Raw genomic sequence first — 55,943 nt, forward strand, 5'->3', positions numbered from 1 at the left:
AAAGTGTGATATGCATCTTTGGTAAATTGTTTAAAGTAAACCAAGTCCGCTCTTGTGGTGTATATATATTTAATTAATGAAGTCATTTCATTTATTATGACAATTTGAGGGAAACCTAACATTGTTATGATCAATAATGAACATGAAAGGGAAATTTTGCTATGGGTGTCACATGGAGGCGGGGCTGCGTGTTTACTTAATGAAATGACCGTGAAAGACAATTGTGGACGTTTTTTTTTCCATGTCGCAACTTAGGCTTTCACTAAATCACGAACTAAAGAACATAGATACGTTTTCAATCTTATTCAAATAGAGCTGTGTTGACAGCGTTACTTATTACCATGAACGACACTCGTCACGCTTAATAAGAGTTAGTCTCCTTAAAAAAAAGAAAGTCGCGCAGGCCCTTTAATCTGTGTCTTTGACGTCATTCAGCCCTCGAGCCGCGAGCGCTGATTGGCTGGAAATGACGTAAACCTCATATTTTCCTATTTTTTTCTTCCTCGCTACTAAACCATGACCTCATCGCGTTAGTTCACGAAAGTGCCAAAGTATACCTTTTGTAACCACCCCTACACCTCCGTTAACCAACACATATGCACGTTTTAGCTCGCTGCCTAGTTGTGAAGGTTTCTTAGTCGCTTGTTTTATTTGTCTTTTTGTTGTTTTGTTTTACAAAACGATTTCAACGTGTAGTCGAGCTTTCATATGCGTCTCGCTCCTGGCGCTGTCACCCCGTGTCAGCTGCGCTGTGCCCCGGGAAACCGGCGGCCACGAGCGGCCGCACTCATGACGACCCCGCCGCGTTCCCCCGTCGCACGGAGGCCATTCAACAACTGCAGGACACAGACAGGAGCCCGAGGTAAAGTGTGCTTGTGTGTTGTGTCGCACACCATCCTGCTAGCTCCAGCTAGCTGTCGTTAGCTGGGTGGTTTTTACACCCCCCTCCCATTCCCTCCTCCCTCCTCTCACATCCATTGCCAGTGCGCGCGTGCGTCTCCTTCGATGGGAATTAAACACGCTCAAAATGATCAACTCGTGTATTGTTGGACAGAAATTATTCGGTTAACAGCCGCCGGTGGCAAGGTAAGCGCACCATCATTCCTATTTTGGGGCACACTAATGCTTTTATCCAGAAGCAAGCAGTGAGATTAATGGCGTGTGTTATTTGTGCATACGGATAGAATCACAACAAACACAAGACAGGTTCCCTCGACTGTATATGAACCTTCAGCAAATCAGCTCATTGCGGTGAAATCATAGCAACTGCAAACGCCCTATGCTGAATTTTGTGAAGGTCGATTTATTACAATGGCCGCATATCCCCCATCTTTGACTATATTGTCTGTCAAGCAGGCCTCTTTATCCACTTTTTGTGTGTTTCCAAATGTTGCAGATATGGGGCGAGTGCACGCTTTGACGTTAGAATAGCGAACTTGATGGATTGTGAATCAGTATGCAATGTCACCATTAGCCTGATGCTGCGGAATCATAGCAGTGGTATCCCCGCATTCAAGAAATAGTATTTTTACGTTTTTAAATACACAAAAGCCAATCCAAATTCCATTACAAACACACTAATAATGCTATCATTCAACCCCATAATAATAATAATAATAATAATACAATTGAGTAACGCTATAATTCTATGGCGATGGCCACAGTGAACGGTGTGATACTAAATTTTATTATTAAAACCAACTTTGTAATTTAACGGACATTGTCAGTAGTCTGCCTTCCGAGTCTCTCCCCTGCACTCATCGCATTTATATACACATACGAAATGTATTGCATTAAATAAGAGCATTTCTCATATTGGAGGATAAATAACATTATTACAAAAATAAAAAATAAAAACACACAAACAGTTATCTTTCTCTTCCAATAGACAATACACTACAATACAGTAGTTTACAATCATTTTTCCTCAATAAAACGACTTAAAACAAATAAACCACATCACTGTCACAAGAGATGCTAGTACAGTGGCTCCTCCCTGTCTGTGTATGCTGTTCCACTCATTCATAACTACTCTAGGAAAAAAAACAAAAACAAAACAATGTCTGTATTGAAACGAACCACACAGCAATGCAGTGGTGGTTAATGCTGCCTCTTAAAGTCCATTTTTTTTTGAAAAGTGCACCTTGAAAGTGAATTTTTAATTATGGTGTGATATCATCCTCCATCGCACATCAAGCTTAGTGCACATTGAATTCTACCTGTCAGAAGTGATACGTAGCTGAACCAATGAAAGGATGGAGAAACTCATTTATCCCCAGGCAGGAGAGAAGGCGTTCAGGAAGTGAATCTAAAATCTGATTGGCGAAAAGAACAAGGGATTTTGTGCGTGTGTGTGTGTGTGTGTGCGTGCGTGTGTGTCTGTGTGTGTCTACGTGTATCCACTTTTCTTTGCATTGGCCTGATGCCTGCTACGATGGTATTTAGGTTTTACCAACCGTATTGATCAACTCCTACTAAAATTCACTTCCTAAAAACCAAACTTGTGTTATCTGATTCCCACTTGATGAGGTACATTTCTGATACATGACTTCGAAATCCTTTTGAGGTTGGAAACAAAATTAATCAACAAAATAGCTAAGCCCTAATTTTACTGTTTAGTGGAATACACTTTTACTCATTTATGTTGCTGCTGTGTTACAATTAGGTCCACAAGTATTTGGATGATGACCATGAGTTTTGCTTTCATCAACGTCATGTCATTGAATTGTAGACCTCCAGATTTAGTGTGGGATGTTTCACATAATTATGGCATTTCATGTGGGGATTCCAGCGACTTGATGTCCTGATGTTGAGATCTTCCAAATATTGGAATATTGGATATGGTGAAACTAGTGACATCACATCGCTGTGCTGATAAATGCCTTTCTCCAATGACTTTTCATGCCTGTCACTTTGCATCCTAAAAGAGGAATGCCATGTCTGGTTGGAGGTGTGTGTGTGTGTGGGGGGGGGGGGGGCGCTCTAATTTAGAACCGATGCAAGAACTGTCCAATCGAGCCTGTTTTCATGAACTGATGACATCTGCTCAGATGAGAGGGGAAACGTCTTCTAAGACAGCCGGAACAGAACAAAAGCATTCAATTCAGTACCCTGAGAACACATTGATATCAACGAATGAGGATATTAACTGCATCTTGATAGTTTCATTTTAATTCCATAGAATAGGTCTGTAAAGGCAAAACTATTAAAACACTCTTGGACTCACTTCTGTCGCGTATATGCTTGATCATTCTTTTTCTGAAGTAAATTTCCTGTTCCAGTTCTGTAGGGAAGTTCAGATATTTAAATTTGCCAACCAGGACTACCAGTAATTAAAGGAAGGATGAACCAGTTCTTCTAGTTCTTCTGCGTATTCTCAAGGTGTAACGAGAATGCCGATGTCGCAGCCCTGGAAAGATGTACGTAGCTACCCTGTAAACATCGTTCTAAGAGGAAAGGGGGGTTGAAGAACAAGAAATGACGGAACTTGCTTGATGATGTAACTGAACCCTCCTCACACAGCTGGAGAGTCAGTTATAGGCTGCATCTGCTCTTTATTCTCACTTAGCATGACTGGGGGTACCATTCCATCACCATCACCCTCCCCACACCCTTTCTTCACCCCAGCTGGACTGTCTCTATGGCAACAGCAGAATCTGCTGCGGGCCTTCAACTCTCATTCTGCTCCATCTTGCCTCGGCGTATTTTCGTCCGCTCCCGTTTCCCTGCTAGCCCCTAACCCCTGCCCTCCTTTAGCCTAATTGCTCCTTTGTTTTATTTGCATGTTCTTTATGATTGATTATGGAGAAAGACTAATGATTTGATGAGTTTGGGCTCTGTCATTGTCTGTCAGCTTTTTTTTTTTCTCGTTTCCTTTGCTTCTTCCTGTATCATTCCCTCTTTCGGCCAAACAAACGGGCTTTACTCATGCACACACAAGGCATTGAACGATGTGATGCACCACATACAAAGCTGCCCGCTCCTCCCATCCCTGATTTCTGCACAAACGCTAAGAAGGGAAGGATGGAGGAGGCTGGGAGAAAACCTGGTAATGGGAGGGTGTGGAGGAGCGGTTGCTCTTAGACTTAGGCTGCATCAGATGTTTTGCTCAGCATTAGGCAAACAGAAAAAAATGGAACTTTGGAAGCTGTGTTCTTAGCTGCTTGTCTGAGCTCTGCATCCTCATGTTAGGTCTGCACATGACAAGTGGCAGGGTGGTTGCAACGTACAGTAGCAAGGGGCTGCTTTCGAGGTGTAATTGCTTCTCCGCAAGGTATGCAGTAACCTCAACATACTCTACAAGATTATTTTAAATCATTGATTCAGTTTTCTGTGTTGCAGCAAAATATATATACCATGTTTACAATTTAGGATTCCATTTCTTGATCTATCAGGCAGTTGCCCAAGCAAGGCACTGTCAAAGGACTATTTTTTTCAGTTGAACGTACTTAAGTCAAGTCAAGTCAACTTTACTGTCAAATATGCTCCATGCGAAACATACAGCGCGGATGAAATTTCTTTCCGCTCAACCGCAGTGCAAACACAGGAGAGAGAGGAGCCGCTGCAGGTACCCGTGCTGCCATCAACCGAACACAACACATAAGACACAGACAGTCATGCATTATAAACCACTTTTTCTGCATCCACTTAATTTGATCATGTACTGTCCATTGGTTGCACATAATTAAAACGTGTTAAATGAACATGGATTAGTTTACCATATTTTGATGATGAAATGGGTACTTTTTGAAAAACTTTTTTTTAAATTTTATTTTTTTACAGGTTTTGCTCCAGCAATTTGCTCTGCAACACGTGTGCATGTTTTAATGACAGGCTGTAGCTATCATGTTTTTCTGTTGCCTCATAGTTCACCACTCCCTTACCTTAGATGGCTTAGTTGCTTTTGGCAGAGTGAAAATAATGAAGCCATGGCATTCACCAGCTCCCAGTTAGCCTCTTCAACTGTGGGATGTTCCAAACAGTTTGATGAGCATTCCTCAACATTCTCAGTCTCTTTTGTCACCTGTCCCAGCTTTTGGGGAATCAGCCATACAATTCAAAGTTAATAATTATTTGTGAAAAACTATAACATTTATCAGTTTAAAAATGAAATCTATTGTCTTTGGAGTGTATTCAACTAAATCTAGACATGATTTACAAATCAGCTTCTGTTAATCAGCGTTTTTTTATTAAAGAATTTTGAATGTGGAGTGGTTGGAATTTTCTTTTGCTCCCCAAGGGGCCACTATGGAGGCCTCAGTTGCCAATCCCTGTTTTTGGTTAACCTTCCATATTTATTTTGAACATTCATTTTAAAAGAATTGTCCAAAAAATAATAGAAATATGCTACACTTACAAAAGTACGTTAGTAAGCAATGATAATAAAAAAAAGCATACTTCTTTAAAAAAAGGAGTAGGAAAACGTATGGTTCATATCCCCTTATCACTACAGTATATCATTGTCAATATATGAAGAATATTTAATAGTAATACACTGCTCTCTCTTCATAAAACGAAATGCCATATGTACCATTCACCAATATGCAATACACATTCACAATGACGACATTCATGTACCTAAATATGGTTCTTTCCTCGACCCGTGACCTGTTAGTACAATACAGTTATCATTCATGACTGTCTATTTTGCATCATTGAAAACATAAAATACGGTAATACAAATTTTAATGCTCTCCGTTCGAATATCTTGTGACGCATGGTCACGTGTTGTGTGAATTGAATTTACAGGTTCCCCAGAATGCACAGTAGTGTTTTTGGCATTTTGTTTTTCCTTGACAAAATAAAAGAGCCAATGTATTTATTTCCCTTTGGCTTTGCTTTCATTTGCTAAATTGGACCTTCCAAAAAAAAACTCCTTACTGTCAAGCCATCTTTCCCTACGTCCCCGACCTGTTTGAACCCCTCGGCCTCACATTACTCTCCCTTTTCACCTGAGGTTTAAACTTCCATTTAGGCTTCAGGCCTAGATGAGGAGAGGCCTATCTATATTTCATGACACCCTGTGCCTGTGGATGAATAAAACAGCACTGCGTTCACACTGACCTTCTCGTTGTCGCCTGACATGTTGTCAGGGAAGTGACCGTGAACCTATCGAGTATTTTCTGTCAAACAAAACAGTACACAAGTTGTCTGATGGCCTCGCGTAGCTTTGCGCACATGCATGTTGCTCCCATAAACCGCACCATGATCCACAAATGCTGAGGTGAACAGCGACCAAGAGAAGCGATTCACGGTGCCAAAGCGCCAGTCCGTCAATTTTATAAACAGTTGAACACATACACCCACACATGCGCTCACGCACATTTACGCACACACACTCACACATATCTCACTGGCTATTCCTTCACGTCGAGACCTGTGCTCCAAATTCCCCGGGCTTAATTTATCCCACTCCCGGTCCCATCGTTTCCTGTTTCATGAGCTGCCGCACCAGAGTCCATCAACATCAGAGCAACCTTCACACACAAACGTGCATGCGCTTTTTATTTTTATTTTTTTTAATGTGCAGGTGGAACTTAAAACCTAAAATTGTGGCAACCTATTTGAAGCGTAGTATTGCTTTTAATTCCTGCTAGTTTTGTTGAGGTGGTCATGTGGGTCACATCTGATTGTCAGCCGTATCATGTTGACGAGCACCTTTAAAAAAACAATAATGACGTTCAAGTAGGTATTCACTTTAATGTCTTGTTATTCTCGCTTAAGTATTTTCCTTTCTTTCCTCAGGCTGCATGAATCTCTCAACACCTGCGTCAATGATCCCGTTTATCCTCTGACCCCGCCTTCTTTTGCCCGTCTCTTCCTCCTCTTGGACTGCTCCTCATCCACACCTTCATCTTTGGCCCAGAGGGACTACGGCACCCCTCCGACATCATGGCAGGGGAGAAAGGGCCTACGAAGCGAAGCACCATGGACATCAAGCGTCTGGCAAGCCTCATCCAGAGAGGAACCGGGCGCTTGCTGGTGATTGACAGCAGGACATTTTCTGAGTACAATGCATCACACGTGCAGGGAGCAGTCAACGTTTGCTGTTCCAAGCTTGTGAAGAGACGGCTGCAGCAGGATAAGGTGTCTGTCACAGAGCTACTGCAGCCCAATGGCAAAATAAAGGTGAGTTTGAAGATTTGCCAGCCTTACAGCTTTGTTCTGCTGAGATGTGACACAAAGGGGAAGAGATCAGAGTGTTGTTGGGTAACCATTTTCTATTACAGCAGCACACCTCTCTTTGTCTGATGCACGGCAAAGGATATCTTGAAGCTTGTAAGCTTGCATGCCTCTGGAATCAGGTAGTAAAATGTCATCTGAAATCTTAATAAGATATATGATTTAAATAGCCTTACAATTATACTGTATTAGGATCAGGATGAACCTGTTACCTCTCGGTATACACAATTCTAATAACACCTAAAATGAAAAAACATTTTAAAGCCTATCACCAAAGTCAATAAAGCTACTAACACGAATGGATGTGAATTTTTCATCCCCTTTGAGTCTGTCACACTTTCTAAGCCTTCTCCTGCACTCAAGGATTCTTCCAGGATCCTTTGCAGCTCCGTCGTCATGGCTTTCTTGATGTTGTCACCATCTTTAAAACAGCTCCCCGCTTGAGCTTAGAAGATAATTCTCAGCGAAGAACTGTCCAATGCTCAAGGCATTGCGAGCAGTTGCATCATCATGGTGAAGCAGCCGTGAGTCTTCCTGTTAAAATGGAACAAGGCAAATCGGAGCAGGACCTCTTTGTGGACCGACTTGTTGATCTTCTGGCCCAGTGGCAAGAGCCTGCGGTGGAAGATGCACGTCACATTAAAGAATGCCATCGGCATGACTTAAAATGTTTTGGACTTTGAGTATCTTGCTCTCTTAAACTTTGCTGGTGTCAAATTCTTAACACCGAATGCTCTGCCATTTTGTCTTGGTCTTACTTGTAGATCCATGACCCAAGCAAGTCTGGTTTCATTCGTGTCATTATTCGCTCTGATCACTGCTTGACACGATATGTCTGCGTTCAAAGTTTTGTGACACCTACCCCACAACCTTTCAGACAGGCATATTTGAGCAGTTGTCCAAGAGTCTGTACAACTACTTTGCCACACTTTACGCAAAGATAGATTGAAGAGGCAGATTGGTTTTTCTTGTTCCCTCTGTCAATACAGTATTTGACTACTTTTTGATCGAGAGGGAGCTCAACTCAGATGCCGTACTGCAAAGAACAATATTGTAAAATGTTTTCCTAATTTTAGCATCACACCACTCTGCTGTAAGTCAGCGGAGGACAGGTTTGTGATAATTTAGCACACTAATACCCCGTTCCCACTGCCGCAAAACCACGAGTAAACACGCATTTTTGGGCAGTGGGAAAGGCTCACTGGCCAGTGTCGATCCATGTCCACCAACACGCCATGGGAGGCGGGTTGTGATCACTTCCGCTCCGTTTCGCTTGCAGTTTGAAAGCCTGACACGGGAGCTGCCTGGTAATTACGTGATGATATATGATGATTTTATGATTTTATGTCCTGTTTTTATATAATATCTCGTTTACTAATTTTTACATTGTATTTTCTTATTGTCTGTACAGTGTCCTTGGGTGGCATGAAAGGCGCTTTTAAATAAAATGCATTATTATTATTATTATTATATAGGGCGGTACGGTAGCAAAGTGTTGATCCTTCGCTGCTTTTCGACCATTTTGAGGATGGTAAAATGCATGATAAAAGAAAGAACACTCGCTTCCATGTTGCTTTGTTTACCACCAAGAAATCTGTCGCACTATCATCTACGCAATCACAGCGTGGTGACGTAACCAGACGGAAAGTGGTGGAAGGATCGCCTTATGTTGATCAATAGGAAAGGGACAATATGCCAATTGGTTGCGTGTCCCCACGGATCACTGCTATCCACTCATTTCAGTGGGGTATAAAAGTCAGCATGCTCACTCACTGGATGCAGCTTATTAGTGTATTAAGGGCTTAACCCAAACTCATCCAAAGGCCCTCCTGTCAACAAATATTTACCCTGCTTAAAGTGCCCCCGGGCAAATCACTGACTCCATGACATTTCCACCACCACAGCATGATGATCCCTCTTCTGCAAAGAGAATCAACACTAGTCCGGTGCGATGTTAGTTAGACAGGCGCACATACTGTAGGTTTGTTGCTTTTCAGTGTCCCAGGAATTGGATCCTCTTGTTTTCCATGACTTCTAGTCTGAATATGACAGCCTTTTTTCCATGTCCTGTCCGGCCATGGCACGCTGACTCCTGTATTTTTAGTCACTGCGTGAAACTCAAGAAAGTCTGAGAGGGGAAACCTAAGCAGGGAGAGGGTGTTGTTGGTGTGTCTTGTGTTTGGGATGGTGACCGACAGTATTGCATGACGGGACAGCAACAAAGCTGGGGTTATGACACATGGAATTCTTCAAAGTTGCTTGTGGTGTTTCTCCAAAATCTATTTGTATTTGTTTATTCCATGTCATGCAATCAAATGCTGATGCACCAAGGTTCATAATACTGTACGGTCTTATATGGGGTCCATCTCTCCGTTGAGCCATGGATTCTTGGATTTTTGTAAGCCTTATAACATTTCTGACTGTCAACATCAGCCCAATAGGTGCCTCAAAGTTTCTTCATTTCCCTCTCTTCTTCCTCTTCCTATCCCTATCTGGTGTTGCCCCATTGCTGGTTTGTTATGATACCCCCCAACCCCTCCACTCGCCCAGTAAAGAGGATAAGGCTTGCGATTAATGCGAGGCTGGATAAAGCTGGAACCAGCCGGGTGAAAGAGGAGGGCCTGACAGACCAAGACTCTTTTGTTATTGGCTAAGCATGACATCATCCCTTTTGTGTGACCACTGGCAGACCTCGGGCTCGGCACGTGGAGACTGGCTGTGCGATGTTAATACTGGCTTCCAGCTCATCCCCAACACGAATACACATGCGCACCCTGCCCCCCCACCAGGCTCTGCGCAACGCCAAGGGCCGCGCGTCAACCAGCCAAAATGGCAAAGGACACCATTGTAGTTCTTTGTTAAGGAAGTGAATACAGGAAGCTCGGAAGCAGGAGAGCCCCACTGAGGGTTTTACTCATGGCCGAGCTGCAGCCTTCGCCACCTCCTTGACTGCTTCCTACTTCACATCACGTTGGGCTGTAATAGCTTGCACCCCCCAGGCTTAACCCCCCACTTAACCGCTTTCATAAAAGCTCCCAATGCTTCAGTTAACTGAGTTGATTGAACATCCATCCATTGGTACTCCAGCAAACTAAACCATGTCCTCTTCTCTCTTTACAAGCCCTCTTTATGGGTGCAAGCTGTCAATGTCGGTCAGAAAGACATTGATGCAGTGGGATAAATGGTGGCGGAATTTCAGTCTGTGGTGTGGCACAGGCTTCGGAATCGGTCTCCTCTTGCCCTTTCGGACACACAAGTTTATTCTCCGGAAGTGGCTAGTTTCTTGGCTGAAGTGCAGCTAATCCATTCTCCAGCCATTTTGCTCTCGCCCCACCACACAGTATGTTGTCATTTGCAAGATCTAAATATACAGGATTCTGTGGAGTAGTGTCGAAATATGGTCAGACAAACTGTGGGCATGGTAGCATTTAAGGCTGCAACGAAACATTATTTTAAGAATTATTCTCACGATTAATCAATGAATCAGATTTTAAAAATCATGAATTTCCATTCCTTTCTTCAAAAATTCAAGAACAGGACATCATTTCAAATTGACAGTGCACAAACAAAAACAAGATAGTTGGTAAAAATTGTGATCATTATTTGTCAAAATAAAAGCTGATGTTTCCACTCCACTTCACTGGAGGAAAATACAAATTGGAAAATGCTTCCTGAAACTCCAAGCAACTTTAAATTGAAAAAGAAATCTAAACGATGATCAAATAATTCTTGATTAATTTGATGATTGATTACTTGTCATATACCATTGCACTTCTCGTGTTGTGTGTATTTTAAATACATTGGGATGTTCATTTTACAGACTTATTTACTTTAATAGATACTCACCTTTTGCAAATACCTGATTATTGTCCAAAAGACAGGGAATTAAGGAAAATTTTAAGGAAAAAAAAACACACTTGGTGCTGAGACCACAAAGGTTCACTGAAATTGTTTTAGTGTGGCAGCACGGTGGGAACAGTTAGCACATCTCTCTGTCCGCCTGGGTTTGAATCTCAGCTCTGAGTCTCCTGAATAGAGTGTGCATATTGTCCACGTGCTTCCTCCTACATTCCCGAACCAAGCCTTTTGGGTTAATTTGGCGAGTTATATTTTTATCTGCAAACGTGCTGTTATGTTACAGTTCTGGATGCCAGAGATTTACCGGTGGCAGTAAGATAAAGTATTTCAAAATCAACGAATATGAAATGAGAGTTCTTTTTGTCCTACAGTCTTCCTAGTCTCAGAGGAGCGTAGTTGATGATTCCCTGTGTTGATTCTTTCCTACATGCAACAGTGTGGCAATCCTGGAATTTTCACTCACGTTTATTTAACGCCCTGTTGAAAGGATGACGTGTTACTTTCATGAGGTCATAACTGCCATTGTTTAAAGAGGTCTCTGTTTGAGATATATGTTCACCACCAAAAAAAATAAAAATAAAAATGAAAGCACAAAAAGGAGTGATTGTGTTTTAAGGGAAGGAAACATGGCTTGACGTAAGACTGAGGTAATGGTTTAACCGGATCTGCAGCATGCGTGTTTGTGTGGCGTGTGTAAGTGTCGGATTGAGGTGCAGAAAACTGTCGTCATTAGTTTTTGAAAAAGTACAATTATAACACTTTTGGTTGTCACACAAGTATGAAGATGAGTTAATTACTCTTAATAGCAAATCAGAAAAACAAAAAATATAACAATACAGCCTGACGTCATAAACACATCACACAAGCTTCAAGTGAACAATTGTTCAATTTTAAGCACGCTCCCATTTGTAAATGATAGTAAATATGGGCTGAAGTCTTCCTATTTTTGCTATTTTCTTGGGTGGTGGGGGGTTAGAGGTGCATTCAACCTTAAAAAGAAAAAGAAATGTCAATTACACTCCACAGATTCGAGACACAGAAAAAAATGCATATTGTTTTTATAACCCACTTGTGTAGCTGTGAGCAATTGGCCTACTACAAGGTAAGTTAATTATTTTGACCCAGCAAATTGATCTGAAGATTGGATTTGGGTGGGTTTAAAAGCTGAAGCTGAGGTGGCCATTTTTGTGTGTACTAAAGCTGATGCATATGTAATGTCTTGTGGGCTCAGTGGTAACACTGCTGACTATGGAAACTGGGATCGGGGTTAAAATTTAAAATCCCTGTCAGGGCAGATGACTCAATGCATGAAAATGGGTGGCTAGTGTAAAAATGGAGCAAAACATATCATGCGAGTGACTTGCTGGTAGCCAGTTTCTTGGTAGCTTTAACTCATCAGTGTGCTTTGTGTTAATTAACTCTTGTTGGCTCAAAATCTGAACATAACATGCTGGGTTGAATTCTCAACCCAAGCATTGGCCCGGTCCCTTTGAAACCCAGCGCTGTGTTCGCCATTTCACCCCATTTGGGCCACTTTTGACGGGGCAGTTTTTCGTGTGTGATGTGGACTAGCATGGGGTCTAACATCGTGCAGGCAGCAACCAAGAAGAGATGTGCGCCATGTTTTCTTGTCAGTTAAACCTTCATGAATTTTAAAGAACTACCTCTTGCAGGTCTCAATAAAACAAACCAATTAGTAGTTGCTCCATGCAGTTGGCATCTACCACAAATACGCACAGACTCCCTGATTTTGAAGGGGAGCATTGGGACGTAATGCAAGGCACACACGATCGGCCACTGGCTATCACAACTCCATAGGAATTAAAAGAAGTACAAAAGCTCTGAGACACATCCATCATTGCAGTTGTGGCAGCTGTCGGTGCCAGTCAATGACATCATCAGGTCCCAGGGTCATTCCAGCGGTGAGAGAAATGTGTCACACCCTGTGTGTTAGAGTCTTCAAATGACTGATCAACTGCCAGAAGAGGCGGCTTTGTGTTAGCATGCAATGTGCTTTAGATAATGTTAGCTGCCTGCATGGTTGGTGTTTTGGGATTGCACAAAAGTGAAGCTATCAAGTTGCAAGACACAAACTTATGTGCATATCTCTGGTCAGTAGCCTTGCTGAGGGTCAAGATGTTTCGCGTTCTTGCACCGGCACCGCAGTATCCCACAGTTCACGGCTACGAATCCTGTATGCAGCCAAGCTACATTACAATGCCTGCATAACATAGACGTCAGAACCAGAATAGCTTATACAGTACAATACTTTATACATTCTACAATGAAGTCTTATTTCAAAGGAATATGTGACACACTCAACCCTAGCCTGTTGCATTTCGGTACTGCACAAATGCTATCGTCTGCATATCCTTCAAAGAAAGCATGTATATCTATCTATACCTCATTTTCATTCAGTCTCCCCTTGCTTCAATATCTCCCCTCATGCTTTAATACTGTCTTGGCTTTAATACCCTCCCCCCACCCCCCTCCTTTTGTTTTATTTTTTTGTTCTTTGAACCACCCTCTCTCTACATCGCTGTCTCCATGGCCCCTCCTAGATTCTCCCTAACAAGCATTGCTTGTTTACCTGCAGTGTTCATGCGTCACAACGCCGGGCCAGCACTGCAGAGGGATGGAGACAGTTCTCATGCTGCAGTCTTACAGCTTGCAGCTCTAAACTGCTAGATCATTGACCTTTGCTCCACTGAAGTCATGCATATAGCTCACGTGACTTTATCTTTTAAGTTTGAAAGAGTGTCAGAAATTCACGTAAGATGAGCCTATTGGTTAAGAAAGTTTCCTGAACAGTCACATTAGTCAGCATGTCACTTGTATGCATATGCTGTCATTGGGCAAGTTGATTACTGCTCTATGTATAAGCTAATGAATGCAAAACAAGGTATCTTTTCATCAGTATGATGGTGCAAGTGCATATCGAGGTAACTTAATGCAAATACACCCTCCAGTATATATTCATGAACAAAAATAACACACAAAAAAAATCATTTTTTTATTTTATTTTATTTTTTTGCATAAATGCCAAATAGTTGACTCCCTGTCTGGCTTATAGAGACCTGATCTATTTTTACCACACTGCTTAGCGGTTTTATCCCCTCAAAATAAACTTTATCCATTCATTGCACTCTGCTGTTTATGTGTGTTTGCTGTAAACTTATTCACTGTAATCCTCAGGCATTGAGATGAAGGTCATAAATGAACAGTAAAATAAGAAACTTTGGACAATTTGGACTTTGTAAAAGAATGTCATGTGCTTTTTGGGAATACTGCCTGTCTCACATGCAGTATTTTGATTACAGTTACATTCCGAGTACAGTGGTGTGTACTTTGTCATCCACCCCTCTGCTCGACAATGCCATAAACCATGTGCAAGGTGGGAGTTATTTATTCAAAACAGACTCTCTGCTTTTGTCTTTTCCTATTCAAACAAATTACAGGAATGCTGCCGCGTTTGTGCTTTGCTTGATTTGAATCGACCAGACGGGAGTAGCCTTTACGCGACCGCGTGCTGACCTTGTCCAGTCCAAATCACCTGCATGGCTGTCTGCCAAAGCACTCTGCTACAGCTGCTATGTTAGCAGAAACATAATCAGCTCCCCCCTCCCTCCACGTCTGACACTTCGACACATGCACACTTGCAATGAATGGCGCAATACAGCTGTGCACGCCATGGGGCCATCATCATCAGTATGCCTTTTGAATGAACTGAGTGAATGAGGCGTGTAGGAAAGTGCACTTTTGCCTGGAAGCTATTTTAGATGAGGACGATGTTGTGCTAAACAAAGACACCATATTCCTCTCTTGCCTGGCTTTTTGTCCTTTTTTTCACAGGATTTTTTTCTCCATATCATCCCTCTCTCTTTTTCCTCACTCTCCCTCTCTCCTTCCCGTCCAGTGGTGGTTCAGTGATGCAGCGATTCAGACCTGCAGTAGGTGCTGCCTCTTGGTCATGTGACCAAAGCCTGCCTGACAACATGGGGAAGAACAACCCAATGGGCACAGATGCGCATGCTCACTTTCACATTGCAGCGCGCGCGCATGCACACACACACACACACACACACTCACACACACACACACACACACACACACACACACTTAAACCCATGCCGCCTTTAAGCCGACATCAACCGCACCACAATGATAAATGCTGCACTGTGTTGTCGGAGCATTACTGGCTTTTCAAATTTTACTGTCACAAGTTCCCTTTTTTACCAAGCACAGGATTATCTGCAACGTAAATATTCTAGTCGTAGATGCAGCCCTTATGTATGATTCATACCATTATGCGATAGATTTATAATTTACAACAGAATCTCTGTTTACTGTTGCAGACATTGTAATCACTGGAGCTGGTATTGACCGTAACTGTCAGGAGTATGTTTATTGGTTATTTATCGTTCCTTTCCTGCCACATACCAGAGCCAGGGTGATTCGAATCAGATTTTATGCTTTGTGGTCAATCCCCATTGTTTCATTTTTCTTTCACTTAAGAATCACAGTGTGCATCTGACTTGTTTTCTGTGCAGGTGGAACTGGGCCGAAAGCAGGAAGTGGTGGTTTATGACCAGAGTTCCAAAGAAGCAGCTCATCTGTCCAAAGACGGCTTTGTGCACATTCTCTTGGGGAAGTTGGAGGGCACCTTCCACAAAGTCTCCCTGCTTACTGGTACGGATCAAAGTTGGACTGGTAGTAGGTGTCGTTGTCTGGTTTGTGTAATTATTATTATTTTTTAAAACATAATCAGCTTTCACTCTATACCCTTCTGGTCTTCTCATGGGCTCACCACCCATGGGAGGGGCCAAAGGGGTCGAGTACAGTGTGAGCTGGGTGGCAGCCAAAGCCGGGGACCCTGGCGGTCCGATCCTCGGCTACAGAAGCTAGCTCTAGGTACGTGGAATGTCACCTCTCTTGCAGGGAAGGAGCCCGAGCTGGTGTGCGAGGTAGAGAAGTTCCGACTGGATATAGTCGGACTTGCCTCCACACACAGCCTGGGTTCTGGTACCAGTTCTCTCGAGAGGGGTTGGACTCTCTTCCACTCTGGAGTTGCCCATGGTGAGAGGCGCAGAGCAGGTGTGGGCATACTCATTGCCCCTCGGCTCAGTGCCTGTACATTCGGGTTCACACCGGTAGACGAGGGGGTTGTCTCCCTCCGCCTTCGGGTGGGGGGCCGGGTCCTGACTGTTGTTTGTGCGTATGCACCCAACGGCAGCTCAGCATACCCACCCTAATTGGATCCCTTGGAGGGTATGCTGGAGAGTACTCCTGCTGGGGACTCCCTTGTTCTGCTGGAGGACTTCAATGCTCACGTGGGCAATGACAGTGAGACCTGGAAGGGTGTGATTGGGAGGAACGACCCCCCCCCCCCCCCCCCGATCATGATCGAGTGGTGTTTTGTTATTGGACTTCTGTGCTCATCACGGATTGTCCATAACGAACACCTTGTTCAAACATAAGGGCGTCCATATGTGCACTTGGCACCAGGACACCTTAGGCCACAGTTCGATGATTGACTTTGTGGTTGTATCATCGGATTTGCGGCCGCATGTTTTGGACACTCTGGTGAAGAGAGGGGCGGAGGTGTCAACTGATCACCACGTGGTGGTGAGTAGGCTCCGATGGTGGGGGAAAATGCCGGTCTTATCGAATTGTGAGGGTTTGTTGGGAGCATCTGGCGGAATCCCCTGTCAGAAGGAGTTTCAACTCCCACCTCCGGCAGAGCTTTTCACATGTCCCAGGGGAGGAAGGAGACATTGAGTTCGAGTGGACCATGTTCCGTGCCTCTATTGTTGAAGCGGCCAATCTGAGTTGTGGCCGTAAGGTGGTTAGTGCCTGTCGTGGTGGCAACCCCCATACTCGCTGGTGGACACCAGCAGTAAGGGATGCCATCAAGCTTAAAAAGGAGTCCTATCGGGCCTTTATGGCCTGTGGGACCCCAAAGGCAGCTGATGGGCATCGACTGGCTAAGCGGAGCGCAGCCTCGGTGGTCGCCGAGGCAAAAACTCGGGCATGGGAAGAGTTTGGTGAGTCCATGGAAGCCGACTTCCGGACAGCTTCGAGGAAATTCTGGTCCACCATATGACGTCTCAGGAGGGGGAAGCAGTGCACCACTAACACTGTGTACAGTGGGGATGGGGCACTGCTGATCTCGACTCGAGACGTAAGTCGGTGGGCAGAGTACGAAGACCTCCTCAACTCCACCAACACGCCTTCCTTGGAGGAAGCACAGTCTGGGGACTCTGAGGTGGGCTCTCCTATTTCTGTGGTTGAAGTCACCGATGTGGTTAAAAAGCTCCTCGGTGGCAGGGCCCCAGGGGTGGATGAGATTTGCCCGGAGTTCCTCAAGGCTCTGGATGTTGTGGGGCTGTCCTTGTTGACACGCCTCTGCAACATCGCATGGTCATCGGGGAGAGTGCCTCTGAATTGGTAGACCGGCGTGGTGGTCCCTCTGTTTAAAAAAGGGGACCGGAGGGTGTGTTCCAACTACAGAGGCATCACACTCCTCAGCCTCCCTTGTAAGGTCTATTCAGGGGTGCTGGAGAGGAGGGTCCGTCGGGAAGTCGAGCCTCAGATTGAGGAGGAGCAATGTGGTTTTCATCCCGGCCGTCGAACAGTGGACCAGCTCTACACCCTCAGCAGGGTCTTCGAGGGTATGTGGGAACTCGCCTAACCAGTCTACATGTGCTTTGTGGACTTGGAGAAGGCGTTTGACCGTGTCCTTCGTGGAGTTCTGTGGGGGGTGCTTTGTGGGTATGGGGTACAGAACCCCCTGACACGGGCTGCTCGGTCCCTATACCGCCGATGTCAGAGTTTGGTTCGCATTGCCGGCAGTAAGTCGGGATCGTTTCCAGTGAGGGTAGGACTCCGCCAAGGCTGCCCTTTGTCGCCGATTCTGTTCATAACCTTTATGGACAGAATTTCTAGGCGCAGCCGAAACGTTGAGGGGGTCCGTTTTGGGGGCCTCAGTATTGCATCCCTGCTTTTTGCAGATGATGTGGTGCTGTTGGCTCCTTCAAACAGGGCTCTCCAACTCTCACTGGAGCGTTTCGCAGCCGAGTGTGAAGCGGTTAGGATGAAGATCAGCACCTCCAAATCTGAAACCATGGTTCTCAGTCGGAAAAGGGTGGAGTGCCACCTCCGTGTCGGGGAGGAGATCTTGCTCCAAGTGGAGGAGTTTAAGTATCTTGGGGTCTTGTTCACGAGTGAGGGCAGGAGGGAGCGAGAGATCGAAAGGCGGATCGGTGCAGCGTCTGCTGTGATGTGGACTTTGTATCGGTCTGTCGTGGTCAAGAAGGAGCTGAGCCAAAGGGCGAAGCTCTCAATTTACCGGTCGATTTACGTTCCAACCCTCATCTATGGTCACGAGCTATGGGTCGTGACCGAAAGAACGAGATCCCGTATACAAGCGGCCAAAATGAGTTTTCTCCGCAGGGTGTCCGGGTTCTCCCTAAGAGAGAGGGTGCGAAGCTCGGTCATCCGGGAGGGGCTCAGAGTCGAGCCGCTTCTCTTTCACATCGAAAGGAGCCAGATGAGGTGGCTCGGGCATCTGATTAGGATGCCTCCTGGATGCCTCCCTGGCGAGGTGTTTCGGGCATGTCCCACCAGCAGGAGACCCCGGGGATGGCGCAGGACACACTGGAGAGACTATGTCACCCAGCTGGCCTGGGAACGCCTCGGGATTCCCCGGGAAGAGCTGAAAGAAGTGGCTGTGGAGAGGGAAGTCTAGACTTCCCTGCTCTGCTGCCCCCACGACCCGACCCCGGATAAGCGGTAGAAGATGGATGGATGGATGGATGGATGGACCCTACTGGTCCAATACAACTTTTCATATTTCACATCGGGTGGCCCGGTGGTCCAGTGGTTAGCGCGTCGACCTCACAGTGCAGTTCAATTCCATCTCCGGCCTCCCTGTGTGGAGTTTGCATTTTCTCCCCGGGCCTGCGTGGGTTTTCTCCGGGTACTCCGGTTTCCTCCCACATTCCAAAAACATGCATGGCAGGCTGATTGAACACTCTAAATTGTCCCTAGGTCTGAGTGTGAGCGCGGATGGTTGTTCGTCTCTGCGTGTCCTGCGATTGGCTGTCAACCGATTCAGGGTGTCCCCCGCCTACTGCCCGAAGACAGCTGGAATAGGCTCCAGCGGATCGGAAAATAAATGAATAAATAATATTTCACATATTTTGCAGTGAACTGAAGCGTTATGACACGATTTGTCCAGAAGATGTCACTGTTTTGCAATACATATCACAGCGCCTATATGGAGTTTTGATGAGCTTTAATATAATTATACTTAATGTATGCTCACACATTTGTAGAATTGGAAAACTGAAAACTGAAAATGCCCATGCTCGTTGCTTAGCCATGACTGCTCTCTAATCACTCTTTGAAGTTTTATCCTCTCAAGAGTCCCTGCTTTATTAAACATTATTTGGAACAATGCTGAAGTTTAACTTGTGCGGTTAAGTATCACAGTTATTCTGTCATAGTGCCCACTAAGCACACTAAGGCTTAATTTAGCAGCAGTGAGACTCTTAATAGTCTCATTGAGTTAATAACACCTTATTTGAAGTGTATGCAAGGATGCTACCTCGCGCTCATGCAGCAGCAGAGGCTTATGAGTCCATCCGCAAATGTGTCAGCACAGAAAAGAAAACGTAATCTGCCTCAGTCAGGAATGCAAATGAGACAGCAGAGGCATGTCGCTCGGGGTGAAGCTTTCCTCTCTTTGCATTCATTTGGCACTTCTCTGTTCTTTCCCTCAGCTGAAAGATCAGCACTTTTACACAAGTCATTCATAGATGCCACACATTGTCTCCATGCACCGGAGCGCCTTAATTCGTCCAAGATATGTAATGAGGTAGATTTGGCACAGCCGAGCATTAAATTACATGCAAGAAATTGTGATTCCCCCACCCATCTTTATGAAATTCAATGCTCTTGTAATTATAAAAGGAAAAGACCTTGTCGGCGATTGCCCTATTGTGTAAGTCTGCTCAGCACGTCGTTCATTCCACTCGCTTATTTTCTGCTGTTTCCACGTCGACAGTGGCAGAGAATATTCCGCAGGAGGACCCAGCCAATGGAAATGTCAGTTGTTTGTGTGTTAGTACGACTGGAGTCACTGGTGCTGACAGCCAGTGACTGCGCATAGCTGATGCGCTGTGTGCGTGCTCTGTGGCTGCATGGGCAGAGGAGCGGGTGATGTGTGGACACGTCTGAATTCTAGCATGCATGAATTTGTGCATGGTAGCATGTGAACCGCTGTAGGATGTGCTTATGTGTGGCTTTTCCATGAAAGATAAGGTGACAGATGAGTGGAAACGGATGCTGGAATTTTTTTTTTAATTTTTAATTCATGTGCTTCTTTGTACTCCCCAAAATAGCTTCACTTATGACACATGAAAAAATAAATCTGTCTTACTGTTCAAATGCTTCCGTGCATGAATGTGTGTGTAGGACCCTCATTCTCATACCGGACACATTAAAAGAATATTGTGTGTGTGCGTGTGTGTGTGTGAAACAAAAAAAGGATGACATTGTGATGTCTTTTATTTTTTTTTAACTGTTAAACTGGAGTCCTAATGCAGAAGCAGTCATTTTTACAGAATTTTTGTACAATGCAATAGTATTTGAACACTGACATTTTAGTTTTTCTGACCTCTGTAAAAGCAGCCATTTCATTACCTCTGCGTCCCGCGTCCTAGACGCATAATTTTCCCGCGGGACGCACAGTTCCAAATATTGTGCGTTTTTGGGATGCAAGAAAATTTAGCAGTCAAAACAAAACAAAAAAAAAAAAACTACGGCAGGCCTGAGGATTTCACGGTAACAATAGTTACCGGTAGCGTGTCGTTTCTGTGGCGTCATTTTGACGGTACCGAAAAATCGTTTAACCATAAAAGTCACCGCACACGAGTTGACTGTATGCGATCAAATCTCTCCTGTGTGATCAATGTGATTTCACTGTGCCTGTATGTGTGTTTGTGGTGTTGTGTGTGAGTGTGTTTCTTCTAATTTGCTTTCGTTTTGTTTTCAGTGTTGCGGGGAGATAACGTTATGTGCGCATGCGGGTTGCTATTTTAGTCCGCAAACTGAGGAATCAACACACAAAGGTCTACTAATTACGCCATTTAAGAAATGGGAATGCCAGTCTGATTTTTCGTATGAATCATCCAAAGGGCGTATCACGAATCTCACCTGTGATGTATGCACAGACCACGAGAGCGAGATACGACGTGAGGCACGATTACGAGGCAAGTTGATCATTAGGTCTATAGGCTAATCGCTATTAAAAATCTGATAAACAGTATTGGTTATTCTATAATTTACTGGTTGGAGCATGGTAACTTTATGAATAAAACATTCGTCACAAGGTGTAGTAATGCTAATGTTAACTGTTGGTAGAACTAATGAGGACGTGTGTCAGATTCTTTCGTCAAATTGATTGATTACACATGCATCGACTTGGGAAGAGGATGTCAAGCCACGTCAATACTTACCTGTATTAATGATTACCAGTAAATTAATGTTTGCAGTGTGAGACTGGAAAAACTACTCAGATTTTGTGGTATTCATGATGCCATATGAGAACACTATATTTTCATCCATTTATTTTTTTGAATAAACCTGGAGTACACAGCTGCTGATGTAATGTTCATTATTAATGCATAGTTCTCAAACATTTACCCTTGAAACGTTATACTTTTGAGTTTCAGAATTCTTGATTATGAATATCAGTCAAAATAGAAAAATGGGTTGAACGAACCCAAAATTAGTTACCGTGGTTTCCCATTGGGTAATCCGACGGAACCGAAAAACGGTTACCGTGAATTTCCGAAATCCTCAGGCCTGCTACTGAATTATTTACATTTTTGCAGCATTTGGTTATAATTGTATGTACATGTTGTTGTTTGTGTTATTATCATATGCAATTGGATAAGAATTCAAAATTTGGGACTCTCAAAATGCATAATGGACTAATACTTTTCTGATCAGCGAGTCCCTGGGACTTGCTGGGGGTAAACTGTAAAATTATCTCTGTAAAAGCTATAAATGAATCAATGGGCGTATTATTTCCCTAAAAAATTCCAATGGAACATAGTCTTTCAACATAAATAAAAACAGAATACAGTGATTTGCAAATACAAAGACATGTTGATTCGTTGTTTTTTGCAAGTAATCGTTAACATCAAATTTTATGGCTGCAACATGTTCCAAAAGAAGCTGGGACAGGGTCATGCTGACCACCGTGCCTCATCGCCTTTACTTTTAACAACATTCAATCAACATTTGGTAACTGAGGACACTAGTTGTCGAAACCTTCTTGGTGAAATTTGTGTTGTAGCCATAAAATTAGTCGTTCATGATTATTTGCCCAATTCAAAAAGTTTATCAGTTTGAACATTCAATATCTTGTCTTTGTAGTGTATTCAGAGGTTGACCATGATTTGCAAATCATTGCATTCTGTTTTTATTTATGTTTAACACAACATCCTAACTTTATTGGAATTGGGTTTTGTATATGCCGACATCATCTTTCTTGGAATTATTTGGCTTTAATGCCTTCTTTCTCATATTTCATGGAAGCTTAAAATAAAAAGTACCGGTAATCATTTTTTTCTGTCACTACCACCCTCTATCCTTTTTTTTTCCTCCAAGATTTCAACTGCTACTAATTCTTTCAATGACTGTTTATCTCTTATCTTTACTGACCTATTCAGGGCCCACACATATGCAAGTCACTCTCCACACAAAGTACATAACGTAACATTCCTTCAAATCAAGCCAGGAGTGGTGAAAATGGGAGCGGAATGGAGAGAAGGTAGATAAAAACAAAACCTTCTTGCACGGATGACCACAATGGGAAATTAAATGATGAGGCTCACTCAATATAAGGAATTTTGACTTTTGAGGTTCTGTTATGAAATAAGGGAGTTAGATCAGTCAGTCAGTCAGTCACCCCTCTTGAGTTTCCTTCAGTAACCAATTGATCGATCAATATGCAGAGCCACTTCTGACACGTGCCTGATGTCATCAAGCAAGCAGTGTCCCAAATAGAGCCATTGTTTGTCTCTGGCTTGCCATTGACTCCCCCATCGAGAGTTTGTCGCTTGGAATATACAGTACTGTACATTTTCATAACATTTGGCGTCAGAAAATGTTCCCGTGCATGTGCGGATGTCTGCTTTACTTAATGCTTGTATACATCTGTGTGTTGTCGTTGTTACTTCGCCGACTGTGAGAAAGTGTTTGTGAGAAAAATATTTTTACCACAAGTGATCTCACTCAGTGGGAGCTCAGGCTGATGTCTTGCCTTTTAGAGACTTGTGACTGTGTGTGTGCGTGTGTGTGTGTGTGCGTGTGTGTGTGTGTTGATGAAGAGAACATGACTTGTTTGGAGCCAATTGCCTCCCTTGTGGGTCTAAAGTTTGCGGGTTTCCCACCAACCTTATATCACAGCCCAGCCAAAGGCAGCGCTTCTCCTGCCAGTGTGCGGCGAGGTGGTATGTCAGCCGATGCCATCTGGGTCGTCATGTCACGTCACATCAGTCCCAATTTCGGCCTGCAAGCTCCAAACTTGCTGATGCAAGATGGACTTGATTTAGCGGAAAACTTTGAAGTCACAACATGGTCGTTTCTGAGACAGAAAGATCCCGAATTTATTTGGCTGTGCCTTTTTATAGAGCGAGGTGGAATTTTTCTGCAACCTGATGCGTTTTGCACTCAGAATATTAGATGTGTGATGACATCAGCCCAGTTTGACATTTTTTCATGCCATGTGCAGCAAAGATTACTTTCAGCATAGAAGAATGGGAGCATTGAATATCAGGTATTGAAGATCAAGGGAGTCCTGTTGAAAAATGACAAATATTTTTTGGTGAACTCCAGGTTTCTCCCTGTGCTTGTGTGGGTTTTCTCCGGCTTAGTCCCACATTCCAAAAAATTGCAAGTTAGGTTTAATAATGACCTTAAATTGTTGATAATTGTGAATATGAATTATTGAATTATATGAATTATTCCGAGTTAGACTGCAACTCACAGTAGACAAGCGTTATCGAAAATGGGTGGATGGAAACAATTGATTTAAAATGTATGAAATTGTTGGCTTCAAGTCTGAAAGTGTGGATAAGAAAAAAATAACGTAGCAGATTTTAAATTCATACATCATAAATAGTTTGAGGGTTTTGGAGTATAGGTTATGAAAATAAAGGTGGTGAGAGCCGAGACTGTGTGTTGTTAGGAGATGTCACATCTGCCCTTCATCTTTTCGGTGTGTTGTTTTCGCAGGAATACTTAAGCTGACACCACTAGCTCAAAAGAGAGAATAAAAGGATAGGACAAGAAAGATTTCACGTGCCAGTTTGAGTATGGATTCCTGCCACTAGACTAAGGTGACTTTATTTGACAGAAAAGTCGCCAATAGCAACAGTGATGATTCATTGTTTGTGGTTCATGTTGATGGACAGCGTTGACCCAGATGCTCACAGCTGGAAAAACTTACAGCATTGTGGACACGAAACAAATACTAAAATAGTTTGCTTTGCATCGGGCTACTATTTTAAAAGTTTTTCTTTGATTTTTCAACCAACCCTATTAACTGGAGAGTATGTCAAGACAGTTGAGCGACGTTGCGGGTGAGAATGTTGGTTCCCACGCTGTCACCTGAACAAGGGAAAAGAGCAAACAAGCAAAAACAAACGGTAGGAGACCTTGTGATGACATACTGATGAGGGGTATTAGCAGATGAAAGGTGCCTCTTTCTCGCTCTCTCTCCCTCCTTTTGCTTGCACTTGCGTCGTCCTCCTTTTTTTCCCCGCTCACACAGGAGCTGCTGTCTAGCCCAGAGCAAGCATGATGACATCAGGTTTGGGTGTGACAGCAAAGGTACAAAGGTCAATTCGGTTATGTGTCATTCTTCAGGGCGGTTATACAATGGGGCGGTGCCCCCCACCCCATCCACCCGCCCCATGTGTTTGTGTGTGTGCGTGTTTGTGTGCGTGCACGCGCATGCATGCGCACATACATGAGAGCATCAGAGAAAAGTAGAAGAGGTGAGGTAATGGTGGAAGGCTGAATCTCTCAATGCGGCCCTTCACAGAGACATTACAATGAGCTACACAAGGAGCTCTGCTTGTGTCACTGTGTGTTTTTGTGTGTCTGTGTGCACGTTGCATTGAATATGTGCATATGAAGTCGTGTGTGCATGTGAGTGAGGCAATGTTTGAGAAAGCATGCGCGATGGCAGACTGAACAAAGAGTGAGCTATTTAAGAGATGAGGTAATAGTCCTCATTTTATCCAGAATGTGTTTGTGTTCAGTCAGCCTCATCCACGTCGGGAGAGTGTGTGGCCTTTGAGGCTGTAAAGTGGAACAGACCCTCATGCCGTCCTTGAAAGCATCCTCAGTGCTCAGTCGTCATGACTTTGTCTCCACTGGAGCAGCACACCATATAAAAATGTTTCACTTCTCGTACTGTTTTAAATGAAGCTCTCGGTTAGCTTGGACAAGTATCAGATTTTCCAGATGTACGGGGCACATGGTTGCTTGGTACAGACACTGGCAAACATCACATTATCATTTTGTACATTTTCAGAGAAGCAAAAATCGCCACGACCGCTGAAGTCATATTGCGGTATCTGTCGAAATAATCACAGTGTTGCTTTTGATTTATGGACAACAACAATATGCGCAGCAAACCTGCAAAGGGCATCATGTGTGAATGCTGGGAATTAGACACTTAAACAGCAAAGTTTTGTTAGAGATGGCGCCATGTATTGACGATACTTCACTTTGGTACATTTTTGTTGCTAGCACTTCAGCTTGATGGCGATGTCTTTGCACTGACAATGAATTTGTGAAGGTCCTCCAATTTCTGGTTTCATTGAGGACACATTTGGTTTCATGAAAGAACGATGGTTGGGCAACAGTTATGACAACATTAATAATAATAATAAATGCTCTTGCGATTCGGAGGCCCAGTCTCATTCGGCTGGGTCGTCACAGTGCGTAGAGCCGATCAGCTTCACCAGGGCCCGCCAATGACCACGGTCATGAGCCAGGTCCACTGCATCCTCCAGGGTAATAATAATAATAATAATAATACATTTTATTTATAAGCGCCTTTCAAGACACCCAAGGACACTTTACAATAACAAAAAACACAAAACAATACAATACGGTAAGGCCAATGACAACATTGCCGCGGTTAAAATCTTTTCACATCATCCTTTTTTTTGATGTGAGACCACCTGCATTTAGTCCCAAGTGTGACCCTTTAGGTCCAATCGTCAACATGAATTAAGGTTACTTTATCAGCTAAGGATTGAAAGCATGGGTTGAGTGATAATTGCAATTGACCCGATCATGTAGTAATCTTGAGGCCTACCTGTCATGGTTCCTCCCATTTTGTTTTGACAACTCCATCTTAACCTCCTAACCTACCCTTTCTGCACCTCCTTGCCCCCAAACCCCCATTTTGGCACACTCTCATCTGACCTCGCTCCATTACGCCACGTGGGACTGCTGCATATCAATGATTTCATTGAGAAGGAGCCAGTAGGGCCATTAAGAGGTGAGCTCACCTTCCCCAGAGATATTTGACCTTATTCTCCATGACCCGGGCTTCCTCCTTGTCCCTGCCTCCATTACTCTTTCAGCCCCTTTACCCGACCCCCCCCCACCCCCCCATTTGTCCCCTCCTCCACCTCGCGTTCCTCCTCGCTTCTGTTTCACGGTGCTGAGAACAGAGCTCTATTTTTAGGCCCAGACTCCTGCGGTCGTCACATCTGGCGCCAGTGGCCTCGATGCTCTCGCCCTGGCCTGTAGATACACAAACACACATTCACCCCACCCCAGTCAGCAGGAGGAGAGCGCAAAGGTCAAAGTAAATGGCCCACGGAAATATCGATGACATCACCTTCCCCATCTGAAAATGTTTCAGACGCTAAGAAGCCTCAGAGCTGCACATTTACATCACGTTCTGCTCTGCATGTATGTCTTGAGCTCCTTCTTAAGGAAGGCTAATGAGGCATTGTGCAGATGCATACCGTACACACAAAGTAGCTCTAGAAGCGGGTACATCCATGCACGTATGGGCACACGTACATTATGGTAACAGACCTCAGAAGGTGGCCTTTGCAGAGTTTGGTTTATGTAACCATGTTGCTCTGCCAGAGCTCTCACCCCCCCCCCCCCTCCTTGTCTGTCTCATTGGCCTCACATGATGTGCTTGATGTCATTTTCCCTTCTTTGCCTTGAAAAAAGGGAAGACGAAAACAGGCCAGTGTGTGTGTGTGTCTGGCCTGTTGAGCCGGCAAGGGACTTGTAAGTGATGAAGAAGAGGAGCGGGATCACGTCATGCTGGAAACATTTGGCAGAGGCTCACATTAAAACACATACAGATGAATAAAGACACACGCGCCTAGCCAACCACACACACAAGAAGTGAATGAGCTTTTCCGTCTTTTAATAATGTGTACGCTGTGCATACATTGCAAGGCGGATAAAGATTAGAACCGATGACAATTAAGACACAAACTTGTGAGATGAGCTTTGAGGCATTCTAGAGAGGATGAAGTCATTGACACACCATCATCAAGTAATGTTGCAATGTGAACATTGATTTTTTTTTTTTTTTTTTTTTGAAAAGGTCCATTCAGCTTCTGAATGGAGGAATTCCCAATGGAGGAATGTTTTTTGCAAAACCCTCTTGAAAATGTTGCATGCCACTCGGTAGAGCGCAGACCTTGACCTCCTGCATATGTCTCAAATGTGTTTCAGGCCCAATGATTTCTTTCTTACATTAACTAAAGGCCAACGAAAGGCCAAATGTTGGAATGTCCAGTGGTGGGATAAAGATCGGGATCCTTTATTGCTACCAAATGATTCATGAGCTCATTCCTCCTTTTTACACAAAAATAGTAATTTCTTAGTAGCAAACCACAGCAGTCAAAGTTGAATCATAATTAAAAGAAGCCTAGCTTTTGCTGTTTGTTTGTTTGTTTGTTTGTTTTTTTAACTACGAGAAAAAAAAAAGCTTGTGTGGAAGTCCTGACGCTGGATATTTGTACCACCGTGCCCTAAATATTTCAACCATTGCTGCTTTGTGTATACAATTCATTCATAGCGCATGCCTTGTGGCTTGGCTGCATTTGAAATGTATCTGAATGCCCTTTAAGCATCCCAACCCACCCGTGTAATGCATTCATGTCGCGCCAAATAAAAATAGTTTGTTTAAACGGTTACCTAGGCAGTTTCAACACATCAGGTCAACAGAAGCAAAAGTAGAGCAGCATGATAACCTTAGATCACCGTCTCCACGTTTTGCCCCCCCATCAGCGCCTTTAAACTTAAGCCTCCCAGTGAATGCGGGCCAATTGCTTGGGAGCTCAGTCGCACCATTAGTTTAATCAATGTCAGCTTGAAGACTCTGGCGCACTCATGGTAATTTTTACCAGAAGCGCCATCAAGGAAAAGAGTCACTCTCAATTAGGCTAGCAAGCTTCTACCCAGTACTTGGGTGCATCCACCACATTCCACTCATGCTCGGACTGCCCACTACTGTTCCTGCTATGGCGTCACTCCGCTAAACAATGGTAGATTCCTGTTTATCACTGGGCTGTCTTTGATGCACTATCTCAAGAATTCCACAGCACCGCTTCGTTGCTTACCTTTTTGGTCATTTTTTTTAAAGCAGATTTTGTCAGGCATGTTTATGTTGGGGACATTGGTTTAAAATCTGATGTGTTTTCTGGTGCAAAGACTTGTAAGGCAGCTCTAATGTGTTATCTAATAACCCATGACCACACATTTTTAGACGGAACCTCCGGAGCCACTGCTTCCTGATAGAAATGGGAATTTTTTTTTCCATCACTATGACAACAAGCTAATTTTGGAGTTACGAGCAAGCCCAAGGCCCCGTATCAGTAATGTGGTAGTTAGTGATGGTTCATTTTCCTCACGATGGTTCTTTGTCCTCACATGCATTAATAGTCGGAGGAATGCGTAACACAAACAGCAACACACATCTACAAATAAACAAAACCCCCAAACAGCCACTTCCTCTTGTTGTGCAACCGTTTACTGATAAACCAAAGTCAGTCCATCTTGGGGTGACAAGCAATCAGGAACTCGGCATGTGTACTGAAATATATGCTTGAGTTCTTGTCTACCAGATTTGTTTTTACTTTACAAATGCTCGACTTGTCTAAGTTTGCACCATCTGCATGCTGTAGCATCATGAGGGCGTTGGCTTTGCTCTAATGGAGACAGCTTGTCCAGTTCCTCTTACTGCATGGCGTCATACTTCCTCTATTGTTCTTTTGTCGCTGGCAGAGTGATGTCACTACTGGGCTCTGGATCTGACACACGCACTTGCACACACACGCACACATCTCTGGGGCCTGTTGGAGCAGGAAAGCCAACCCTCGCTGTGGGCGTTGTGATCGCCGCTGTCATCATGCACTGATAAGTCTCCAAGGTGCAGCGCCTCATTTCTTCAGCTTGACTCTCTGTATGAGAGGAAAGTGCTCAATGATTAGAGGTTGAGTAATGCTTTCAGTGGCTGGTGCTATGGAGCATTTTATCAAGTGAATATGACCATTGACCATTTGTTTTGTTATCTCGAACAAGCGTGAAAATCTAAAGGTTAAGTTTTCTTTGCTTTTAGTCAGTAAGAATACATAAACATTACATCAACGATTCAGCATGATTTCCCTCCCGAGCTTGCGTAGGTTTTCTGCTGTGAGTGTAAATGTGTGTGTGTTTTGTTTGTCTGTGTGCGCATTGCCTTGACCGCCCTGGACTGTTTGCCAGCTCAATTGGTGCCCAAAGCTAGCTGGGATTGGCTCCTCTTTAGCCCTAAAGAAGACAAGTGCATTCCGAAAATGGATGGGTCAGAGTAAGCGCTCCAGAGCCAGCAAATGGAACTTGCTACTCTGACGTAGTAGTTGGCTCTCTCTCTTTAAATGCACAGTACCACCACCAACAGGACCAGAGTGGAACAGCTCTACTCGGTGCATCGTTGTATTTTAAGCAACCCATTCAATTGTGCATGTTGCATATTGTTTAGGGGTTTTTTTTCTTAGAAATGGTACTTTTTGTTGTTTTCAACAAGTAAGGTACACTGAAAACAATGGGGTGCTGATACTCCGTTTTAGTTTGTCAAATGGCTGCACACAATTGAATCATTTGGATTTCGATGCATTTTTTAAGCAGAGTTGTAGGGTACTTAAAAATAGATATGCATGGATCCACATTATTTTATTTCATGCAACCACAAAATGAAATTGAGTGCATTCAACACACCATTTTTTCAGTGTGATGTGATATTTCCCTGGTACATTCAGAACAAATATTGTTTGACATACACCATAATTTTGACTGATTTGTGACTAATGATGCGTAACGATATAAACAGACTTGACCCACGGCATTGTTGCTTTGTAAAATTATCGAACCGCACCCTTGCTTTGCCACATGCTAGCCGACTGTGCTGCGGGGTAGCTAATTAACATGAAACTGATCTGGAACCTGCCAGTCAGGCTTTGTTGCAGAAGTTTAAGAAGCTGTCAGCTCTCTTGTATGCAGAATTAAGCTGCTAGCATGTGTGCATTTGATGTAAATATGGCACAGACTGATAGAGAGAGAGTGAGAGAGAGAGAGAGAGAGATCAAATGTTTCCCAGCTCATCTTATGGGGAAAAAGGGAACCAAAAATGTGTTATCTGATTTATGCTCTGTGTAGATGTTTACCCTGTAACGTTAAAGTGTACAAGGAAGTACAATGAAATGGGAACTTGTTTTATGTTTCCCTTGCACGCAGCTAAAATACAACTTCAAGAGAACAGCTATGATGACGCTCACTTCACAACATAAATGGTAATGTTCAAGGTTCACTTCACTAAATGCTAGCACACCACCACGTTGTCGCCACCTTGCTCATACTGTGGTGACCAGTATTGAGTCTAATACTTCTGTCTATTCTGACACACACACACACACACACACACACACACACACACACGCACGTGCACACACTGCTTAATGGCTCCAACTGGGATTTTAAATGATGTACAATTTATGGTTTATGAGGCCCATCTGGTCCTGAAAACCCCGCCTGCAGGCTTTGATAGCTTACCCTTCCTCTTCACGTTGCGTGTGTGTACGTGTATGTGTGCATGTGTATGTGGACGCAGGACTGAACAGATTGACTGAAGTGATTTCTTAGTAGTGAAGCGGCACCAGTAACTGGATGCTGAGCTACCCCGGGGGCTTAATGAGCTTGGAACACGGGGTCTCCGCTGCAATACCGACTGCACTATCTCATGCATGGACATGCAGATGGGTCAACCCTGTCATTCATCTGCATCTCTTCTTGTAATCTCATCCAACAGAGATCCGCCTGCCTCCTTTTCGTTACATCCACATCCTTTTCAAGATTTCTGTTTGCTTTGTGGGGCGGCCCGGTAGTCTAGTGGTTAGCACGTCGGCTTCACAGTGCAGAGGTACCGGGTTCGATTCCAGCTCCGGCCTCCCTGTGTGGAGTTTGCATGTTCTCCCCGGGCCTGCGTGGGTTTTCTCCGGGTGCTCCGGTTTCCTCCCACATTCCAAAAACATGCATGGCAGGCTGATTGGATGCGCTAAATTGTCCCTAGTGTGGGCATGGATGGTTGTTCGTCTCTGTGTGCCCTGCGATTGGCTGGCAACTGATTCAGGGTGTCCCCCGCCTACTGCCCGGAGACGGCTGGGATAGGCTCCAGCACCCCCCGCGACCCTAGTGAGGATCAAGCGGTTTGGAAAATGGATGGATGGATGTTTGCTTTGTGTGCACTTTGCATGTTGGCCCTTGTTAAATGACTCCATATCTAAAAATATGTTCCCAACTGACGATACCTTCTGTTGCTTTATTCCAAGCCACTGCATTTCGAGCAAGGTTTTAGAAGCGTCCATCTGAATGAAACATGAAGCCAGTCAAACTACAGGGAAGAACCTTAATCAATACTTGAGAGATGAGAAAGGACACATGCTTGTTGCACTTGGTCACCCTCACTCACACATACAGGACACAATTACGTACTGCACTACCAATGTCCCCTGTAGGATAACCAGATCAGCTGTCATCCCACTCACCCAGTTGCTAATCTGCCCATCCAAAACCTCCGACGCCTCCCCCTCATTCAATTTCTCCATCTCTCCCCCAGCAACTACCTCAGCCCCTTGGCATGGCAGCTGTGTCGTCCTGTAAGCATTACATCACCGTAAGAGCAGTCTTGTCACCGATCCCCTGACAACCAGCACCGTCAACATACACTCACACAAACACACTTGCACACGTAAATTGCATGCACGTACTGTACACACTCACTGATGCGTGTTTGCCGGGCAAAGTGTTGTATACTTCAGCCTGAACCCACACACCTCTCCTTTTGTCCTTCACACAAACACATTTATATATGCACACATAGCAAACCCAATTAACTCACAGTCCTCATCACCCTAATCTCCCCTATCTGGAAAATGACATCGTCCCTTCCTATGCAATCCTGACAGATGATCTATGGTGTTGGATTACACTCCTGTCACTGCCTGTTTTAGCAAAAGAGGGGAGAGCGCACATGGACAAATAAATATTGAAGTATTAGTCTGCTAAGCCATGGTTATTTCACCCCCGAAAAACTTATTTATCCGCAGTGCTGTCAGTCTCCCAAGTCAAAATGCTCTAAAGACCAGGGGACACTGAAACAGTCTCTTTGGGGAAATAGTCATCACATTTTAAATAAAGTAAATGCAAAGAGACAACTGCCATTCAATTTGGATCTGTCCCTTTTTATGACTGGTATATCAAATTAGTCCGTATTGTTTTTCATTCAAGTACGGTCATCATGACCGTACTTGAATCACAAATCTTATACATTGTATTTGCAATCACAATACCTGTACAACAAATTGGAAAAGATTTAACTAAATATTCTCAATGGGTTGGTATCACTCTGTTTATGTGTTGTGCTCCTAGGACCACCTATTTCTGTCGCCGCAGAGAGCTCACGTTCGCTCAATAGAACACCATGGCTGCCGCTTGCTATACTATATATCCCACGGTAATCCTCCAATTAGCACAACTACTATTCTCAGCCAGTTACTCGGGAGGGTGGCAGAAGAGAGTGGGAGGAAGCAACACACTCATGTCATTTTAGGAAATCTAGGCTACTTTTATTGTTGTGGTCCAACCAGGCACATGCAAATGATATCCTTGTTAATGCACTCTCGAGTCATTATTTTTCTTTGTTCTTGTTTTTTTCCCCAGTCAGCATGAATGTAAATTTCATTGTATGTGTGTGTATACTGTGTGTGTGTATGTGTGTGTGTGTGTATATAGGTACCTGGCTTTGCCAAGCAACCGTGAAAGAAATGACTTTCAGGGACTATTGGTGACAGTGGGGCTCACTCTTTCTATTTGTCTATTTGTTTGTTTATTTATTTAGACCAGTTTGGACCTGCCCTAAGTAGCAAGCTGCCTATTGGCGAGCGCGGTGGACAAGAGCCCTTAAAAGGAAAAAAAACAAAACACACATCTTTGACAATCTCAAAATCGCATTGTCTGAGATCTCAATTTCGGTCTCAAAATGATAAATCATTCGGCCTTTGCGCAAAAGTAACGCTTCACACCACCCTGAAAACGCCACCTCCACTGTCAAACATATTGGCGGCAGCATCATGGTCTATGGCTGCTTTTCTTTCGCAGTTACTGGGAAGATAGAGTTGATGAGAAGCTGGGGAGCCAACTACAGGGCCATTTTGGAAGACAGTTTTTTTTAACTGTAATCACAGCAAAAGGTGTTTCTACAAAGTATTAAGTCGGGGGAGCCAAATAATATTACACACCCCAATTTTCATTTTTTTCTGTCTTAAAAAAAAAAAAAAAAAGGATAAAATATCCCATGAACTTCATTCGGCTGAAATGAGTTTCCTCCCAAGGTGTCCGGGCTCTTCCCTGTCAGTCTAGTCTAGCTGATTCTCCTCCACATCGAGAGGGGCCGGATGAGGTGGCTCAGGCATCTTATTAGGATGCCTCCTGGACACCTCCCTGGTGAGATGTTCCGGGCATTTCCAACTGGCAGGATGCCCCAGGGACAACCCAGGACATGCTGGCGAGACTATGTCTCCGGGCTGGTTTGGGAATGCCTTGGGATCCCCCTGGAAGAGCTAAAAGAAGTGGCTGGGGAGAGAGATGTCTCGGCTTCCCTGCTCAGGCTGTTGCCCCATGACCCGACCCCAAATAAGTGGTAGAGAGTGGATGGATGGATGGATGTTTGGGGCATGATATGTGGCAAGAGGTGAAAAGGTTCTAGGGGGCCGAATACTTTTGGAAGCCACTGTAACAATTGGTTTCCATTCAGTCTCCCCAAGCAGTCATGTAATGTCATTTGCTGCCCCGCCAATAGCTGAACCTGTGGGCTGCATATTTTTCATTCCATAGTAAAGTGGTGGGTGGACAGGCACATGGAGAATGTTTGCACACCACAAGCTTGTTGAGTTTTCACCTCTAGGGTTTCTCTCTTTTGTCCGCTTTGGTTCTTTTTCCATGCTCTCCCCTAACTTAACATTTTCCTTCTCCAATTTCATCCTCAAAGACAAAACCACATGGGACAGAACTGTGGACTATGGCCCGGCAGGACAGTGAGGTCACGCACATTCTCCCATTGCAACACTAGATATTCCTGTCTTTGAAAGCTATCGAGTCATCTTAAATCTTGTTGTAGTTGCGCAGTTTGGTTCCACTGGTTGTTAAAACTATTCTCACTGTAACTAGTCAAACATAAAGCTGTGCATTCCCATCACTTAACTAGTAAAGTCAGGTAGTCACGCTTAGCTGCTGAAGTACCTGTTGGCCTTTAACTGTCTCCATTAGAGGCCAGCTCTGCAGCTCGGTCCCTGAGGTGGCCGCATATTTGTTGACTGACTAAGGAATGTGGTTACGTGCCTTGGACATTAGCTATGACGGAGCTCTGGCTCCATAGGAGAGGGAGGGTGCAAAGAAGAGGGGCAGGCTCCAGCCTTACGGCAAGTGAGCTCATTCACCCTCCAAGCTCGAGGAGAGCGAGTGGCGGCGTCATCCTCCGTTGCAGAGAGTGCGATCAGAAAGAGGAGGGAGGCAGAGGGAGGAGTTTTCGCGAGTGAGTGAGCGAATGGGAGACGTGGAGAGCGGAGCCGCACAACAATAGTCCGCTGCTCTTCTTGCTGTGGACTCGCTGAGAAAGAGAGAGCCCTCACTAAGACACACAGAAGCTCTCAGACCAGCTGCAGGCGGAATACAGCTGGCACATTTGTGCTGGAAAAGGCACCCGTTTTGCTCTTGCGCTCTCAGTGGCCGACATTCTGAACAAAACCATAGAGTTACTAACTATTTACCCCAGAGCATTTCCGGGATTTTTGCATTCACATAGGATTCTGGCCACATGTGGACTTGTTTTGGGGCAATTTGGGGTGCAGCAACAGAGATACTCGGTTTTTCATTTTTCCTGCGCATGGTCCATGACTGAGGGTCATTCCCAAGACTCCCGAACAGTTTACACAGCTAGTGTGTACTCTGACATCAAATTCAGATTGGGCAATCTTGGAATTTCCACCTCCATCAGCTTTGTAAGGAGGACATTTTCGCTCGAGACTCTTGCAAGGGGTGGCTCCATCCCTGAAGAAGTCGGATTGTGTTCTTGGGGATGCCACTTGATGTGGTGATATCCCCTGCAGAGGATCGTTTTTGGCCGGACCTGCACGACACTGATATGAGGCTGAAGATCAGGGTCCGCAGGATGAAGGAGGGCAGGGAGCTACGAGGTGTGTACCCACCTGGACACTCAACGACAATTTGTGTGTGTGGGCGTGTGCATGTATGTGTGTGTGTTCGATTTGGGGGATATGGAGAAGGGCCCGCTTGCTATGAAACAGGAGTATGTGTGCCCTTCAACAATATGCAAAAGGAATATGTTGTATTGATGGTGCCAGTTTAGCTCCTGATAGCATTTTACAGTAGAGACTATAAAGTCAGATGAGGTATTCCAGTGCTAGCGTGGACTAAAAGTGGACATGAATGAAAGGTAGTGATTGTACAATATTTAGAATCCACTGCTAACAGACAGATGGGGCTCTTTGAGCAGATCCTGCTCAACCTGACATTAGTTCCCCTCAGCTTTTGTCTTCACCTTTACGCCGGTTAGAGACTTAATAGGAAGAAGGATTAGGAGGATGACATGAAGATAAAATCCAATGAAAAGTAAGAGAAAGGGGATTCGGGCAAGAGAATGAGAGCTGTGACCCACGGTATGACATAGTGCTCATGCTCTCACAGCCTGTGGTCATTGAGATGTAAAACTGCCACAAAGGCGTCATTCTTTTTCTTCTTGGCTTTTCTTACTCTCTTACTGAGGACTCACACTCTCTCTTTTCAGAATGTATGTGGAGATTATGTTATCATTGTGTGTGGTGTGCACTGCAGGTGGCAAAGACAACACTTTTTCACACAGGCATGAGGCAATACTTTCATAGTGAACAAAGTACACGCAGCCAATCATTCCTTCACCCCACGCTGGATGTGCATGGCACATGTATACATTTAGTGGGAGTGATTCTGTTCAAAGCAAACCACATTTTGCGCTTGCCTGTGTGTTTGCACAGCAGCATGTACAGTTCATTTTGCAATCAGACTTTGTTGCTGGAGGTGACAAGCTTGATTTTTTTTTCTCAAAGTAATAAATTAGGAGTTGATTTTAGAACATTAAACTCATCCTTCTCCAATAACTAATGATTTTCTGAATAATCAATTAGGTTGTTGATTATTATGTCAATGAAACATTTTTTTAAATTCATGAATTCCTTTATTCAGATAGAGGATGTTATATCAAATGGACAGTGTTGAAAGCAAATTATTCATGATTCAGTTAATCGTTGGCTCCCTGAGCTTTCAAAAAAAAATAGGCAAAAATGTTCTTTTCCAAAGGAAAACAAATGTTTTATTTTGATTCAACACAAAGATGATGGATGAGTTTACTTCCATGGAATGGGGCAATATTTAGTGTTGTGACAGTGAAATTTCAAGCATTTAGACAGTTTAAAAAAAGGATCAAAACGATTCATCGGTGATCAAAAATAATGATCAATTTGATAACCGATTAATATTTTGCACAGCATGTTACCAACATTGCCTCACACGGTATAATGTAAATTAAATAGCAATTCAAACAAAGTGACATATAGTGGCTGTCTGTGCACTAAGATAGAGGAACAATGACAGTTTAACCATTAGACAGGATGCCATGCTAATCACACAGTCTATCAATCCTCAACATGACGCCTGCTTGAAAAGATGACATCACCCTCTTGTCTCATCTGTGCATTGTCAATCTTTTCTGTTTTGACACAATTGGTCATCAGCCCCCCCCCCCCGAAACACACACACACGCACACACTCTCTCAGCCTTTCTTTTCTCCAGGCTGCAATTCAGCTTTTGTGGTGCTGAGTGGGACATGTGTGCAATGATGTCATGTTTGGTGGAGGGGGGTGGGGTCACATTGAAATGCTAATGTACCCTCATGGGTTGAAGGGACAGCTGGAGGTGCACACTGGATGGCGTCATGTCTCCCCTGATATGAACCGAAGAGGGGAGTGGTGGAGGGGTGCGGGGTGGCCATTCATGCAGACCAATGCCCGCAGGTTGTGGAGGTTTGTGTGTGCGGGGGGAAATCACCTCACCATTAACTGTCAACTGAAAGCTACACACTTTACAGGAGCTTGAACACAGAGGGGGGATTGAGTTGGTTTGTATTGATACAGCAGTCAATTGTACCACTAGGAGTGATGATGTAACAGCGGAGCTCCCATTAACCAAAATAGCCACATGGTGTGTATCTCTGTCCAAAATGGTCCGTGGGTTCCACTCGAGCTTTCATCATCCTACTCTCCCTGCATCGATTCACAAAAGGGCACAAAAAAAGTGGGATCTGATCTGCTACTGATCCCTGATAGTAAAGATTGGAAATTTTGATTTGGATTCAGTTTGTTGTAAGAAATAAGGAATGAATAAAAGCAGCCAGGAGGCCCGAGTCCTACACTCTGACATAGAGGGTTGGAAGTTGTGGGGGGGCGGGTTAGTAAGCAGTTGCATAAGTGATGAATTGGGCAGAGGGAAACGGAAAAAGGAAGTCACCACTGGCGAGCGCTGCCGATGGCGACACAGTGCCCTCTTTCCCGGATCTGTACTTGCCTTTTTTTAGGCTGGTGTGATCACGGATCGGTTTGCCACATCCTGTTTATTTTCCATATACAAACTACTACCTTCAAATGTCCAAAAAGAAAGGCCGTATCTCCGTTGTTCCCCTCGCCAAAGCCCAAATTGCTCCAACGCCGAAATGATAGCTCGCAATTTGTTGGAAAGGTGACAACAATTCTCGACACCGGCTTACACAAATATGTGCAGCCATTTGTGTTCATGTGTAAAGTATCAGCATGTCACGCTCGACTGATTATCACGCCGCACTGAAGATGAACTCATCCTTCCCAGTTGACCTTCTGATGTCATGTTTGGAGACAGCTGGCTCGCTGTGTGTCACAGGGTATTTTTCAATGACTTCATTGTGGGTCCTCACTGGTGTGTTTGCGTTATGTTCGGAGATTGGAATGGCTCGTCGTTTTCTTTTCTGGAGAATGTGAGGTCATGTCTCTCTATTCATGTGTATACGTCCTTGAGCTCTTTTGACACTGCGCAGTGTGTCCTATAACTTCCTGAGAACACACAAGGGGAACACCATGAGCTAACCGTCAACACTGTCCTTCCTTGTTGTCCCTGACAACTTAAAGGCAGGGGAGGTCAGGTGACAGAATGACAATAACGTACTATCTCCTGGCTGTGTGTGTAAGGCCAGCGCTGCCTGCAAGGGAGGTGTCAGTAATTGTATTGACGTCATGTAACTACCCTTTAAAACAACACTTGACACAGGCCGCTTATCTCTGACTTGATCCGCTTCATTCCGCTTCAACTGTCACCATTACCTGAGTCACACACTGGCCCGACATGTTTCCTGCGTTTTCATACTTTGACTGCAATCACTATATTATTCCAGACACATATTTAATTGTAAAAGCAAGTCTATTGATCGGAGAGTTTGTCCACTCATGCCGTCACTTCCCCTCACATACACTTTCTCCCCACGCATGCCGTTGAGCAAACATACTGTGTCCACAGTGTCGTGTCCTGTCTTGTGTACTTCTAACAAACTCTCAAACAATGTTCTCACGTAGAAAGGGAAATGGTTGTCGTGTGACATGAGCCTTTTCCTGTTGTTTCTGCTGTCTCCAAGAACATTGCGCTTCCTCGTTACAATACACTCAAGACCCGTCCGTATATGTAGCCGAGGTCCAGGAAGAGACCCTTTCGAAGAACTGCCCCCGCCCCCATCTGGGTTCTTAAGTTCAAATGAACAAGATAGCATAGAGGCCAAATAGAGAATGTATGTCGTCATATTTATTTGGACAGCAGTTGGCATGAAAGCCTCCGCTCCTCGTTCTTGGGCGCTATCTTCCGCGTCATACATGGTGTAGCACTGATGTCATCACTCCGTCAGTTGCCACTAATAGCAGGAGACCGACAGGGACACACAACGCTGCCCCTGTGGCACTTCAGATCGTTGCCTTCTTCAGACGCTGTGGTTTTGTTTCTCCAAGCCGTGTCCTTCTTGACACGTTAGGATTCGTTCTGCTGAGGTGTATGTTTTCCAAGTTCACAATGAGTGTTGCTGACACTGTGCTTAAAATGTGGGCAGCTGGGTGTGCTTTTCAACCAGCGGCCTGCGCTGAGTTCTGTGCCCTGCAATTTTTTTTTCTTACAGTGATGTCATGTCTCACTCACTCTCACTCAGTGTGTGTGTGTGTGTGTGTGTGTGTGTGTGTGTGTGTGTGTGTGTGTGTGTGTGTGTGTGTTAGATTGGATCAGGCCGGACTGAACCTAGATTAGGTTCTAATCTCCACTCTGAGTCTTGAGAGTTCCTTAGCAGCATTCCCTTCTTTTCTCTCAAGTCGTCTGAGAGGTCATCACCCGCATGATACACAACACACACTTCAAACCCACCTCCTCCCCTTGACCCCCACCCTGTAGTTATACAACCACAATGCTGCAGAGTAATGATGAGTGTGTGTTGGAAAGGGATGGTGTCTTGCACAAAGCCTTGTGAGTCATTGTGAGTGAAGAGTGAGTGTGGCGCTAAAGATTATGCGATCATGTTTTCAGATAATCTTTTTACGCTGCAACCACTTGTTAAAATGTGTGTGTGTGTGTTTGTTTTGTACAAGTGTCATGCTGTGCGCTTGTCAGGGAGATGTTACTGGGCCTCTGTCCTGGCCGTGCACCTGTGGCCTCTCTCATTCCCCCAGCCTGACGCAATGCACTTCTACAGGACATGAGCTCATGCAGGAAACAGACACACACACACACATATATATGCCAAAAGTGGAACCGCCTGCCTCTTAAAGAGCCAGACACGCACATTCCTGGCCACCCTGCAGTTAACCTCACACAGAAGAACAAGAGAGTCTCTTCTATGCTTCTGTTGCACTAGGCAGGACCCAGACATTGTAGCCCAGGGTTTACACTGCTAATGGTGCAAGATTTTTATTTATTTTTTTGGACTCATGAGACCTTACATAAATCCTCTTGTGTTGAATGACTTCAGTGCTGAAAACAATTACAGTAATGGAGCTCTTCTGGTTGTATCCGTCCAGGAGGCTTTGCTGCTTTCTCCTCCTGCTTCCCCGGCCTGTGCGAAGGCAAGCCGGCCACTGCTCTTCCGATGAGCTTGTCCCAGCCCTGCTTGCCAGTGGCAAATGTCGGGCCCACTCGCATCCTGCCACACCTTTACCTGGGCTCCCAGAAAGATGTTCTCAACAAGGTTTGTAATACACTGCAACTTGTAAGGCATACACCTTACCCTGGCTGAAGAAAACTTAGAAGGGATTTTTACTTATCACTGTAGGCAAAGTGCTAGCTCATGTGGGGATACCTGTCTGTCTTTAAGGAGTGGAGTCTTAACATATTTCATCACAAAATTGCCATGAGAACTCAACTAACTGTATCTAAATAAAACTCAACGAATTTCAACAAGGCGGCCTGGTGGTCGGTGGTTAGCGCGTCGACCTCACAGTGCAGAGGTACCGGGTTCAATTCCGGCCTCCCTGTGTGGAGTTTGCATGTTCTCCCCAGGCCTGCATGGGTTTGCTCCGGGTACTCCGGTTTCCTCCCACATTCCAAAGACATGCATAGCAGGCTGATTGAACACTCTAAATTGTCCCGAGGTGTGAGTGTGAGAGTGGATGGTTGTTCATCTATGTGTGCCCTCCGATTGGCTGGCAACCGGTTCAGGGTGTCCCCTGCCCACTGCCCAAAGACGGTTGGGATAGGCTTGAGCACCCCCCGCGACCCTTGTGAGGATAAGCGGATTGGAAAATGGATGGATGGATGGAATTTCAAGAATCATCGCATTGCTTTTTTTCATGACCTTGGACTAATGTTTTCTTTATATCTCTGCAGGATCTGATGGCTCAGAATGGTATAACGTACGTACTAAATGCCAGCAACACCTGCCCCAAGCCAGACTTCATCAGCGAGAGCCACTTCATGCGCATCCCTGTCAATGACAACTACTGTGAGAAATTGCTTCCTTGGCTGGACAAAACAAATGAATTCATCGGTAAGCGGGAACAAGATGCACCTGTTAGATTAGTAACACATGAGATCATTTGTCCCGTTAGTTGTAACTAAAGACTGCCAAAATATCTAATACAATACATACGATTGTCACAGCTAATAAAGTTTCAAGTGTCGTGGAGCAAATAATAGCGTCAGGTACAAAACTTCCGTTCAGGAGACCTTCTGTCGTCTTCCAGGAAATGTCAAGTTTCTTTCTAGAGGCTGATTGTCACCAGACTTTGTGCTGCTGCTATTGTGTGTATTTGTGTGGCCTGAGCCCTATAACCGTCATTTCCTCCAACAGACAAAGCCAAGGTGTCAAACTGCAGAGTCATTGTGCATTGCCTGGCTGGAATCTCGCGTTCAGCGACCATTGCCATCGCGTACATCATGAAGACAATGGGCCTGTCATCAGACGATGCCTACAGGTACTTACTCCTCCCACCCAGCCGAGCTAAGGTGACAGTCACATTAAAAGGCAACTGCCTTTTGTAGGAAATGTGCCGACTGTCATATGTGAGGCCGCTCGCTGCCTGGGGGTTATGTACAAAAGGCAGTACGTACGTTTTCTTTTTATGTCAGGCAAAGTGCACTGAAATTGTTAGTTGTTATGAGGTCAAAGGTTAAAACTTCTGAAAAATAGTTACACTGCGACACTATTCGCTTGTTTTTTCAATGCAGTCAACCTTTTTTTGTATCCGACAGGTTTGTAAAGGACCGAAGACCATCCATATCCCCCAACTTTAACTTCCTGGGCCAGCTGCTGGAGTTTGAGAAAGGCTTACGACTGCTCCAAGCGTTAACTTCAAGCTCTGATGACAAGATCCTTGACGACCACTCAAAGCAGAATTCTGAGCTTAACGGTGTCAACGCGTGTTTCGAGATGAACGGTCACCATAGTAACTATAACTCTTCTGTGGTAGAGCCACAAACCCCACCCGAGCCCAAGGCACCGTCACCCGCATCCCTCCAGCAAGGCTTCAACGGCTTGCACCTCTCTGCGGAGAGGATCATGGACACCAATCGTCTGAAACGCTCCTTCTCCTTGGACATTAAATCCGTGTACTCCCCAAACAGTCCACACTCTGCTGCCATGGCACCAACACACTCTGAAGACGTCCCCAAGCTGTGCAAACTGGACAGCCCTGAAACAAGCACTTCCAATGGCATCTGCTCTCACTCTCCCATCCTGAACAGTCCCTGCTCTTCTGACTCCCCTTTCCCCTCACCAGGCAGCATGGGAAGCATTGGAGGTTTGGGGCACGGAGCAGTTGATGGGGTCCATCGGCCTGCTTCTTCGGCATCCAGACCCAGAAGGAAAGCCAAGCATAGCTCTGGCAGTTCGCCGATCCATTTCCAGCAACTCCCGCCACAGTCCCTCAGCCTGTCTCTTGACCATAAGGACGAGAACTTAAAAGGTTCCCTGCTTCTGGCGCTGCCCTCTGTGCCCTCCGTGGGTTCTGGGGCCATGTGGACCAAACACAGAGACACTGTCCAGGCCACCACCCCCGTGACTCCCACCACCGACGCCCCCTGGCCCTTCGGGGCTGAGGAGGGGGGTGAGATGGAGCTCGGCGGTGGAGGTGACTGCGAGGGAACCGAGTCGTCCGTGAGGTTCGGGAGCAGTTCAGCCTACGTGGCGTTTGGTTGCAGCGAAAGTGTGCGGTTACGCGACAAACCTCAGAAGGAGAAGCCTCCGATGCTGCAGCGAGAAAAGCGGGAAGAGCGGGCAAGCAACAGCAGCTCGGCCACGGAGAAGCAGTTTAAGCGTCGCAGCTGTCAGATGGAATTCGAGGACAGCATCTCGGAAACGCGTTCCCGGGAAGAACTGGGGAAGATTGGGAAACAGTCGAGTTTCTCCGGGAGCCTTGAGATCATTGAAGTGTCCTGACAGATAATAGACATTCACATCACTGGCGGCAGAAAGAGACCTCTTTAGAAGGACTGTGTCTATATCACAGACAGTGTTCAAGACTCCGAACTGAGAGATGGACAGGGACATTGTGCTGCTTACCTGACCACTACCTTCTGAACTCTCTCGAGGCAGTGACTGGCGGACTGAAGGTACTGACCTTCTACGGTCAAAGGGCCCAGTGCCTGCGTTATGTTGCATCCTTCTCATGTAGAATAACTTTGTTTTGACATGGAGCGTGGACTCCAACCACCTGCCTGTGGTCAAGCGTAGAGTAGTTCCGATGATTATAGAAGTGGTGATCTGAACCAAGTGCCCCGTGTTACCCCAAAGCGTCCACCACTTCGGTGTCCAAAAGCCTCAAAACTTCATACGCTCTTGTCCAGTCCAGTGCGATTGCAAGTTCATCTGCATGAGTGGTGGCCTCGGAGAGCGTGTCACCGCAGCACAAGGCACGGCACTCGGGTCCCCTGAATGCAGCCAGAACAATGACAGGGCCTCAGCTCACCTCAACTTGCAGCAGTGACCCAAAAGCAAAGTGACGCTGGCTCCCTCACTTCCAGTGTCAGCGGCATCATGGCACTGAGGTTTCAGGTCACGGGCCACCCTGCCATTGCGCCGTGTCACCACTTGTGGTCACCGCTGAGCATGCATCATGAAAGGTTGGCAACGAAAGACTAACTATATATACAATATGAATATACTGTGTATGTATAGTGACTCAAAAGGACTTTTAATTTATTGTTCATTCTGGTAATGAGATATAATATAATGTTTTGTGGATTGATTTCATTTTTCTTTTGTTGAATTATTATTATTTGCTGTATGGTATTTATGAACATGTCCAAATACATAGATTCATCGGATTCAAGCAAGCAATATGTGCTGTTCCTTCTTTGGGGAGAGTGATGTATGACTTGGAAATGCACTTTTCTGCTTTCTGGTAACCAAGTTCTTTTGTGGGACGGCGCAGAGAAAGCTAGTGACGTCTAAAAGAAACAGCAGCAGAAGTCTGTGATCATGGCTTTAACACATGAGCATTTTGTGCATGACATCGGGGGGGCTGCTTAACAACAACTTTCTGCAGCATACGCACAGTTTTGGATAAACCAATCACCCTCTCAAAGCTAGTTCCGGTGTTTCTCACCAAAGCTGAACCGAACTCACACACCCTACACTGTATGCACTTATTTCTACACAGGCAAAGCTTCAGCCCTCACATGGACACACATGCAATCTTTTTCTTTCCTTCTCAGGGGATCTTTCAGTGAGCCAAGCCCAGCACATCAGCACAAAACATGGACATCTCTGACATTTATCGCTCTTATTTCCCCTCAGACTTTGGGTAAAACCGTCAGTTGAAACATGAAAATGTCGCTCTCCTGGTGCGAGATGCTTATTTATTCATCGTGTAAAACGTGTTGTCTTTTGACCCATGACTAGCATTTGACCTTGTGCTGCTATAACTTCTGATAGATTCCTTTTGTTTGCCCGAGGCTCAATCAAGCTCCTAAATCCTTCCTCCATGTTGTTTTTTAAATTGTTGTGAGCATTATTTATGATATGTAACAAATATGATGCAGGCTGTCCCATTTGCTAAATCTGTTGTTATTGAATGATTATTATTACTATTATTGGTATTCTTATTATCATGATTAAGTTGTAAATAGCAAAACATGGAAGAACACTGATGCATTTTTAAAGGAAAAATCCTGACACCTAGGATGCTTGACGCTTAAAAAAAAAAAAAACAATAAAAAATACCTCAGGTTATATTGAAAGGCTTTTCCTTCCCCTGTACATGTTTTGTGAAAATGAGACAAAATACAGACATGACAAAATACAAACTCTTCTCTGCTTCTGGTTCTTCTTCTTTCCATTTCTGGTTACCAAGAGGAACTCCAGTGATATGTTTGCACACTACGTGACGTGATGACAACTGGAGTCTGGAGTCTCACTATTGATTTTGTGTTGAACAAACTCCACTCTGACCACAAACAACAACTCAATTGATTTTTTTTTCTTTCCCTGCGATAGTGGTAATGTCGAATGCTTTTGTATATTGATGAACATTGTGAATTATTTAAGAGCATTATTAACTCTAAAAATGATGCAGTCACAGTGAGTTTTTAATGAAGATTAGACCAAGGACATTTTTGTATTTGTGGCCTAAATAATTTTTATATCGTGAAATAAGGCTGACGGTTTGAAGTTCAATTATGCTCCTCACAGCAACTGAAAATTCAATAGTTGTTCTTTTCAACCCCCATTCCATCCATCTATCCATCCATCCATTTTCCAATCCGCTTTATCCTCACAAGGGTCGCGGGGCGTGCTGGAGCCTATCCCAGCCATCTTTGGGCAGTAGGCGGTTTATACCTTGAACTGGATGCCAGCCAATCACAGGACATGACATAGACGAACAACCATCCATGCTCACACTCACACCAAGGGACAATTTAGAGTGTTCTATTAATCTGCCACGCATGTTTTTGGAATGTGGGAGGAAACCGGAGTACATGGAGAAAACCCACATAGGCACGGGGAGAACATGTAAACTCCACACAGGAAGCCCGGAACCAGAATTAAACCCTGCACCTCTGCACTGTGATGCTGACGCGCTCATCAGTCGACCACCGGGCTGCTTGTCCACTTCCCTCAAACATTATTGCATAGAAAGAAATTGGGGGGCAGAGAGAGAGAGAGGGAGAGAGAGAGAGAGAGAGAGAGAGATAGATATAGATATATATATATATATAGAGTGCCCTGCGATTGGCTGGCAACTGATTCAGGGTGTCCCCCGCCTACTGCCCGGAGACGGCTGGGATAGGCTCCAGCACCCCCCGCGACCCTAGTGAGGATCAAGCGGTTCGGAAAATGGATGGATGGATGGATATATATATAGAGAGAGAGAGAGAGATCAAGTGTTTCCAAGCTATAGAGAACGGGCCCGAACACAATGAACTAAAATCTGCAAGTAGTTGACGCTTATTATAATCAGAGAGTTTCTTTGTTTTTTTTAATGAGTAGAAAGTCAAACTACAGATTGTTTGTACTGTAGGGGGTACGTGGTCATAAAGAGATAACATTTGACACCATTGAAAAGCAATAAAATGAACACAGTGAAAAGTGAAGTGTGTGCTTTGACAGACAGACAATGATGTGAGGGAGATTAATGCTTTTCCTTGGGTGGAGGGTTTCTTCCTTTTACTCACTAGTAGCCAAAACATAGATGTACAGTGGCTGGTATACCATAAGCCCCGCCAATTTACAAATCGCTATCTTACCTATTGTCACTTTTTTTTTTTCGGTAGAACATAGCTAAAACTAATCGCTGAAAAACACCGATGCTATTTATATATTTGTGTGCTTTCTGTATCACCCCAAGATGTTGCCCAAACACCCGGCTCTATGCTAACAGAGGACTTGCTAGCATTGATAGCCAGCCACCTTAACAGCAGACAACAGCATGGTGGAACAGTCCAGCTCGGACAGGCATGGGGATGTGCCTGTGTTTAACCAATCACTTTCCAACTTATGTTAAATGGGAGTCGGCACACACCTGCCACCAATTACCGTGGCTCAGATGAACTCCAAATGAATAGAGCTGTTGAAGGTAGCTTTTCCAGACATTTTGGTAGTCACAGTTTACAGCACAAGTCGTGGTCCACAGAGAGCTTCCGCAGCGTCAGAAGGATGTCTCTGATCAATGATAGAAGGAGCAGGATACAAAAGAGTTTCCAAGGTATTGAAAAACAAAATGGAACACGTTGAAGAGAATCCTCAGAAAATATGGGACCGCAGTGATCTTACCAACAACAGGACATCCCTCAAAAATTGATAAAAATGACAAAAAGAAAACTGGTCACTGAGGCTGCCAAGAGGTAGACACCAAGGTGAACGACGGGAATTTCTTCAACTATGGACTGTTTAGTACATGTGACAGCCATCTCTGTTCTTCATATGTCTGGGCTGTGGATAGGATGGCAAGACTAACGTCTAATCTTACAAAAATAAAAACGTCAGAACCCAGACACATGACAGAAAGAAGTTAGGCTACTTGAAATCCGCAAAATGCATGTGGGGAAAATGTGTTTTTGTCTGATGAAACCACGGGCATAAGATAAGTTTGAAATGATATTTAAATGTTTTGAGATCTCAGTTTGTGGTATTTTCTGGATTTGAATAATAAATATAGGCAGTTAACAGTATTAGGAGGCATACATTATTCACATTTTATGTTTTTACTATTTGCAAAGGCACTGAGAGCAGTAGCCTACAGCGGACGAGTGCCATAAAATGTACAGGCATTTCTTCACTGCAATGAACAGTAACCTACCTATGGAGTATTTAATGGAAAATTAAAGTGATATGGCATTGATATGTTGTTATTATACAGATTAGAATGAAGCCATGAAGGAGTGAAGGCACAGAGGGAACATCGCTGACTTGTTCCCATGTGCCACTCTGACTCATTGTCAGGTTAGCATTACGCTACTTCCTCTTTGAAGTCCCGACACATTCAAGCTTTTCAAGACTATGTCTTGCATTCAACCTTCTTCCTCATTCCCACTCTCGGTGGAACGTTTTGCTGTTTGCAGCCACGTCAGGTGATGCGTGAACAACGGTCAACAGTCGCCACTGGGGGATGAGAGGATGGGACGGGGTCGGGCTTGTGTGAGGTGACGGTGAGTGCTGTTTGGCCCATACCGGGCAAATTTTTGCATCCTCTGACAAAGGCAGGTTTGGTTTCATGATGTCATGGTGGAATGTCAGCTCACACAATCAAATAACATGTGCAAGCAAAGCTCCATAGAGGCAGAACAGCTTGTGGGTGCAATGTTGCTTAAATGAGCCATTCACAGGGCACGCTGAGGTAATGGACTTATCGGCCTCTCCAGCTGAGACCCACTAGTTTCGGGTGTGGGTGTGTGACGGAGACAATGAGGTGGCTTCTATCTCCACCCCTTATGGGAAATGCCCAAAATGGGACAATATCAGCTTTTAGTGATGTTTGGGTGGGGGGTTGTCAGAAGTACTGGATATAAAGATTCAACACACCCTTGTTAAAATGCTTTTTATGGTAGTTACAAAAATGACAGCATGGAGATCAAAAACGTTTCCACCTTTTAAAGGGGAAGTGACAAAGAAAGCTACGAGCAAAATTGTATCATGGTTAAAGTTTCATTTAATTTGGGCATGTCTAGACGTTTGGGGGAGTATTCAGCGCCCCCAAACGTCTGTGCGCAAAGGTGTCGGCCGTTTGGGCGGAGGGCTTTTGAAGTCCACAGTTATCACGACGAAGCAAGGGGGCGAACAGATGGAAGAAGGCTAGACTCGGTCACAAAGTGGGAATAAACAATTTGGGAATGAAGCGTTGTTGAACATCAAAAGACGGTCTGGGATCGGGTGTCGCGCCAAGGCGGACATTTGTCATCTGCGAAGTCTGCAACTTGCTGATTCGTTGTAGACCAGACTGAAAGGTGTCAACGTATCTGAGGTTCAAAGCTTAAACCAAGGTAATCAGATCACTACCGAGGGGCCGGACCGGGGGGCGTGGTATGCAAATATCGGGGGCAGTGTTTTTCTTGTATTTTGCATATGTAAGCAATAAAAGTTCGACTGGAGGACAAGGAACTCTGAGTGTGGTCACGCGGCAACTACCGTCGTTCGCCCTCAGAGATCCTCTTCCGCCGTCAGAAAGACAATCTTCCCTGTGTCATTTGTTTAACTTTGTCCGAGTAAAAACTCTGACAGGAAGTCAACCGCCAAATTTTCTCTTCAATGACATGTTGCATGATTAATCTTCAATGCGTGACGTTGCAAACACCGATGCAGCAGTAGTCTTGCTCTGTCCACTCCCTACACAGCATAATTTTGGGTGATAAAGTGTACTGCAAGAAGTCACACCAGGCAATTTGGTGGGGTTACATTGCAACCACTTGCTGTACCTGATATCTCTTAAACCAAGCCCATCAATTTGGCAGGAGCTCATTGAGAAATCTGGCAGTGCGCCTTCTTGCTGAGAAAGGCAGTCGCTAATGTCTGCAGGGAGTTTTGGAAACATATCCGATTGGAGATTTGAATTTGCTGGCAACATTGAGCGTTAACAGTTTAACAAGATAAAATAAAAAAAACTGTTTTTGTAGGCACCATCTGAAATTACTTTCTAAAGGAATTACATTCTTTTAATCAACCATTGTTATGGAAATAATTAGAAATGAATGCAGCAACTACAGACCGGGGAACAGATTCAAGAAGAGTGCCACATTTAGCGCACCCTTGCCACTCAATCTCCATTTAGTCACTAATTTATTTTGCATGTAGTGTCGTGTTTGTGTGCTCCCCATGTGTAAAATTCTCTCCACATGTCTAGTTGTACATCTTTGCTTCCATGTGGATAGCATACGCACTGCTGTGTATTGTGAGTCCGATGCACAGTCAATGTGGAGAAGACAGCTCTTTTCGATGGTCGCCGGATGACGTGTGGCTGATTCGCGTGTGCCCGGACGTGTGCGTGCATGTGTGAACGTTGCCGCTCACATTAGCCGATGATGGCTGCCAGACGCGTCCATGCCGAGGGGCGGCCCGACGCCTTCGTCGCAGGGGGAAACACTTAGCGAGTGTTACGTCAATGGGGCGCCAGCACTCTTTTCCACTTACACATGTGCACTTTACTTAACATATCTCTACCCACTTTCTCTTCTTCTTTGGTGTCTTTCATGTGTGCTGCTCTGAAGTGACATCAGCACTGGATTGCACGGTTTTCCATGCGTCACAAGGGGATGACTCCCAATAACATTTTAAGGCACTGTCTACACACAGAAGAATCTTGCCCTTATATAAATCTGAGTCAGGCAGCCTGGAAGTACTTCTCTCCCTGTTTAATTTACACCCCGCCCCCGCCCCCACTTCAATTGAACCCTTCGCCTTTCATTCCCGTTAGCCTCTCACGCAACTGGAAGTACGTAGTCAAGGTTTCCCTCACAATAGCTTCGTGCCACAAAAATATTTTCGAAGGGCAGCACTGTGGTGAGTGGTTAGCGTGTACACCTCACATTCTCTGGGGTTCAGGTTCCGAATCCCGGCTCTGGCCTTCCTATGTGGAGTTTGCAAGCTTTCCCCATGATTGCGTGTGATCCACATGCCAGAACCATAATTGTTAGATTAAGTGAAAACTTTCCAGCACTTTGACCACCACCTTGTATTACCACTTTATTTTTTATTGAGATTCTATGTCTTCTTCTGTATAGCCAAGAGAAACATAAACTCAAATCTGAAGAAGCCATTATCACATTTACACATGGACCAAAATTATACCAGATATACCGCACACCACACATCTTGGGCTACAGACACATAATCATTCGCGTTCACATTCCCACCTATGGACAATTTAGAGTCTTTAGTCAAATGAACATGCATGTCGAGAACATGAAACTCAACAACAGCATTTGACACATTCTTGTGTTACATCTCATTACATTCGGCAAGTCTACTGAATGTTGCATACATTATCAGTAGATGGATAATGATTGCAAATGGATAGTTTACAGTGGACATCAGGTAGTGTGCACGTGTGTGTCATGTGTGTGTGTGGGGGGTGGGGGGGCGCAGGGAAGAATCCTTTGGCTTGGGTCAGCAGACCTCAGGTAATCCATTTTAATGCAGTTAGTGTTGTCATGGCCGTGTGTGTGTGTGTGTGTGTGTGTGTGTGTGTGTGTGCGTGTGTGTGTGTTCCCAGCAGACTGGAGGGGATGTCTAATACTTGCAAATCACGAGAAAAATAAAGAAAGGCTTCTCAGTGCTCATGCTGCTGGAGCCAAATACAGAAATTGCGCAAGCGGACATTTTCATAACACTGTTGTAAATTCGATGTGATTTCGATTATGCTCACAGAAACAAATACCAAAAATCTTAGAGCTTTTGATTCATTTGAATTACTTGCTAGTGCCACCTACTGTTGAAATGAAGGTACAATACTTTGCATGCACGGTTTCCCAACCTCTCTTGGGCTAAGGAACATTTGACATGGGACAAATCTCACAGCATACAACAAATGCCACAAAAGAGTACAGCACAGCATACTGAAATTATGATGATGTCTGGGGATCATAATGGAAGTGCACAGGCTTTTGATTGTTCAGTCTGTCACTATATGTCGCTGGGATAGAGGAAGGAAGGTACAATGTTTTGTGTATATAAATAATAATTTTAGACCACTTGAGAAAAATGTGATATTTTCCCGCAAGTCATCCGAGGATCTCTCACGGCACTGTAATATGGTTGCGGATCACTGGCTGTCAGGAGTAGGTGTTCTCAAGGCTTCAACAAAGTGATCATCCAAAGGAAAATAAGATTTTATCTATAATACAGTAACACTCATTAAGAACTACAACATCTGAGAGGTATCCATTTATTAATATCCAGTGGGATGGAAGTGAGGCAGCAGGGTGGTCTAGTGGTTAGTAAGACTGCTTCACAATTCAAACATTCAGGTTTTTGATCTCCGTTTGGGTGCTTTTTTGTGAAGACCTGTTCTCCCCATCCTGGTGTGAGTTATCGCCACATACTGATTAATGAATTGAAGACTCCAAACCGTCCATGAATGGGAATTGTTGTTTGTCTATAATACCGTATGGCCTGAGGCTGCAGCTGGCTCACGACCAGTCCAGTGTGTAAAATGTTAAATGCTGCATTACAGTCCTTATGTATTTTTGTCTTTGTATCTCCCTTGATCAGCTCCATCAGCACTGTGTGCCCCTGTCAAAACACACACTCATGCCCGGACATGTGCATACACTGCTGCTTTAGTCAGCAACGGTGCACACTGCAATGTGTATCCGATATCTCAGCGTCTGCACCTCCAAAACCGCATCCCTCAGGTGAATGTGTCAGTGCTGACACCATCCCAGATATTTCCTTGTTGTCTGGAATTTTGCTTGAATGCAGATTCAAAAGTAAACTCAAGTGTCAGGTTTTGCATGGTGGTGGTTGGTAGGACCCCAAAAAGCAGGCAAGGCAGGGAGGAGTCGGAAGGAGTGACCAAGATGTATTTAATGCAAATACAAACAGGAGCACACTGGAAAATTAACTAACTACAAGTGTGCAAACAAAGTCCTGGAAATCACAAAGTAGCCAAAGTAACAAAAGAAACCTGTGACAAAACAAAACGTGACAGGAGCGAAGAACGCAGGTACTCACGCTCACACTCACAATGATCCAACAAAGACGGACAGAACTCCGGGTACTATGTACAAGCAAAGTGACGAGACGACGACACCTTTATGTGTGTTGCCATCCACTGCCATTATTTTTTTCATGCCTAAAGACTAATAAAAACACTTGAGAAAATATCCTGATGTAGGTTATTATTATTTGTGCATGAAAGGGTTAAGATATACCTGTTGTGGTTCACTTATTCCTATCCATGTGACCAGTAGTAATGATTAAAATATGTTCCATATCAGATTTGCATTATGCCTTTGTCATTCATCAAGTTAATAATGAGTCTTTTATTGTGTTTATCACAGTAAGGGCAGCGCGGTGAAATATGTGGGTTGAGTTTCTGCCTCACATTCAAGAGGCTGTGGGTTTGCATTCTTCATAGGAGTTCTCAAGCTCACCATGTGCTTGCGGGGACTTTGGTTTCTTCCTTACTCTGGTTTCCTGCCACAATCCAACAACATGCATGTTAAGTGAGTGTGAATCTATTGTCTTCCCCGATAATTTACTGGTGAAAGGCCCGCCTCTGTGTCCCGCCTCACGCTCAAAGTCAGCTCTCTCGAGCAACTGACCAACAGTTGAATCTACTTGTAGGGATTGGGCAACTGGCAGCCAGCCACTCCCCCCAGAAGCACTGATGAAAAATGGTGAACCCTCCAGCATTGAACTTGTCCATCCCTACCCTACATCTTCAGAGACGTGCCTGTAAAGTAAGATTTTATGATGGTGATGACTTTAAATTCCAAGGAACACCCTGTAAATGCAGCAAACTTTACTCCAAAAATAGCATTTTTAGTCACTCACGTCTTGGTTTTTCAGTCCATATTTAATAATAATACTAATAATAATAATACATTTTATTTGAAAGCGCTTTTCATCACACTCAAAGACACTTTACAAGAGCTTAAAACACAGGATAAAAATGTGCACTTAAAACAAGCATACATAATTTAAAAAGCACATTTAGATGAACAAAAAGCAAAATGGGTAAAAGAGATTAAAAGGTATGAAAAGCATTGCGGAACAGATGAGTTTTAAGGGATGATTTGAAGGATTGGAGGTCAGTACAGTTGCGGATGTGTTGTGGTAGAGCGTTCCAGAGGGTGGGGGCGGCGACAGAGAAGGCTCGGTCTTTGTTTTGTTGGTTTGCCCAATATATGGTAGTGTTATTATAAAGTATTATACTAAAGAGTTCACATGACGCATGGTGCAAACCCTCAAAGGTACTGCTTCCGAAGTTGTAGATAACCTGGAGATGACATCGTACAAATCTTGTCTGCTGACAGACTGCTCGTTCTCATATCGTTTGTGACCCTTGAGCCACATGCAAGCTATTTCTGTCAAGTTGCCTCTGGCTGGAAGTGAATCATGTCTGATCTGCTTGAAAGGCAAAGAAAAGGGGGTGGGGGCGATTGGGGTTTCGCCATGGAACATTTATTGCATTAAAACAGCATGTTTTTACTGTTACGCTTGTTATTCGCCATTTGATTCGCCAGAGGCATGATTGCTTTGCTCCCCCTTTTTGAAAAGCCCTAATTGTTATTTGTGGTGCCTATGGTGCACCGTTCTTTTTGCTTTCCTTTTTCATCCCGTCTTTTTCAAACCAATACACTCTTGTTGGCGTTGCATCAAGAAATTGCCTCTTTCCAGCCACCTCCTCGCCCCAGCATGATTGCTCTGGAGCCAGGTACTGCATAGTCTGCAGACATGACTAATGTGGCTTAGGCTGATTCATAGACGCGCACATCAGCCGTCAGTGTGGAGCCGGGGGTGACACAAGAACACACAACACAACAACACACACCGTGCAGAATCGACGTAGAAATGGACAGACTCGGTGGTGCCAACAGTCACACAAACGATCATTATGAGTGTCTCTGTGTATCGTGCGGGCACTATTAATAGGCCAACTCCATTAGATGAGATCAGGCTGCTCACAGTAAATGGCACATACTGCATATTTGAACATAAGGAAAATGAAGCCCATTTAAATCATCAGCTATTACGTGAAGGCCAACAAAAATACTTTTTAACCCTTTCATGCACCCTGGAACCTGATAGCATGAAAAGCTGTCCACTGTAGTAACCACTGTCCCTGAAAGGGTTAAATCTACAAAACTTACTGTAATAAGATAAGAAAACCTTTATTAGTCTCGCAATGGAGAAATTCCCAATTCACAGCAGCAAAGTTATGAAAGGAAGAAGTAGAACAACAAAATATAGGAGCTGCTGGAAAGGCAGCCACTCTCGCGGCGCCATTTTGAAGTCAAAATAACAAAAATAACACAACACAACATATAGGACACAGACAGTCGTGCAATCTTCACCACTTTTCTGCATACACTTTGTTGTCTGAAGCAGTTATAGATGAAAGAGGAGAGGATCAAAGTGTCCTATCACCAGTGGATCAGAGACGTCATGCTGAAAATGTGCACACGTCTGCTACAAGCTAAGTTTTGAAAGCAAACACGAAGCTGTAGCGTCCATTGACGAAAAGAGATTAGTTCACTTCTCCTGTCCCACGTAATCCGCTTCAAACTCCAAGCCGCGACTCCCAGTTCCACATCCGCATCGGCGCTCCGCGCTAACGCTACTTTCTTCTCATCGTCGGCTCCTCAAGCCTTACATCCATCCAGCCGCAGACCGTCCAACAGCACCGATCTCTCCGCTGAACAAAGCGGGGCTGTGAAAAATGCTGCCCATAACAGGCGCAAGACACAAGCGCCCCGGACTGTCCAGCAACGACAGTCAAACGGCGCCGACATTCCTCCCAGTCAAAAACAGTGCTGGTATACCCATGCTGCCGAGAACGCGCAACCACCGAGCACAGAGTCTCCTTTGATGAATGTCGTGGCCAAAAATGCTGAAAAAAGTCCACATCAGGTCCACACGACGTAACAACAAACAAAAAGTGAAAAACAAACACAAAAACAACAAAAAAAGCAAGGCTCATGAGAGCACTTGCTGACGGCTACCTACTCGGGCGTAATGTGGGTCAGCGTGGTTAAAGAATGG

The 55,943-nt window shown here is 44.5% G+C and overlaps 1 protein-coding gene across 3 annotated transcripts; it reads left to right on the plus strand.

Annotated features, from left to right (window-relative positions):
* Positions 1-522: 522 nt before the first annotated feature.
* dusp8a (dual specificity phosphatase 8a) lies at positions 523-45,550 on the plus strand. Of its 3 annotated transcripts, none has more exons than XM_086108968.1 (7): positions 523-862; positions 6,745-7,128; positions 15,591-15,729; positions 40,828-40,994; positions 41,633-41,792; positions 42,096-42,219; positions 42,497-45,550. In XM_086108968.1, the coding sequence occupies exons 2-7, from the start codon at positions 6,892-6,894 to the stop codon at positions 43,680-43,682; spliced, it is 2,013 nt and encodes a 670-aa protein (XP_085965094.1). In that variant the 5' UTR covers positions 523-862; positions 6,745-6,891; the 3' UTR covers positions 43,683-45,550. The 3 variants fall into 3 exon arrangements, with proteins under 3 accessions (XP_085965094.1, XP_085965095.1, XP_085965097.1); XM_086108969.1 differs by lacking the exon at positions 523-862 and adding an exon at positions 968-1,086; XM_086108971.1 differs by lacking the exons at positions 523-862; positions 6,745-7,128; positions 15,591-15,729 and adding an exon at positions 34,802-35,894.
* The last annotated feature ends 10,393 nt before the right edge of the window (positions 45,551-55,943 follow it).

This window comes from Hippocampus guttulatus, chromosome 4 (genome assembly GCF_054856545.1).
Source record: "Hippocampus guttulatus isolate MCC_2025c chromosome 4, RoL_Hgut_1.0, whole genome shotgun sequence".
Taxonomy (NCBI): Eukaryota; Metazoa; Chordata; class Actinopteri; order Syngnathiformes; family Syngnathidae; genus Hippocampus; species Hippocampus guttulatus.

What these genes read in the sequence shown, in the direction of transcription:
- dusp8a (XM_086108968.1), top strand. Translation starts at nt 6,892, where the DNA reads ATGGCAGGGGAGAAAGGGCCTACGAAGCGAAGCACCATGGACATCAAG. An exon ending in AGCCCAATGGCAAAATAAAG is followed by an intron (nt 7,129 to 15,590) that starts GTGAGTTTGAAG and finishes TTTTCTGTGCAG; the next exon opens with GTGGAACTGGGCCGAAAGCA. An exon ending in CAAAGTCTCCCTGCTTACTG is followed by an intron (nt 15,730 to 40,827) that starts GTACGGATCAAA and finishes GTATCCGTCCAG; the next exon opens with GAGGCTTTGCTGCTTTCTCC.